Source organism: Chiloscyllium plagiosum, unplaced genomic scaffold (assembly GCF_037043375.1).
Source record: "Chiloscyllium plagiosum isolate Xiang-an unplaced genomic scaffold, Cpla_swu_hap1 HiC_scaffold_47, whole genome shotgun sequence".
Classification (NCBI taxonomy): domain Eukaryota; kingdom Metazoa; phylum Chordata; class Chondrichthyes; order Orectolobiformes; family Hemiscylliidae; genus Chiloscyllium; species Chiloscyllium plagiosum.
In genome coordinates this window covers 43,794,015-43,866,103 of record NW_028270185.1, presented here as the reverse complement: position 1 = coordinate 43,866,103, position 72,089 = coordinate 43,794,015, and the positions used below count along the sequence as shown (strand labels likewise).

Genomic DNA, 72,089 nt, shown 5'->3' with positions numbered 1-72,089 from the left:
TATGTTTCTGATTATCTTTCTGGGCTCAAATCTAAAGTACCGAGGAACATTTTTTAAACATAACAGAATACCGGTTATTGAGAGAATTGCAGATGCGTTTTTCACAGCGCAATATTTATTTTTCAGTTTGTGGCAACAAACGCTGACGAACCGATCAAAGGTAAATGCGACAGTGAACCAGACAGAACAGTCTATGGATGCACGGGTCAGGACATGGATAACACTGCACACATGATGATGTCCAGGAAACATACCGGGAAATAATAAAAATGTATTTGCGTCAGTATGTCCTCACTGATAATGACCAGTAGATCTGCTGCTGCCATGGCCACCAGATAGCATGTTGTGCAGATAGCGAGGCCACACATTCCCTGGGAGAGGATCATAATAGCCACGAAAGTCACTGTCAGAAGGATAATGGAAAAATGATTTCATGTTAATGAACACTCTTTTCTGCATAAATTTAAAGTCAATCTGTATACGTGCTATGACAGGGATATGCGATCACCCAGTATTAAAAGAATTGTGATGTAAACTTTAAATGTGTAACTTGCCAATTTCTAGCTTGAATAGAAACAGGCAGCCGGCGAACAGCAGTTGGAATCTAGGATACCAGTCATAAAGGTACCCACCAAAACATGTAGCATTTAGCAGGATGAATTTACACCACACGTTGCCATGCTTCCCCCAAGAAGTATCAATACAGCTGGATAATATGGTGAGAGAATTGGATGGCTCCACACGATAGGGAAGTACTAAAAGTTTAACCACTCTTTTTTTTCATTTTGTATTCCCTATGTGTTTGTGTGTGTCCCTCTCTCTGAGACTCTATGTGTGTGTGTGAGTGTGTCTGTGTGCGTGTGTATCTGTGTGTGTGTGTGTGTGCCACTCTCTGAGACTCTGTATGTGTGCGTGTGTGTGCCTGAGGCCATTCCCTAACTTCTGAAAAGCGAAGTAAATCTCTAAGTTAATTCTAGTAATAATTTATGAGGGGGAATAAAAGACATCACAGCTGTTAAATATCAAAAAAGGGCATATATAAATCGATTTTTATGAAAGAGAAAAAGGGGATGCAGAAAGGTAGAGAAAGTTTGTTTTAATGATCAGTTTGAGGGCAGATGCAGTTCAACTGCAAAGTAATAATGATCCGCGGCAGTGATAATACATGGTGTAAAAATGTGACAAATGCTTACTCTCGAAGCACAATTAAAGATGAGGGAGGTGGGATCATTGTAACTCTGGTCAAGCGCTCACCCCAATCATCTGCAAATATGATGGAGAATGAGGGGCATATCCTGTCGGTTGAATCAACATTGTGGATGCACGGACGTCGAGGTGACAGTAAAAGAAAATCGCCAACTCCAGCAAAGCTGCATTAATGCTCCTCAATTATCAAAACATAAAATCCAAGAAGTTATTTGCATGATTTGATACTGGATTCTTTACTTTCAATTGGATTCCTGCAAGTTTTTGAAAATTAATAATATGCTGTTCATCATTCCGTTTAAAATGTAAAGATGTAGGTGACATATACAAAGGCAGAAAGTCGAGGTAAACTGGGTGTTGGGGAGATGCTCGGGCAGATCCCCAGTGCACCTTCAGCAAAATAAACTTTCCAGGCATACACTGTAACTTCAGTGTTACAGAAGATTTCTTGTGGACAGGTACCTACATTGAAAGAAGTGAATATTAGTTTCAGTCTCACCTACATATGTTTGTGTAGCCCTATAAGTGTAGATTAAAGGAAATAAGAGGGAATGAAACTCGTGATCAAACAGAAATGTACCAAGTGCTCTGCTACTGCTGTGCCCAGGACTGTAAGAAACTACAGTGAGTTGTGAACACAGGGCAGATCATACACAAGCCCAACCTTCCACCCATTGACTGAATGTACATTTCTAGTTGTCACAGAAAGTCAGCCAACACTATTAAAGACCCTCCCACCCCGGTTAAACTCTCCTCCAACCTCTTCCATCAGTCAGGAGATACAAAATCATAAACAGACAGAACAACATGTTCAAGACTAGCTTCTTCCCCACTGCTATTTGAATTCTGAATGGGCCTCAAATTTTAAACCTAATGTTGATCTTGCTTCTTGTGCACCTTCCTTGTAGCTGTACCTCTGTATCCCTCACTCTGTTCAATCGTCCGGTGGCATTTGTGACTTTGCACTGAAGATTCACTGCACTGCAAGCAAAACAAGTTTCTTTCCCACAATACAGAGGTAAACGTGACAATATAATAATAAATCAAATCAAATCAGGGTTTATTAAAAAATGGTAAATGACAGAGATGATGGAAGAGGAACCCTGTCTGTCAGCAGAGCCAGTCGAATACCTTGAGAGGCAAGACACATTACATGGTGTCTATAGCTGAACAGTGTGAAATGCCTGAGGATGGCTTACTCAATGTTGGAGGGGTTGCTCTAATTTCAAAGGGACTAGCATGGAATGCTGCATCACTGGGAAAGTTGCTGAACTGGCAGAGATGCTGCAACAATGAAAGATAACCCGAACAGTAACAGAATTTGGGATAATGGCAGTCAGTATCATTGTTGGAGTCAATGGCTCTGGGGGAAGTACTGGTTGAAAATACAATGGTCCAGCTGGGAGTTGGAGAAGGTTTGGAGACATAGAGACTTCTAGCACAAAAAAGAAAAATGCGCTTTGCCCGATAGAGTCCATGAAACAGTTGCCTCAGAATTCTCATCCAGTTTTCCAGCATTAAGTCCATAACCCAGGCATTACAAGTGCACATTTAAAGAGTTCTATGCTATCGGGGATCTGCTTCTACTACACTTACAGGAAGTAAGTTACACATTGTCACAATACTATTGGTTGAATACTCAAACCCCTGCCTCTCTGTGTCTATGCCCCTGGTCATTGACTGATCACAAAGGGGAAAACATAATTGCTTCAGTGCTGTCTATGCTCTTTATAACAATATACTTTTAAATGATGCCGCCTATCAATCTCCCCTGCTCCAAGGAAAACAATCCCAGTCCATCCAACCTCCCTTCATACCCAAAACTTTACTACCTTAGAGTCTTCCTGGAAACTCTCCACCTTCTTTAAGACAATCAAAGTACTCCAACATTCTAGCTGTAGCCGAGCCAATATTTTATACATATTGTCGCTGCTCCTAAACTCTATGTCTTGCATTTAAAAGCCAAAAAATCCCAATACCTTCTCAACCATTTCATCGACCTGTCCTACTACCTTAAGGTATTCATGTGCACCAGGATCCCCCTGATTCAGTGTTTCCCAGGTTTCTACCATTCATAACGTAACCCTTGGGTTCTGTGTCCCTCCAAGTGCATCAGCTCTCATTCATGGATTGAATTCCAATTTGCAACAAGTTTTGCATGACCAGTGAACTTATCCCGGAAATCCCCTGATATGCAGAGTTCACAGCATTTCCAAGTATCAAGTTTTATCTTTCATTGAACATTGTGACCCTACAATTTCCCAGTTTCCGCCTTCAATGCATCCCACTGCTCTGACATGGATTTAGTTAAAAGTTTCTGCTCTTTGTCCAATCACACCTGATCTTATTCCCTCGGTTTAGAACTTTGATTTCCCCCTCATCGTTGTCTGTTTCCATGATAATCTTGAGTTATGATTACTGCCTACCTCACTGAGAGGTCAGCCCATCTTCATTACCGAAAAACAAATCCAGGATCACTGTCAAAGTGGGGGAAGGTAAAGGAACAGTCTGGGAATAGCCAGGTGAAGCTATGAACTGTCCTGTAGGAAATACAGATTTAAAAACCCTCCAGTTTATCCAGCAGAAAACAACAGAAGAATAAGTGGTTACAACAGCTGCCAAATTTTCCAGAATCAGAGGAAAAGCAGGAACACCCAGGATCAGAGACGGATTATGGGGTGGGGGAGCTATACCAATCAGAATGGCGGAGAACTGAAATCTAATAAATATTATCCAACCTGAACATTCGGGGGGAAGCTATTGGAAATCGTCGAGGGTTATTTGACAGAAAATGATTTGCTCTCTCAGTGAGAATGGGTCTTGGTCCCTGTGGGTCTAAGGAATGCTCAGGTTTGTTGTATATTTTGCATTCCAGTTGATAACCACGGTCAGAAAGGAAAGTCATCCTCAGTGTGTAGCTCTGTACTCATTCAGAAAAAAACAAAAACTACATGCAGGTGGGACACAGAAAGCGGAATGAAGAATGTAATAACAAATCCAATGTTTACCATGTCCGAAGGAACTGGTATTTATTTTTAATTCTAAATAGATCCTATACTTTGGAATCCGAGAATGTACACCTGACCGTTGCACTTGTCTGTCCTCATAGGGACACCTCCCCCCCCCCCATCCAAAAACAGCAGACCCCACTGCAGATTACAGATTTGAACCGAGACATGGATGGAACGAGTTGAGAGATGGTGGATAAGATTAAAACGTTTAAAAGGGATGGATATATAAACAGGAAGGATTTAGATGGATATGGGCCAAACGCCGGCAAATGGAACGAGGTTAACTTTATATACCGGGTCAGTATTGAGGAGTTGACAAAGGTGCCGTTTCTGTGCTGCGTGATTTCATAAGAAGACAAATATTCCTCAAATCTTCATCACTCCTGTAATTGGAAAAATCAATCCGTGCTCCTCAACAGTTACCCAAGCCAACAGCGGATTCTGGACATTCAACAGTCAGAGCTAACAGAATCTGAAACCCACACGGTGTAAAGGAGATTAACCAGCTCAAAGCCCTTTTACTCCCTAAAGTAGGAAGGAGGAAATGCGCTGCTATCAATATAACTGCACAAACACAGATACACGCAGGAATGTGAGAACACTGGGTTTATGAGATCCTCTGCACTGACTGTCCACGATCCATTGCAGTTCTATACTTGCTGACATTTCACATCATTCCTTTCCTCAAGATAGCCTCCAGTCTAAGATGCAATTCAGGAGTTCGAAACATTTGACTCAGCGTAATCATGTAAAAAAATGAAACATCAGAAGTTTTAAAATGTATAATTTAACTGCACGATATTTTAACTCGGGAGTCGGTATAACACTTAATATTATATCAGGATGCAAATCTCTGTGTTGGAGAAATTCAGGTCCCCTCATTGTCACCCTCCTGCCGTGGCATGGATTTACTTTTCCCAGTTGCTGATGCAATCCAGTTCTGGTATAATCTAGTTCCAAACCAGGCTCAGACGGGTCATTTTAGCTCCTCACAAAGTATTCTATGTTATTTTTGGGATATATGGTCAGCATGGACAGGTTGGACCGAAGGGTCTATTTTCGTGCTGTACATCTCTATGACTCTATGGCAAGGGCAGCAGCTACTTAGGAACACCACCAGCGTCAAGTTGCCCTCCAAGACACTCACCACCCTCACTTGGAAATATACCGGTATTCCTTTACAGTTGTTGGGTCAAAATCCTGGAAATCCCTCCCTATCGACACTGTGGGTGAACTCACAGCAAGTGGGCTGCAGCGATTCAAAAAGGCAGCTCAGCACCACCTTCTCAAGAGCAAATATGGATGGGCTATCAAGGCTGGCCAAGCCAGAGACGGCCAAGTCCCACAAATGAATTTTGAAAACCTAGAGAATCTGACATGTTAGTGTGGGACCAATGTTCAATATTTTCAAACTGTAATGACATTGTCAGTCTCTCTTGCTTTTCCAGGCTTATAAAGTCAACGTCAGTGCTGTGCTAACACAAACTGGCTGCCGGGAACACACCAAACATGTCTGCCTGACACATTTGGCTATGGAATTCTGTCCGCAAGGGAGAGAGGGGGTGTCAAAAGCCATTTCCATGTCTGAATCCTGTGTGGGTCTACCCCATCCCTAAATCAAGTGTTTATCAAATCCCACTCTGACGTGCTGGGAGTTCAAATTGTGTGTTGTCTACAAATAAAACAAAATAATGCACCTGCAAATAAACAAAGCTGTAGGATGTAACGTTGTGTGTTTTTTTGGTGTCATTGTAGTTATACAGGATTGAAGATAAATAAGACAGTGCGAGATAGACAGCACTGTAACCAGCATGGAGATAGTGCCATTATAAAAGGAGTCGAGATGTGGTGCTGGAGAAACACAGCAGCTCAGGCAGTATCCGAGGAGCAGGAAAATCGACGTTTCGGGCAAAAGCCCTTCATCATGAATCCCTCGACTTCAATCTCCAGCATCTGCAGTTCTCACCTCCGCCCCATTATAAAAGGATATTAATATCTTCAGTGAATGGGGAAAACAGAGGGGAACGGTGTTCAAAGCAGGCAAATGGCGAGTCACCTGAAGTAGTGAAGTTTATGACTTCAAGACGTAATGGTCGGCATGGACGGGTTGGACTGAATGGTCTGTTTCCATGCTGTACATCTCTATGACTCTATGACTGTAAAATGAAACGATCACAGATCAATTAAAATGTCTCAGTGCAGACTAACAATAATCTGATACCTTTTCCTCACTGTCCCACACGGATTCCTGGTATAATAGGGAACACATCATTTGTTGGTGGAACGAGCAGGTTAACTTCATGTGATTTAACCCCTCTCCAATTCCCTTTCCAAGTTATCTCTGCCGAGTCAATGTTTAAATCTAACACTGTCCTGATCTGATGCCATTTAGAAATTCGAATCTCCTTCTGTCCCTTCCTGCCTGGTGCTCACTGTGTGAGGGTCTGCCTGCTTCTCTCCCATCTTTCAGAACACATGGAAACCTCCACATACAGGAGTTGAATCCTGTCTGGCTCAGCTCATTGTTGAGTTGGTCTATGGTGGGTATTTTCTCCCTTGATTTCTCTCCTCTCATATCCGGTTGTTCTGTATATAAATAATCCACTCCCTTCAATTCTATTCCAGTCTATAACACACTCTCGTGTTTCTAGTATTCTGTGTATAAACCAGCCCGACCACTTTGACTACTTCCAGTCTGTAACTCACTCTCAGGTGTCTGTTTTTTTTAATGCACAAATCAGCACAAAACCCTCAGTTAGATTCCAAACTGTGACTCAATCATGGCCTTCCATTGTTCGATATACAAACCATCCTGAATTCCTCAATAGGATTCCAGTATATAACTCACTCCCATGTATTGTGGCAATTTATGTAGACCATCTCAAACCCCTTGAATAGATTCCAGCCTGTAAATCACTCCTGGGTATCAGTTATTCTACATATAACCCTCCTCAAAGCCCACAAGTAGATTCCAGTTTGCAACTCACAGTTGAGTATCTGTTCTTTTTATAAATAAACCTCCTGATCCATCAATTCGATTCCATTCTGTAACTCACACTTGTTTATCGGTTATTCTAAATATAAACCACCCAAAAAACCTTGGATTAGATTCCAGTCTGTAACACACTCCTGGGGATCTGTTATTCTACATATAAACCACCCCGCATCCCTTGATAAAATTCCAATCTGTAACTGATTTCAATTTATCCATGGCTCTCTACATAAACCACCTCAAAACCTCAGTCAGACTTTGATCTGCAATTCATGGCTCGGTACGTTTTATTCTGTAGAAAAACTACCATGAACCCAATCGATTCGATTCCAATGTGTAACTCACTTCCATAAGTCTGTGCTTCCTTTTCAGAAACACACCAAATGGTGCAAATGGGGGTAAGCACAGTGCAGGAAAACGGGTCAGCATGGACCAGTTGAATCGAAGGACCTGTTTCCGTGCTGTATGACTCTATAATTTCTATCATCTCGATAACTCACTCCTGAATAACTGTTACTCTGTATAAAAACCACATTGAACTATTCAGTTCATTTCCAGCCTGTAACACAGTCCTGGGTACCTGACACACTGTGTATAAAGCATCCCGATACACTTACAACTCATTCCCAGGCATCAGTTACTGGATGGATGAATCAACCCCCAAAGCTCGATTAGATTCAAATCTGTAACTCACTCCCCGGTATCTGTCATTATGTATACAATGTCTACTCCCGAACCCCACATCACCCTATCCCCACTCCCCACCCCAACACCGATTAGATTCTTGTCTGTAACTCTCTTCTGAACTCTATGTTATTCCATATATAAATCGTCCCGAACTCAATTAGATTCCTGTCTGCACTCAATCCCCGGTACCTGTTACTCTCTGTGTAAGTCCACACGGAACCCTCAATTAGGTTCCATGCTGTAATTCACTCCTGGGTATATGTTATTTGATACATAGACCTCCTGAACCGACACTGAGTGGAAGAGTGAGTGAGATCGAGTGAGAGAACGTAAGTGTGCATGTGTGTGGGTGTGTGAAAACGTTTGAGTATGGTAGCGTGTGAGTGTATGATCATGTATGTGTGAGTGTTTATGTGTTACTGTATGTTTACGTATGTGTTAGTGCATGTATAGGTGTCAGCTCATGTGTGAGATTGTGTCTGTATGTGTGAGAAGTTAGGAGTTCCAGTATAAAATCATTGACACTCAAACCTTTCACTCAGATGGACACACACACACACACACACACACACACAGAAATAGGCACATTTGATGGAAATATAGAAATAGAAGATGGACATGGAGAGTTATATCTGGGAGTCACACTAGCAGCAAGAATATTCTGAGACAGAGCCTCAGCTAATAAACCCACGATCTGCCCAGTCCTCTGTGTCGGGCTGGGGGGCGGGTGTCAGAGAATCTTACATGTTAGTGGGGGACCAATGTTCAATAATCACAAACTGTACTGATGTTGCTCGTCTCACTTGCTTTTCCCTCTTTGTAACCTCCATGCTAGTGCTGTGCTTACATGAATTGTCTGCCGGGAACATACTGGTTTAGATTGTGTATGGGAGAGCGTGATAGTGAGACTGAGTATGGGAGAGAGTGGGATTGTCTATGAGAGAGTTGGCAAGATTGAGGATGAGGAAGAGTGACATTGTGACAGAGAGAGACAGTGAGACTGTGCATGTGAGACAGAAATAGTTTCTGTATGAGAGGGAAACATGGTGAGACTGTGTATGAGAGAGGGTGAGAAACTGGTATAATGTATGAGACAGATGATGAGATTCTGCATGAGAAAAAAAAATAGTGAGATTGTGCATGAGAGAGCGAGTATTGGGTTCTCAGTTAGTCCACATGTAAAGCACCCCAATCCCCTTGATTACATTCCAGTCTGTACACCATTCATGAGTATCTGTTCCTCTATAAATGAACACCCCAAAACCCACGATAAAATACCAATGTGCAACTAATTTTCAATCATCTGTTATTCTAAATATGAATCACCGCGATCATCTCTATAATTTCCAGTCAGTAACTCACTCCTGGGTATTTGTTATTCTATGTATAAAACTCCTCGAATCCTTCCACATATTCCAGCCTGAGTCTCACTCTCAAGTATCTGTGATTCGATATATAAAAAGCTCAAACTCCTCAATTAGATTCGTTCCCAGTATTGGTTAGTCAATATGTGAGCCACACATTCGACTATACCCCGATCTGTAACTCACTCACTGGCACCTGCTCCTCTGTCGAGAAAGTAGCCCAAATCCCTTAGATCGATTTCAGACTGAAATTCACTCCCTGTTGTGTTCTGAAATACATAGATTCACTGAGACCATCGATGAAATTCCAGTCTCTAACTCAGTATAAACTGAACGGGTGAATATTAATTGGGAGCAGGAACAGAGGAAGCTGGAGTTTAATTTCCACTACATTCTGTTTCTCAAGAAACATTAATTTGATGGAGTGCAGCGGTTCAATAAGTCAGCTCCCTCCCAACTTCTCAAGGGCAGATGGGAATGGGGGGATAAATTCTGGGCCCAGCCAGTGATGCTCACATCCCATGAACGAATGAAAACAACAATCCCTTTCCCTTCCTGAACACTCACTACCCCTGCAGACTGAGTCTGCAGACACAGCAAGGTTTCCTCACTTCCCGAGTCCCATGTCCTGGTAATAATTGGCAAATCATCCTAATATTTGATGACACCATTACGTTAGCTTTCTGTGATTTCTGTTCACGGATCCAGAAAATAATGTGTAATACTGGAGTACCAGAGGACATGACCCACGAATGCAGGGCCCCGGTCATTCCCTCTCCCTCTCTCTCTCTCTGTCTCCCTCTCCCACACACATAAACACACACACACACACACATACAGAGTTACTGAGGGGCAAGGAATAACAGAGGAAAATGAGCATTTTCAAATATTAAAGCTCTGTTAAACAATCCCGGGAGTGGTTGATCGGGACAGTGTGGAGAGAGAGAGAGCTTGACTCAGTATCTAATCCTGTGCTGGCCCTACCCTTGGAGGGGTTGATGGGGATACAGTAAAGGCAGCTTCATTGTGTATCTAACCCCATCCTTTCCCTGCCCTGAGAGTGTTTGATGGGGACAGTTTATGGCATAGGAACAGGAGGAGGCCATTCAGCCCCTCGACCCTGTTGCATCAGTCAATGGCATCATGGTTGATGTGTTGCCTAACTCCACATTCCTTCCTTTGGCCCATATCCCTCACTGAACAAAAATGTATCTCTCACTGATTTAACCTGAACAAGTGATGCAGCTTTGCCCATTTACCCAGTCTATCAATATCCCTTTGTAATGTTAAGGTACTATCTGCACTGTCTACAATGCTGCCTAACTTTGTTCCTCACCCCGTGCTGTCCCTATTCTGTGTGTGTTTGGGAGGTACAGTGCAGATGGATCTTTACTCTGTATATAGCCCCATGTTGTCCCTGTCCTGGGAGTGTCCGATGTGGACAATATGGAAGATCTTGACTCTGTATCGAACCCCATTCTCCCCAGACTCTGGGAGATTCAGGTGGAGAAATTGCCGCTGAACACATAGTCTATATCTAACCCAGTGATGGAACTGCCTTGAGTGTGTTTGATGTGAACAGGATGGAGGAAGTGAGAGATTTGATCAGTATCTACCGCCACACTGAACATGGCCTGGGAATGTGAAAAGCTGCAGTGTACAGGGAGGTTTACTCTCATCTAACTGTATTCTCTACCTGACCTGGAGATTTAAATGGGTACAGTTTAAATAATGTTTTACTTTGTCTGAACCCTGTACTCCCGCTGCCCGGGACAGTTTGCTGGGAACACTGTTTAACCTCTGCGATATGGATCCTATGAAGACTGATGGGAGACAGCGTAAGTGGAATTGTCAGGGTTCAATTCCTTCACGTGGATGAGAGAAGGTCTCCAATTGTATTTGTGAGAAAAATTCATGCCCTTGGGACTGAAGGGTCAGTAACAGAATGAAGACACCAATGGCTCAGTGACAGCAGACAAGATAGAGGGGAATGAGAGTTTCAGCTGGAGGCAGGTACAGGTACACACAAAGGAATCTGAGACACAATTTTTATACACAGAAGGTTTTGAGTGTGCGGAATGATGTGCCAAAGTCTGGTATAGTCACAACATTGTTGCCAGGGTTGGAGAGTTTAAGCTAAGGGGAGAGGCTGAACAGGCTGGGGCTGTTTTCCCTGGAGCGTCGGAGGCTGAGGGGTGACATTATAGAGGTTGACAAAATTATGAGGCGGATAAATAGATAAAGTCTTTTCCTTGGGGTCAGAGTGTCCAGAACCAGCGGGCATGGGTTTAGGGTGAGAGAGGAAAGATATAAAAGAGACCTAAGGGGCAACAATTTCACCCGGGGGTGGTACGGAATGAGCTGCCAGAGGAAATGGTGGAGGCTGATAGAATTGCAACATTTAAGAGGCATTTGGATGGTATATGAATAGGAAGGGTTTGGTGGGATATGGGCCGGATACTGGCAGGTGGGGGAAGATTGGGTTGGGACATCTGTTCGGCATGGAGGTTTGTATCGCTCACTGATCTAACCTGAACAACTTTGCCCATTTACCCAGTCTGTCAATATCCTTTGTAATGTCAGGGTCTGTTTCCATGCTGTAAATCTCTATGACTCTATTTAAAAGGCATCTGGATGGGATGCAGACAGGGAGGGTTTGAAGGGGTAAGGGTCAAATGTTGGCAAATATAACTAGATTAATTTCAGTTATCTGGTCAGCAGAGACGAGCTGGAATGGAGGGTCTGTTTCTGTGCTCAGCCCCTCCGAAATCCTGATGAAGTACTTTTGCCCGAAACGTCGATTTTCCTGCTCCTCGGATGCTACCTGACCTGCTGTGCTTTTCCAGCAACACTCTGATCTAAGCTCTGAAATGCACTCTTTCAGAGTTCCATCAACCTCATACCATGCACTTGAAGGCACTTCTACTGCCTTCCGAAGATACACAAAGCCAACACACCAGGATGTCCCATCATATTAGGCAATAGGATCCGATGTGGGAACCTCACTGCCGATGTCAAATGCATCTTGAAAGCCATGAGGCAGGGTACCCCCAGCTTCTGCCACGACAGAACATTGGGGCACAGGCAGATTTCAACCTCAGACCTTCAAGGCTGAATCTGAGCTGTGGTGGCATCTATTGTTAAAGATTTACCTGAGAATTTAGCTATTTGTACATACTGTTTACACATGAAAGAATAAAATCTAACATGGTATTTCTAAAAGTATACAGACTGAACAGACAATGCACTTTTATTTTTAAATATGTCATTTCAGTCGCATCACCCTGTAATCTTTTGCTATAACTTCTCTGTCTTATGATGTTAGGCTCCACAACCACCTGATGAAGGTACAGCGCTCCAAAAGCTAGTACTATCAAATAAGCCTGTTGGACTATAACCTGATGTTGTGTGATTATTTAACTTTGTCCACCCCAGTCTAACACTGGCAACTCCAAATCTTTATTACATATTGTTTACACTAACTCACACGCAGTTCAGGTCAGTTTAGCACAATGACCCTGTTCCTCTTTTTGTGAGGTTCCCTGTGTATATTAACAGAGTTAATGGGCCCCGAGATGATGAGTACATTCTCCTTATCCTCTCAGTTTAAACAGTTGAACATATCAGTTTGAAGCCAGTGGAAGAGGAGATTGTATTTTTCTGTACAATTTCAGTGCAGAAAGTTCAGCCATAAACTGTCTTCGCAAAAGTGGGGGTTGAATGCAATTCTCACTGAGCAACATTAATACAGCAAACACAATTCCGAGTTACTGTTATCAATTGGTTAATGAACTGGGATGAAAAAAAACACTTGTGGTGTGGTGTCGTGACTCAGTTTGTTCACTTGCCGACATCATAAACAGCCCACAAAGATTTCACATCGTAGTGGTGCCTGTGTATTTTACCAAATGCATGGTTGTTTCAAAATCTCCCAAGTCAGTGTTGCCCGTCAGTCAACCATGCGTCCTGTTTGAGCCTCAGCCTGTTTTGGTGACCCTCGTCTGATAGGAGAAAGTGAGTACTGAAGATGCAGGAGATCAGAGCTGAAAATGTGTTGCTGGAAAAGCGCAACAGGTCAGGCAGCATGCAAGGAGCAGGAGAATCGACGTTTCGGGCATGAGCCCTTCTTCAGGAATAAGAAGGGCCTGAAGAAAGGCTCATGCCCGAAACGTTGTTTCACCTGCTCCTTGGACGCTACCTGACCTGCTGCGCTTTTCCAGCAACACATTTTCAGTTTCGACCCTCGTCTATTCCCTGGTTTAATTCCTCCAGTGGATATTGTTTCTTCCGAGCTATTAATTCAATCTGGAGTTTCCTTCCTGCGTTTGACAAGAACTTCTGCTTGTACTCCTCCTTTATTACGCCTCGTTCATTTCCAGTTTGTTGGGAATAACGAGGTGGGCCAGGAGACATGGCAGGCTTGCCGGGGAATGTTGCAGTGATGGCGCAGACACCAATAGCTGTTCACCCTAATTCTCTGCTGTCAACATTCATTCATTCCACAGCAACAGGAAATACTTCATTGCACTCCTGTCGTTGTGGTTCGCACTGTGAGTGCGGTTTCTTTTCTTGTGGATTATGAATTCTATTTAGAACTCGAAAGGATCATAATATTTGGAGGAAGGAATGACTCCTCACCTCAGGCATAAGTTTAGGGAACTTTATTCGGAGAATGTGAGCCTAATCCCACACATGCTACCGAGAGGGCAGAAAGCCTGTTAGCTGGTCCACTCTCAATTTGTCTCCGAATGTCAGACTTTTCAAAGAGCAGAAATGGGAAATGAGGAATATGGGCAGACCGAGAGTCCGAGAATGTGAAAGAGGGTCAGGTGCATGCACAGAGAAAGAAAGAAATATGGAGACGCAGATTGACGGAGATACTGAAAGAACCAATTCTCCAATCGACATGGCTGCTGACTTACAGAAACAAATAATAAAAAAAGGTAACTATTAAGCACAGCCTTTCACCATCTCCGAGCAACGGAAGGATTCTTACAGCCAACAAAGTCATTTTGAATTTTCAACATTGATGGTTGTAAGCTAATGAAAGATTTTGGTAAATATCCTGACAGGGAAAACTGATCATTTTACCAAAAGTATAATACAGAAATGTCTAAATAACCTCGCTCCGCCGATATGAAGCATTAACTCTGTTTCTCTCACTGTCGTACTAAGTTTTTCTATCAAACCTTGGTTTTGGTTCCGATTTCAAACATCTGCAATCCTTTGTTTCATATTATTCTTAACAACGTTTGAGACAAAACCAATGACCTGACGGCTTCAGCAAATCGGTCAGAAATACTGTTAGCAAGATATCTTTGCAGAACGCATCGCCCATTCCCTGACCAGGAATCACCTTTTCCCCCTCAGAAAATGCACCAACTCCTAACCGTGAGATTAAAAGGGAAGGCAACAGAAGCTGTCGCATTTATTCTCAATGAAACCACTTATGCATTTCATTTTGGTTCATTTTCGCTGCACATTAGTTTCTCGTTGTCTTCGAGGTGTTGTTAACACGAAAGGAAAATACCATTCGGCCTATCGTGCAGTATGGCTCATCAGATAGCCGTCTGTTTTCGATCCAGTGTCCAGCTTTGACAGGATACTTTGTGTGTTCTGTTGTTTTCACCGCAAAATTCAGAAAAAGATTATCCCTGCGATCTTAAACGAGACAACACTGGGAGTGAGTTATATACCGTCATACTGAAGTGAAATCCCCTCGAGCAACCCATTCACATTTTCATCCATAAAGTGAGTCACAGACACACGTGCCCGGAGGTGGGGGGAGGAGGGCAGAGTTTTCGGGATTATACCAGCTCCTTGTGCTTCAGTACCGCTCTCCACCGACTTAAGACCAAGCCCCACCCCGCCCCCTACACCCCACCTATACACACACACACACACACACACACAGAAGTTTCTCCGACAAAAGGCAGCTTTAGGCGCAACTAAATTCAGTTTTACAGACCATGAGAGACGTTGCGTTGAGCTGGAATTTAAAATGGACAATTGCCTCACATGCAACTTTCAAATTTGAAAACACACTGATCCAAAGTCTGCAGCTCCTGAAAATCTGTCGCACATTGAGGTGCATTACTACCAAATTCGAGACCCACTGATCCAATCCCTGCAGTAAATTGCACACAAATCAGGAAGGATCGAACCACCAAAAGTCAGAGGCATTATCCATTACGTCACTGGCCCAACGGCAGCTGGAGGTACGACAGGTAGTCGATATGAAATTGAAACATGGACATCGGGGTAAACAGTATTCACAAGGTGAACAATCAGTAAAAATAATTATCGTCACTGTTTCACATCGGATGTCCCACTTCGTGAAGCAATGTCTTTCAATAGCCAAGGCAACATATTTGCCCTCAGGTACCTGCTTCCGGGTCGCCTGAGCCTCTGCTGGAAGTTGCCATCATTTTATTCACAGTCAGTCTGCGATTTTTTGATTCACTCCAGTGAAATATCTTTTCATACCTTGCGTCATGACCTTTTCCAGTCAAGACCCTGAGCCAGTCCAGAGAGAAACCTCTGTTGGTTTGAATCTCGCGATGGAGAACAGAGGAGATGAACAGCGCCTTTTAGTGGTGGAATCCCTTCAGTTCAATCTCACGCATCAAAACCTGTTCTGTCACATTCCTGCATTGCACCTACTGACCAACATCAGATCACCACAGCTCCACTTTCTTTACTTTGAAACCCAAGGCGATCATATGAAGCGTTTGCAAAATTGAAGAGAGAAACGTTGTTGCCGAAGGTGGTTATGAAGGGATGGACAGGCACAAGGGTGAGTACAATTCAGGTTGCTTTGGATACTATCAGCATTACCGGGGGCCCGTGCTGAGGAGTCAAAGTTTGTATCGTCCAGAAATGGATATAGTTCCAATTCAGGGAATGAAGGTTTAATTCTCTTCATGTGAATTGTCTGACTGAAAACGCTTTCCTCGTTTCACATAGAAGACATACCGGGATCCCTCCAGAATCAGCCCAGTGATTGCTTGAACCATGTAGAAGGACAATGACAGCGGACAGATACGATAGTGACCCCTTCAAATCTCCCTCCAATCATCTCACCTTCCTGAGTTGGAAATATGTTGTGTTCCTTCAGTGTCTCTGGGTGTAAATCCAGGAACTCCCGCACTTGCACCATAATGGCTGTACCTCCGTGTGAAGGAGTTCAATGGTTCACAAGAGCAACTCATCTCCTCCATCTCTGGGGGATTTAGGGATGGACAGCGAGTCCTATTGCATTGAGTGATATCTTTATTCCAGGAATGCGTTCCTAAATGTGGTAGGTTCCAATCGGTAGTAAGTTTGGAAGTGGAGCAGGGAAGTGAAATTGACGTGAATGACAATGATGACTGGGAGGCATGAGGCAGGAAGTGAGTCTGCATCTGGTGGTGCAAGGCTCAGTGTCACTGCTAATGGTTTAGCCTTTACAGCAAACTGTTTACATTGGCTCACACACCATTCCTGGTCAATTCATGGCAATGACACTGTTCCTTTTCGTGTGAAATTCCCTCTGTGTGTATGAAAGCCGTCAATACGCCCCAAGAGGATGAAAAATGTTCCCTTTGTCCTGTCAGCTTAAACAGATACACATATCTGTTTGAAACCAATGCAAGAGAAGATTAGCCTTTTATGTGCCTTTGCATTGAAGAACGATCAATCGTGAAATGTCTGGTTTTGCAAAAGAGGGGTTTGATTGCAAATCACACTGAGTAATATTGATACAGAAATGTATTTCCGAGTTCATGTGGTCATGTGGTTAATGAACTGCACATATGGACGTTGCTTAGTTATTTAAAACCCCTCCTTGGTAAGCAGCTGACCATACGGTCCAATCGCAGTTGCGCCCGCTTGTTGTATTGAAAGCTCGGAGGTTCACCTTTTATAAAGTATCCTGTTGCTGATGAAGCGACGCAGCATCCTGCCTGAGTTCGAGCCTGTTATGGTTTGGCAAATCCGCTCCTTTTTCCTGGTTTAGTTCCAGCAGTGCAGGTTGTCCTTCCTAACCAATACACCAACCTAGAGTTTCTTACTGCTGTTCTAATAGGACTCCTTCTTCTCCCCCACTTTTATTCTCCCTCCTTCATTCCAAGTTTGGTGGGAATAACGAGGTGAGGCAGGAAACACTGCAGAAAGGCCGTGGAATGTTGTGGTCATGGCACAGAAACCACGAGTGGATCACCCTCATTCTCTGCTGTCGCCATTCATTCATTTTACAGCATCATTAATGTTTCCACGTTCTCCTATAGTTAGTTTATTTTTCTTTGGATAAGAAATGCAACTTTAATTTCGAAAGGGTTATAATGATTTGAGGAAGAAATGGCCCCTTGCATCACATCCAAGTGCCAGACGTATTATCCGTAAAATGTGAGCCATGTTGTGCAGTCTCCTGCCAGGTTCCAGAAAACCTCTCAGCAGCTCCATTCTCAAACTATCCCCGAACGTCAGGCTTTTCATAGAGTAGGGATGGGAAATGAGGGATATTGGCAAAAAAAGGGTCAAAGAATATGAAAAAGGGTGAGGTAGATACACAGAGATAGAGACAGGAAATTAGAGGCCTATCTGGAGGTAGACACTGAACAAATCAGATCTCGGGTCGACATGGCTGCTAACTGGCAAAAAATAAAAGATTTTGATAACAATCCTCAGATAAAACTGACCATTATCCCGGCATTGTGGTCTAGAAATGAAGAACTAATCTGGTTCTGTCGTTGTGTATCATTGTCTCTGTTTCTCTCCACAGATGTTGCCAGGACTATTCAGTTTGCACGTCAATTCTTGTTTTTGGTTCAGATTTCCAACATCTGCATCTCTTGGTTTTCTATTCAACTTTAAAACCGATGTTCTGCCAACTTTGGAAAAGTGGTCAGAAATATTCTTACCACGATGTGTGTGCAGAACAAAGCACGCATTCCTTGACCGGGAATAGAACCCGTGTCACGGCGGCGAGAGCGCCAAAGGCTGGCTACTAGACTACAAGGGAAGGCAGAAGACGCCCTTACATTTATCCAGAAAAGTGAATTAGTGACTGTATGAGAGCATGAGTCAAGAAGTTCATCTGAGGATGTAAATCTTCTCATTCCTGTTGTTGACTGAATAAGCGGTAACCATGCCTTCTGCTTGGACACTCGAATATGTGAACTGCTCCAAATCATGACTGAGGTTTTCTGGTTTTGGTTCACGCAGGTTTAGAAATGCTCGGGTCCAAATGAGGCGTTTCAGAGCCTACTTTGGGATACATTTGACAGAGATGACATCAGGTAACCAATGTTCGCTGTGACCCGAGCAAATGAGAGCTTACCTTGTCACTGAACCAGGATGCCTTCACATGTAAAGCAAATGCGATAGTTTTGGTGCAGAAACGATCAGTGCTGGTAACTGTACCCTTAAAATGGACGGCGGGAGAAGATCCACAATTCGACTCATATCGTCGACCCAGGAGGAGAGAAACTTAGTTGAGAGTGTGGTGCTGGAAAAGCACATCCGGTCAGGCAGCATCCGAGCAGCAGGAGAACTGCCGTTTGTTTTAGGAGCGTTTCATCATCTCCAGCCCTCACTTTATTCGAGGAGAGAAATTGAACGAAGTTTGACACAGCAATTAATCGGAATGGTATTCCTTTTCAACATGGCAGCAGATGTGGGCTAGCAAGTTCAAAGCCAGGTTTGCTGAAGAGAACAACAAGCAGGAACGCTCCATTCCCACCAATCCACTTTTCCCAAGGGAACAAAGTCGCTCCTGCCTGGTTTGAACTAGAGGTGTTTCGGGTGCGACCCAAATGGAACAACGAGGTCACAACCGAGCCACCGAGCCAGCTGCTCTTTATCTATCACTGACATTTCCGTTCCGAATAGACCAATGTTGGCCAGGGTTATTAGCACGATTGAAAAAAAAGGATATCACGTGAAAATGCTCAGGAAATACTGACAAACAGGTTGCCAGGTTTGCCGAGTTTGGAATGTAGGGCGATGCTGAATAGGCGCGGGCAATTTTCCTTGTAGCGCCGAGACAGAGGAATGTTCCTAACTGCACACTTAAACAGGATGGCCAGCAGGGCTGTAGACATCGCCACATATTCACAGCCACAGCGCAGTGACATTTGAAAAGAAATTCACGCAGCAGTTATTTGGAATGATACTTCTTTTTACCACTAGAGTAGTGATGGGCGAGTAAATGCAAAACAAGGTTTGATGATGAGGCTGCAATAAAGCCCCATCGATCACCATCTGGAAAACTGTCGCCCTTAAAGCGGGAACAACAATATTTCTGCTCAGCTCTGAACGAGGCCACTTTCTGCAGAAACTGATGCTTCTACTCTCCAGAAAGGTATCATTGCCCGCCGACTGCATTCTTGAAAATAGTAATTATCTGTGCTGGAAACATCCACCTATATTCTGAACAAGGAAGAATGTGTATCGAATAAAACCATACACGGCAATTAATTGGACGTGCATTCCCTTTCACGACAACGGCAGGAATGGGCAGGGACATACAGAGTAAGGTTTACTGACCAGATCAGAAAGCAATTACCTTCATCTATGTTAACACACAAGCCAATTGTTTTTACTGCCCGGATATTTGAAGGACCGATCCTTCCCATGGGAGGTGAAGGTGATAACTGCTCCCCCGCACAAACACAGTGGGGCCAGAGACCTGATCGAGCTGTCCCCCAGCGGTGATTGCGTTGTTCAGAACAGATTGGGTTTGCCGTGCACGACTGAAACTCAGCGCGATCACCCAGAGACACGGTGTAACAGCCGCCAGCAGATGTGGAGGGGTTTGGGGCGGATGAAGACCCAGTCTGGGAAAAAAGACTGGGTCTTAAATTCAAGGGGAATGAGTGTTACAGGGAGAAGACTGGAGAATGGGATTGAGAGCAATATTAGCCATGATAGAATGGCAGAGCAGATTATGGGCTGAAAGCTCTAACCATCATCCTATACATTCCGGTCTCTGGTCATCTGGTATCTAAGGAAATAGAAACAGAGTTAATTGTTCATTTCCAAGTTCTTCGGTCATAAATGAGCAAAGTGAGAGATGGGACAGATCTGATACAAATTTAAAAGCTGGGAACATGGTTGGAGAGGAAAATAAAATACAAGAGAATAAAGTTGGAAGTCAGAAGATAGTCAATAAAAAGGAAGACTGTACAAATCCAGAGGGAGATGGGCATGCAAAAAGAAATTTCACGAGTCCCGAAGTCTTAACACTCTTCCTTTCCAAAATGCAAGCAGACCTGCTGAGATTTTCAGCAATTTCATTTGTTGGTTCCGAAACAGAAGATGGTAGTGATCCTGGACCAATCAGCTCTTACATGCTTTGGGGATGTGAGACGTACCCGTTCACCCAGATCACTTCTGTCCCACTGTGAAACCTCACAATCCTGCCCCACCCCCACCCCTGTTACTGACAATAAACTGTCCATTACGTGAACCCCCATGAGCACACAAGATCATTTTCCATGTGAATTGTGAAACGTTCAGGCGAGTTCGCCTAGGTTTCCGTCAGAACGGTCTGAATCACTTCATTTTGGTTCAGGACCATTTGACATTGAGCAGTCACTGTCAGACCCCGTCCCCCCAACAAGTAGACATTCGCGTTCTGTGTCTCTGAGCACTCTGTTTGGTGGACGTTTGGAGTGGAACCTGACGTTTTGAAAGAGACACAATTCATCGTATATTCGGCCGCACTGATAAACCTGTCTCTGGCACTTCCAGGAAAGTGGAGACAGCTTTCACTCAGAAACCGACGTGTGATGAAACACAGTCGGATCCACGTGTCAAAAACGACCCCTGCACTGGGTTGCAATCCTGCAAGTGGAGTAGAGGGCTGGATTTCTTTAAAGGAGTGAAAGGGCCCATCGTGAGGCTTGAACCTTACGGCCCTGAGATTAAGCAACTCATGCTGTACCGACTAAATTAGCTGGGCCTGGCTCACGATTAATTAGTGTGTCATTTCATACTGAGCATATTTCACCTGGCATTGCAATTTGCACGGATCCAGTTCATTCCTGCCAATCACAAATGTCATCATCCACACTTTCCATTTCTCAGCTAGTATTCGTTCAGAACATTATTATCTATTTAGCACTTATCTCTGGATTTAAGATTCAATATACATATTTTCATATTTTTATCCTCATCTTTAGGTGGCCGGAATGATTCCCAATCACTCTGGCAGACGTTAAATCAATTGGGACATTCCCTAAGGAAACGCAATCATTCCTGTTTCGGGTGTAAGCAATCCCACCTGCTGCCGAGACAGAGTCCTCACAGTCAGCACTTTCTCTATCCTTCCTGCCAACAACTTTCCCCACTTCTTATTTGCGACACAGGAGTTTTGTTTATGAAACACTCCAAGGACTGCAACAATCTTCTGAAGCCATTCTCAACTTAAAGTGGAATTGTTGTCCCTCTCACACGGGAAGAGCCGTTCCTGGGGAAGGATTTTCCATGTGCTGTGTCCCAGGGCTGAGCAGGAAGCCGGTGATTGAAGCTGCAGTAGCCGCTTTCTGTAGGCAGCGGGGCCTTGGAGAGATTGGGGCCACATCCAGCTGCGGACTCTGCTGAGTTCTCGTTGTTGCAGTGTCAGTACATGGTTGGTCTCAATGCTTGAACTGAAATCGTTGAGGCTCGGTGCGAAGGGCAGGCTCGAACCACCAAACTTGCAGCCAAACGTGCTGACTATTTGAGACACAGAAACTGGTACGATATTCATCGTAAAGCAGTGCAGATGAGGGGGCTCCGACAGCAAAGTGTCCCACTGACTGTCCCAGAGTCAGTCTGGATTAGAGGCCTGACCGGCTGCAAACGCAACAACGAAAATGTGCAGGGCCTGCTAAGTTCCTCTGCCTGAAGAAGAACAGCCGCGATCTTGGTAGCGGTGGGATTCGAACCCACGACTCGATAGAGACTGGAGCTTAAATCCAGCGCCTTAGACCACTCGGCCACGCTACCCTACAGGCGAAAAGCGCACAAAATTGTCATTACTAATGTTTCAGCGTCGCTTCACTTCAGCAATAACAGATCGTGCATTCAGTAACGAACGTGGTGCAATTTAGAAAGTATTTGAAAGGGTTTGCAAGGTTTGCACTGTTTGGACAATAGCACGAAGCTGAATAGGCTTCGACAGTTTTCCCTGGGGCTTCAGGGCTGAGGAATGGCCTTACAGAATTTTAAAAAGTCATGAGGCAGACGGTCAGAGAAAAGAGTCAGGGAGTAAGTTTTACATAAATTCATAGTTTTTGAGCTCAAGATTTCTACATGAATGAATGCAGTTTTTGAGCAAAGTACAAAAACTGCATGCAAGTACAAACTCACCCACGAAATATCTGTGTGCATGTGGGTCTTTGTCTGTCTGTGTGGGTGTGTCTGTCTGGGGTGGGGGTTATGAGTGTGAGAAAGTGTGTGTGTGTGTGTGTGTGTGTCTGTGTGTGTAGTGAGTGCAGAGTGTCTTAAGTCTGTGAGGGGGTGCATGTGTGAGTGTGGGAGTGTGCGTGTCTATAAAGCTGTGCGTGGGTGTCTGTGTGCGCGTCTGTATGTATCTGTGTCCGTGTGTGTGTGTGTAGAAATATGTGTGTGTGTGTGTGTGTAAATGTGTGTGTGTGTGTGTGTATAGTGCAATGGTGATCACCTGTAATGTGACATGAACCCAAGGTCCCGGTTGAGGCCCTCCCTATGGGTACCGAACTTAGCTATCAGCCTCTGCTCGGCCACTTTTCTCTTCTGCCTGTCCCGAAGTTCACCTTGCAGGATGGTCACCCGAAGGTCCGAGGCTGAATGCCCTGGACCGCTAAAGTGTTCCCCAACTGGGAGGGAACCCTCCTGTTGTGCGGTGCCCATTCATCTGTTGTCGTAGCCTTTGCTCGGTTCCCCAATGTACCATGCCTCCAGGCATTCTTGCCTGCAACGTATAAGATAGACAAAGTTGGCTGAGTCACATGAGTACCTGCCAGGCAAAAGGTGGGAGGTGATCCAATGCGTAATAGTGGTATCCATGTCCACACTCAGACACGTCTTGCCGCATGAATTTATGTAAAACTCCATTATCTCACTTTTTAGACTAGAATCAATCTAAACATCATGGTATAGACAGAGAACACAGGGGTGGATTCTGGATCAGCGGTGCTGGAAGAGCACAGCAGTTCAGGCAGCATCCAAGGAGCAGCAAAATCGACGTTTCGGGCAAAAACCCTTCATCGGGATTAAAGGCAGTGAGACTGAAGAGTGGAGAGATAAACTAGAGGAGGGTGGGGGTGGGGAGAAAGTAGCATAGAGTACAATGAGTGAGTGCGGGAGGGGATGAAGGTGATAGGTCAGGGAGGAGAGGGTGGAGTGGATAGGTGGAAAAAGAGATAGGCAGGTAGGACAAGTCCGGACAACTCATGGGGACAGTGCTGAGCTGGAAGTGTGGAACTAGGGAGAGGTGGGGGAAGGGGAAATGAGGAAACTGTTTGAAGTCCACTTTGATGCCCTGGGGTTGAAGTGTTCCGAGGTGGAAGATGAGGCGTTCTTCCTCCAGGCGTCTGATGGTGAGGGAGGTGCGGTGAAGGAGGCCCAGGACCTCCATGTCCGCGGCAGAGAGGGAGGGGGAGTTGAAATGTTGGGCCACAGGGCGGTTGGTTGATTGGTACGGGTGTCCTGGAGATGTTCCATAAAGCGCTCTGCTAGGAGGCGCCCAGTCTCCCCAATGTAGAGGAGACCACATCGGGAGCAACGGATACAATAAATGATATTAGTGTATGTGCAAGTAAAACTTTGGTGGATGTGGAAGGCTCCTTTAGTGGCTTGGATAGAGGTGAGGGAGGAGGTGTGGGCGCAGGTTTTACAGTTCTTGCGGGGGCAGGGGAGGTGCCAGGTTGGGAGAGGGCGTGGACCTGACCAGGTAGTCACAGAGGGAACGGTCTTTGCCGAAGGCGGAAAGGGGTGGTGAGGGAAATATATCTTTGGTGGTGGGGTCTGTTTGGAGTTGGCCGAAATGTCGGCGGATGATTTGGTTTATGTGAATGTTGGTAGGGTGAAAGGTGAGCACCAGGGGTGTTCTGTCCTTGTTACGGTTGGAGGGGTGGGGTCTGAGGGAGGAGGTGTGGGATGTGGACGAGATGCGTTGGAGGGTATCTTTAACCACGAGGGAAGGGAAATTGCGGTCTCTAAAGAAGGAGACCATCTCGTGTGTTCTATGGTGTAACTGGTCCTTCTGGGAGTAGATACAGCGGAGGTGGAGGAATTGGGAATACGGGATGACATTTTTGCAAGAGGTAGGGTGGGAAGAGATGTAATCCAGGTAGCTATGGGAGTCGGTGGGTTTGTAAAAAATGTCAGTGTCAAGTCGGTCGTCATTAACGGAGATGGAGAGGTCCAGGAAGGGGAGGGAGGTGTCAGAGATGGTCCAGGTAAATTTAAGGCCAGGGTGGAATGTTTTGGTGAAGTTGATGAATTGCTCAACCTCCTCACAGGAGTTCATTTTCAGGTCCTGACTTTGTGCGAGATGGTTAATTAAATATAACCTGGAGATGGAGAGACTCCTCATTTTAAGGCACTGACTGTGTGGTGGCTGGTTAAAACTTTTATAACCAGGATATTTACAGTTTCTACAGTTTGGGGCACTGACTCTGGGCTGGCTGGTTAAATGAATACATATAACCAGGAGATTTAGAACCTGTTCAGTTTAGGGCACTGACTGTGGGTTGGTGGCTTAAATAAATACATATAACTAGGAGATTTACAGTCTCCCCTGTTTAGGGTTCAGATTATGTGCTGGATGGATTAATATATATATATAGATATATATACACACACACACACACACAGAGAGAGAGAGAGAGAGAGAGAGAGAGCCGGGAGATTTCGAGTCTCCTCCGTTTCGGGCACTGCCTCTTTGCTGCCTGTTTAAATACATGTATCCAGGATATTTAGTGGTTCCTCATATTCGAGCACTGACTCTGGGCTGGCTGGGTCAATATACATAACTAGGGGATATAGAGAATCCTCACTTTAGGTCACTGACTCTGTGCTGGCTGGTTAAATATATGCATGTAACCAGGAGATTTAAATTCTGTTCAATTTAGGGCACTGACTCTGTGCTGGCTGGTTAAATGTATATAGCCAGGAGGGTTAGAGTCTCCTCAGTTTGCGATACTGACTCTGGGCTGGCTGGTTAAACAAATAGCTATAACCAGGAGATTTAGTGTCTGTTCAGTTTAGGGCAATGGCTCTGTGCCTGCTGTTTAAATATATATATATATATATATATATATATATATATATATATATATATATATAATCAGGATATTTAGGGTTTCCCCAGTTTTGGGCACTGGCTCTCAACTCTATGATTAAATAAACACATATAACGAGGAGATTCAGAATCTCCTCAGTTAATGCATTGATTGTGGTCTGGCGGATTAAATAACTAGATATAACCAGATTTAGAGTCGCCTCAGTTTCCGGTTAAACAATGTGCTGAATTTATAAATACACATAAATTACCAGAAGATTTAAAGTCTCCTCAGTTAAGGGCACTGACTATGTGCCATCGGTTTAAATATATATATAACCTGGAAATTTAGAGTCTCCTCAGTTTGAGCACTGTCTCTGTGTTAGCTGGTTAAACATACATATATACAACCTGGAGATGTAGAGTCTCCTCTGGTGAGGGCACTGACTCTGTGCTGTCTGTTTAAATATATATAACCACGAGATTCAGATTCTCCTCAGACAAGGCAGAAAGTCTGTGCAGGGTGGTTAATTAAATATGCATATCCAGGAGATTTAAATTCTCCACACGTTAGGGCACTGACATTGCGCTGGCTGGTTACATAAATATATATAATCAGGAGATTTAGAATCTCCCCAGTTTAGGCACTGACTCTGTGCTGACTGGTTTAATATATATAACCAGGGCATTTAGTGTCTGCTTATTTTCGGGCACTGATTCTGTGCTGTGTCCTAACACATACATACTCAGGAGATTTAGAGTCTACTCAGTTATGGGCACAGCCAGCACATTTTCTGAACCCTAAAATGAGCAGACTCTATATTTCCTGGTTACATATATTTATTTAACCAGCCAACACAGAGTCAGCACTGACTTTATGCTGGCTGACTAATTTCAAAACAACAGGAGATTTAGAGTGACCTCAGTAAATGGCACTGTCTAATTAAATATATATAACCAGAAATTTAGAGTCTCCTCAGTTTAGGGTACTGACTCTGTGCTCGATGGATAAAGACTCATAAATTACCAGGAGTTTTAGAGTCTCTTCATTTCAAGGTACTGACTCTGTGCTGGCTGGTTGATTATCAGGAGATTTTGAGTTTCCTCATTTCAAGGAACTGACTGTGATGTCCGTTTAAATATATACAACCAGGCGATTTAGCGTCTCCGCAGTTAAGGCACTGACTCTGTGCTGGCTGGTTAATTATATATAACCAGGAGATTTAGAGTCTCCTCAGTTTCGGGCACAGACTCTGTGCTGGCTGGTTAAATAAATAGATACAACCAGGAGATTTAGAGTCTCTAGTTTCGGCCACTGACTGTGTGTTTAATAAGCATATCTAACTAGGAGATTCAGAATGATCTCAGTCTAGGGCACTGACTCTGTGCTGGCTGGATCAATAAATATCACCAAAAATTTCGAGTCTGCTCATTACAAGGCATTGAGACTGTGCTGGCAAGTTAAATAAATACATATAAACAGGAGATTTAGAGAATGTTTAGGGCATTGACTGTGCTGGCTGGTTAAATACAGAAACATAAACAGGAGATTAAGAGTGTGCTCATTCTATGGCACTGACTCTGCTGCGTATTCAAATATACATAACCAGGAGATTTAGAGTCTCTTCAGTTTGGGGCACTGACTGTGCTGGCTGGTTAATTGTATATAACCAGGACGTTTTGGGTCTCCTCAGTTTAGGGCACTGACTGTGTGGTGTCTGGTTCAAATTTGTATAACCAGGATATTTCGACTCTCCTCAGTTTGTGGCACTGACTCTGGGATGGCTGGTTAAAACAATAGATATAACTAGGTGATTTAGAGTCTCCTTAGTTCAGGGCACTGATTTTCTACTGTCTAGTTAAATAAATATGTAAAACCACGGGATTCTGATTCTCCTCAGTCAAGAGCACTGACTCTGTGCTGGATGGTTAAATAAACATGTATGTCCAGGAGATTTTAATTCTCCACAATTTAGGGCACTGACATTGTGCTGGTGATTTAAATAAATATATATAACCAGGAGATTTAGAGTCTCCTCAGGTGAGGGCACTGACTGCAGGCTGGCGGATTTAAAAAAAATATATGACCAGGATATTTATAGTCTCCTCTGTTTGGAGCACTGACTCTGGGTTGGCTTGTTAAAAAAATACGTATAACCATGAGATTTAGAGTCTCCAAAGTTTTGCGCACTGACTCTGCGTCGGCTGGTTAAATATATATAACCAGGAGATTTAGAGTCTTCTCACTTTTGGGCACTGACTTTTTACTGGTTAGTTAAATAAATATATATAACCAGGACATTTAGCATCTCCTCAGTCAACGGCACTGACTTGGTGCTGTTTGTTTAAATAAAAATAACCACGAAATTCAGATTCTCCTCCGTCTATGGCACAAAATCTGTGCTGGATGGTTATATAAACATGCATATCCAAGAGATTTAAATTCTCCATAGTTTAGGGCACTGACTCTGTGCTGCCTTGTTTAATACACATAACCAGGAGATTTAGAGTCTGCTCATTTTCGGGCACTGACTCTGTGCTGTGCCTCGTTAATACATATATATATATTATCACATTTAGTATCTCCTCAGGTTAGGGCACTGACTGTGTTGGCTGATTAAATATATACAACCAGGAGATTTAGAGTCTCCTCATTTTGGGGCACCAACTCTGTTCTGGCTCAGTTATGGGCACAGCAGGCACATTGACTGAACCCTAAAATGAGCAGACTCTATATCTCCTGGTTATATATCGATTTACCCAGCCAGTCCAGAGTCAGTGCCCCAAACTGAGGAGACTCTAAATGTCCTGGTTACATACATTTATTTAACCAGCCAACACAGAGTCAGCATTGACTTTATGCTGGCTGACTAATTTCAAAACAACAGGAGATTTAGAGTGTCCTCAGTCAGGGGCACTGTCTGTGTGCTGTCTGTTTAAATATATATAACCAGGAGATTTAGAGTCTCCTCAGTTTCTGGTACTGATATATATATATATATATATATATATATATATCTTATATATATTCATCCATCACATAGCCTGAACCCTAAACTGAGGCGACTCTAAATCTCCTGATTATATATATTTATTTAACCCGCCAGCCTCAGTCAGTGCCCGAAACTAAGGAGACTCTAAATATCCTGGTTATATGTTTTTACTTAACCAGCCAGTCCAGAGTCAGTGCCCGACAATAAGCAGCCTCTAAATCTCCTGGTTATGTATATTTATTTAGTCAGCCAGAACAGAGTCGGTGCCCCAAAATGAGGAGACTCTAAATCTCCTGGTTGTATATATTTAATCAGCCAACACAGTCAGTGCCCTAAACTGAGGAGATACTAAATGTGATAATATATATATGTATTAACGAGGCAGCATAGAGTCTGTGCCCTAAACTGAGGAGGCTCAGAATCTCCTGGTTGGATATATTTAAACAGCAGAACAGAGTCAATGCCCTTAACTGAGGTGATTCTAAATCGCCATGCATTTATCTATACAGCACATAGTCTGAGCACTAAAGTGAGGAAACTGTAAATCACCTAGTTATATAAATGTATTTAACCCGCCAGCCCATAGTCAGTGCCCTAAGTTTAGGAGACTTTAAACCTCCTGGTTATATTTAATTAACCAGCTCATGATATATATTAAACAGACAGAACAAAGTCAGTGCCCATAACTGAGTAGAGTCTAAATCTCCTGATTACGTATACTTAAATACACAGTACAGAGTCAGTGCCCTAGAATAAGCAGACTCGAAATCTTCTGGTTATATATATTAGACCAACCAGCACAGAGTCATTGCCCTAAACTGTGGAGAATTTAAATCTCCTGGATATACATGTATATTTAGCCATACAGCACAGAGTTTGTGCCATAGACTGAGGAGAATCTGAATCTAATGGTTTATTTATTAGACTAGCCAGCACAGAGTCAGTGCCCTAAACAGTGGAGACTTTAAATTTCTTCGATATACATGTTTATTTAGCCATGCAGCACAGAGTCCGTGCCCTAGACTGAGGAGATTCTGAATCTCCTGGTTATATATATTTATTTAACTAGACAGCAAAAATTCAGTGCCTCAAACAGAGGAGAATCTAAATCTCCTGGTTATGTATATTTATTTTACCAGCCAGCAGGGAGTCAGTGCCCAAGAATGAGCAGGCTTTACATCTCCTGGTAATGTATATTTATTTAATCAGCCAGCATAGAACCAGTGCCCTAACATGAGCAGACTCCATATCCCCTGGTTATATATCTTTAACCAGCCAGCACAGAGTCAATGGCCTAAGTTGAAGTGACCCCAAATCTCCTGGATGTATCCATTTATTTAACCAGCCACCACACAGTCAGTGTGCTAAACTGAGGAGACTCTTCTTTCGACTGTGACGTCTAGGAATGGACAACGGAGAACTACAAACTTGCATATACAGAAAACTGACAAACACAGACGAAATACTTGACGACACCAGCAACTATCCCAACACACACAAACAAAGCTATATCAGAACACTATTCCAATGAGCCACCACACACTGCAGCACAGACGAACTTCGGAAAACAGAGGAGAACCACCGATACAACGTATTCAAGAAGAATGGATACCCAAAGAAATAGTGCGCAGATTCCTCAAGAAGAAGCCACGACAAGCAGACCAAACACAGCCAGAAACCCTAACCCCCTGACCATACATCAAAGAAGTTTCAGAAATGACAGCCAGACTACAAAGACCCCTCGGAATCCTAGTAGCATACAAACCCAACAATACTCTCAAACTAAAACTAACAAAATGAAAAGACTCAGTACATCACATGGACAAAACAAATGTCTTCTATAAAATTCCATGCAAGGACTGCCACAAACACTTTGTAGGACAAACTGGAAGAAAGTTAGCCACCAGGATACTCGAACACCAGCTAGCCACAAAAAGACACGATCCTCTCTGCCTCATAACCCTACACATGGATGTTAAAAATCACAATTTCGACTGGAACAACACAGCTATCCCGGGACAGGGTAAGCAAAGACATGACAGATAAATCCTAGAAGCCTGGCACTCCAACCTCAACGCCATAAACAAACACATAGATCTCGATGACATCTATCAACCCCTCAGAAAACTAACAGGAAATGATATCACCACAAACCCCAGAAACCCCATCCAGGAGAAAGATATAAATAGAAAGCAGGAGACAACAGCTTCGCTTCACTTGGAGATCGCCACTGATGATGTTACCTAGCCAGGTAATGAAACATCTGAATATCAAACCTACACTTCAGCGAGCAAATCTACACCCTTGTTAAATTGATAGATGTAACCAGGACTTTTAGTGTCTCCTCAGTCAAGGGCACTGACACTGTGCTGGAGAGTTAAACAAACATGTATATCCAGGAGATTTAAATTCTCCACAGTTTAGCGCACTGACTCTGTGCTGGCTAGTTAAAAAAATATATAATCAGGAGATATAGAGTCTGCTCATTCTGGGGCACTGACTCTAAGCTGTGTATTTCAAAATATATAACCAGGAGATTTAGACTCTACTCAGTTATGGGCACTGACTCTGTTATGTCTGTTTAATATATATAATGAGTTGGTTAATTAAATATAACCAGGAGATTTAGAGTCTCCTCATTTTTGGGAACTGACTGTGTGGTGGCTGGTTAAAACTTTTATAACCAGGATATTTAGAGTCTCCTCAGTTTGGGGCACTGACTCTGTGCTGGCTGGTTAAATAAATAGATACCACCAGGTGATTTAGAGTCTCTAGTGTAGGGCACTGACTGTGTATTGGCTGGTTTAATATATATAACCAGGAGATTTAGAGTCTCTTCAGTTTAGGGCACAGACTATGTGCTGAATTTATAAATACATATAAACTACCAGGAGATTTATAGTCTCCTCAGTTTAGGGCACTGAATTTCTACGGGCTAGTTAAATAAATATGTAAAACAATGAGATTCCGATTCTCCTCAGTTTAGGGCACTGACTCTGTGCTGCCTGGTTAAATAAATGACAGCCAGACTACTAAGACCCCTCGGAATCCTAGTAGCACACAAACCCAACAACACTCTCAAACAAAAACTAACAAACCTAAAAGACCCAGTACATCCCATGGACAAAACCAACGTTGTCTACAAAAATCCCATGCCAGGACTGCCACAAACACTACGTAGGAAAAACAGGAATGAAGTTAGCCACTAGGATACACGAACACCAGCTAGCCACAAAAAGACACGACCCTCTCTCCCTCGTAGCCCTACACACAGATGAACAAAAATACCATTTCGACTGGGACAACACATCTATTCTGGGACAGACTAAGCACAGACATGTCAGATAATTCCTAGAGGCCTGGCACTCCAACCACAATGCCATAAACAAACACATAGACCTATTTCCGCCAACTCCAAACATACCCCACCACCAAGGATATATTTCCCTCCCCACCCCTTTCAGCGTTCCAGAAAGACCACTTCCTCCGCGACTCCCTCGTCAGATTCACACCCGACACCAACCCAATCTCCACTCCCGGCACCTTCCCCTGCAACCGCAAGAAGTGCAAAACCTGCGCCCACACCACCCCCCTCACTTCCTTTCAAGGCCCCAAGGGATCCTTCCATATCCATCAGAAATTCCCATGCACCTCCACACACATCACTTAATGCACACAATGTGGCCTCCTGTACGTTGGGGAGACAGGCCGTCTACTTACGGAACGTTTCAGGGAACAGCTCTGGAACACCTGCACCAACCAACCCAACCGCCCCTTGGCTGAACCCTTTAACTCCCACTCCCACTCCGTCAAGGACATGCAGGTCCTTGGCCAACTCCCTCGACAGACCATGGCAACATGACACCTGCAGAAGACCGCCTCATCTTCTGCCTAGGAACCCTCCAACCACAAGGAATGAATGCAGATTTCTGCAGCTTTCTCATTTCCCCTCCCCATGCTTTTCTCAGTCCCAACACTCAGACTCATCACCACTTTCTTGACCTGCAATTTTCTTCCCAACTCCCCCCCCCCCCCCCCCTCTCCGGCCTATTACCCTCACTTTAACCTCCTTCCACCTATCGTATTCCCAGCCCCCCTCCCCCAACTCACTCCCGCCTACCTTTCATCTTAGCCTGCTTGGCACACCCTGCTCATTCCTAAAGAGGGGCTTATAACCAAAACGTCGATTCTCCTGTTCCTTTGATGCTGCCTGACCTGCTGCGCTTATTCAGCAACACATTTTTAAGCTCTGATCTCCAGCATCTGCAGTCCTCACTTTTTCCACATAGATCTAGATACCTTCTATCAATCCCTCAGAAAATGAACAGGAATGACACCACCACAAACCCCAGAAACCCCATCCAGGAGAAATATATAAATTGAAAGCTGGAGACAACAGCTTCGCTTCACTTGGAGGTCGCCACTGATGATGTTAACGAGCCAGTAATGAAACATCCGGATATCAAACTCAGCGAGCAAATCTACACCCTGCTTAAATAAATATATGTAACCAGGACTTTTAGTGTTTCCTCAGTCTATGGCACGGACTCTGTGATGGATGGTTAAATAAACATGCACATCCAGGATATTTACATTTTCCTCAGTTTGGGACACAGACTGTGTTGGCTAGTTAAATAAATGGATACAACCAGGAGATGTAGAGTCTCTAGTTTAGGACACTGAATGCGTGTTGGCTGGTTTAATATATACATAACCAGGAGATTGAGTCTTCTCAGTTTAGGGTGCTGACTTTCTTTTGGTGAGTTAAATTAATATATACAACCAGGACATTTAGAGTCTACTCAGTTAAGCGCACGGATTCTGTGATGTCTGGTTAAATATATATAACAAGGATATGTATAGACTCCTCAGATTAGGGCACTGACTCTGTGCTGCCTGGTTATTTAGGATTGCGAGGATGAATCAAGAGAAGAGTGAAAGTAATAGGGTGGTTGTTATGGGGGACATTAACTTTCCTGATATTGATTGGGAAAGCTATAGCTCAAGTTCGTTAGATGGGTCAGTGCTGGTCCAATGTGTGCAGGAGGGTTTCCTGACACAATATGTAGATAGGCCAACAAGAGGTGAGGCCATACTGGATTTGGTTCTGGGTAATGGACCAGGCCACGTGCTAGAATTAGAGGTAGGTGAGCACTTTGGGGACAGTGACCACAATTCGGTGACTTTTACTCTAGTGATGGAGAGGGATAAGAGTGCAGTACAGGGCAAGAGTTATAGTTGGGGGCAGGGAAATTATGATGCGGTGAGGCATGACTTAGGATGTGTGGCCTGGAAAAGTAAGCTTCAAGGCAAGGGTGTAATTGATATGTGGAGCTTGTTCAAGGAGCAACTATTGAGTGTCCTTGATTAGTATGTACCCGTCAGGCAGGGAGGAAAGGGTCGTGTGAGGGAGCCGTGGTTTAATAAGGAATTGGAATCCCTTGTTAAATGGAAGAGGGCGGCCTATGTAAAGATGAGACGTGAAGGTTCAATTGGGGCGATTGAGGGTTATAAGGTAGCCAGGAAGGACCTGAAGAGAGAGCTAAGAGCAGCAAGGAGTGGATATGAAAGGTCCTTAGTTGGTAGGATTAGGGAAAACCCTAAGGCTTTCTATAGGTATAACAGGAATAAAAGAATGATTAGGGTAGGAATAGGTCCAGTCAAGGATAGTAGTGGGAAGTTGCGTGTGGAGGCTGAAGAGATTGCGGAGACACTGAATGAATACTTTTCGTCAGTATTCATTCAGAAACAGGACATTGTTGTCAATGTGAATACTGAGTCACAGTTAAGTAGAATGGATGGCTTTGAGGTATGTAGAGAAGAGGTGTTGGAAATTCTGGAAAGGGTGAAAATAGATAAGTCCCCTGGGCCTGATGGCATTTATCCTCGGATTCTCTGGGAAGCAAGGGAGGAGATTGCAGAGCCATTGACCTTGATTTTTATGTCCTCGTTGTCTACAGGAGTAGTGCCTAAAGATTGGAGGCTAGCAAATGTGGTTCCCTTGTTTAAGAAGGGGAGTAGGTATAACCCTCGTAACTATAGGCCTGTGAGTCTCACTTCTGTTGTGGGTAAAATCTTAGAGAGAGTTTTAATGGATAGGATTTATGAACATCTGGATAGGAGTAATGTGATCCGGGATAGTCAGCATGGTTTTGTGAAGGGCAGGTCGTGCCTCACAAACCTTATTGAATTCTTTGAGAAGGTGACTAAGGAGGTGGACGAGGAGAAAGCAGTAGATGTGGTGTATATGGATTTTAGTAAGGCGTTTGATAAGGTTCCCCATGGTAGGCTACTGGAAAAAATACGGAGGTATGGCATTGAGGGTGAGTTGGAGGTTTGGATTAGGAGTTGGCTGGCTGGAAGAAGACAGAGAGTAGTAGTTGATGGCAAAGGTTCATCTTGGAGTGCTGTCACTAGCGGTGTTCCGCAAGGACCTGTTTTGGGACCATTGCTGTTTGTCATTTTTATAAATGACCTGGAGGAGGGGTTAGAAGGTTGGGTGAGCAAGTTTGCGGATGATACGAAAGTCGGAGGAGTGGTAGACAGTGATGAAGGATGTGGCAGGTTACAGCGGGATATTAGATTAGATTTTTTTTTTAGATTACATTACAGTGTGGAAACAGGCCCTTCGGGCCAACAAGTCCACACCGACCCGCCGAAGCGAAACCCACCCATACCCCTACATTTACCCCTTACCTAACACTACAGGCAATTTAGCATGGCCAATTCACCTGACCCTGCACATCTTTGGACTGTGGGAGGAAACCGGAGCACCCGGAGGAAACCCACGCAGACACGGGGAGAACGTGCAAACCCCACACAGTCAGTCGCCTGAGTCGGGAATTGAACCCGGGTCTCTGGCGCTGTGAGGCAGCAGTGCTAACCACTGTGCCACCGTGCCGCCCACGACAGCCTATGCTCCCAACTTATGCTCCTCAGATCCTGTCTTACAGCATCGCAATTACCCTTCCCCCAATTGTAAAACCTACCCTGTTGCACGCACCAATCTCTCTCCATAACCAAGGGGAAAGTCACAGAATTGTGGTCACCTTCACCAAAGGTGAAGCTGCAGAACTGGGCAGAAAGGTGGCAAATGGAGTTCAATGTAGCTAAGTGTGTGGTGATTCACTTTGTCAAGAGTAATAAAAATATAGGGTACTGGGCTAATGGTCGGATACTTGGTAGTGTGGATGAGCAGAAAGATCTTGGTGTCCATGTACACAAATCTTTGAAAGTTGCCACCCAGGTAAATAGTGCGGTGAAGAAGGCATATGGCGTACTGGCTTTTATTGGTAGAGGAATTGAGTTCCGGAGTCCTGAGGTAATGTTGCAGTTGTATAAGACTCTGGTGCGGCCGCATCTGGAGTATTGTGTGCAGGTTTGGTCCCCATACTATAGGAAGGATGTGGAGGCACTGGAACGGGTGCAGAGGAGGTTTACCAGGATGTTGCCTGGTATGGTAGGAAGATCGTATGAGGAAAGGCTGAGGCACTTGTCCGACCAGAGGGGAGGCCATTTTGGATTTGGTACTCGGTAATGAACCGGGACAACTGATGGGCTTGTTAGTGGGTGAACATTTTGGTGAAGGTGACCACAATTCGGTGAGTTTCACCTTGGTTATGGAGAGAGATTGGTGCATGCAACAGGGTAGGTTTTACAATTGGGGGAAGGGTAATTACGATGCTGTAAGACAGGATCTGAGGAGCATAAGTTGGGAGCATAGGCTGTCGGGGAAGGATGTCGTGGTAATGTGGAACTTTTTCAAGGAACAGATACGACGTGTCCTTGATATGTATGTACCGGTCAGGCAGGAACGAAATGGTCCTGTGAGTGAACCTTGGTTGACAAGGGATGTTGAATGCCTTGTAAAGAGGAAGAAGGAGGCTTACATAAGTTTGAGGAAACAGGGTTCAGACAGAGCAGTGGAGGTTTACAGGACAGCCAGAAGTGACCTGAAGAAAGGGATTAGGAGAGCCAAGAGAGGGCATGAAAAATCTTTGGCGGATAAGATCAAGGATAACCCCAAGGCATTTTATGCGTATGTGAGAAACATGAGAATGACGAGAACGAGGGTAGGTCCAATCAAGGACAATAGTGGGAGACTGTGTATTGAGTCGGAAGAGATAGGAGAGGTCTTGAATGAGTACTTTTCTTCAGTATTTAGGAATGAGAGGAACCGTATTGTTGAAGAGGAGAGTGTGAAACGGACTGGTAAGCTAGAGGAGATACATGTTAGGAAGGAAGATGTGTTGGACATTTTGAACAACTTGAGGATAGACAAGTCCCCCGGGTCTGATGGGATATATCCTAGGATTATGTGTGAAGCAAGAGAGGAAATTGCAGTACCGTTGGCAATGATCTTTTCGTCTTCACTGTCAACGGGAGTGGAACCAGGGGACTGGAGAGTGGCGAATGTTGTGCCCTGTTCAAAAAAGGGAATAGGGATAACCCCGGGAATTACAGGCCAGTTAGTTTTACTTCTGTGGTAGGTAAAGTAATGGAAAGGGTACTGAGGGATAGGATTTATGAATATCTGGAAAGGCACTATTTGATTAGGGACAGCCAGCACGGATTTGTGAAGGGTAGGTCTTGCCTTACAAGTCTGATTGAATTCTTTGAGGAGGTGACCAAGCATGTGGATGAGGGTAGAGCAGTGGATGTAGTGTACATGGATTTTAGTAAGGCATTTGATAAGGTTCCCCATGGTAGGCTTACGCAGAAAGTCAGGAGGCATGGGATAGAGGGAAATTTGGCCAATTGGATAGAAAACTGGCTAACCGGTCGAAGGCAGAGAGTGGTGGTAGATGGTAAATATTCAGCCTAGAACCCAGTTACAAGTGGAGTTCCGCAGGGATCAGTTCTGGGTCCTCTGCTGTTTGCAATTTTCATTAATGACTTAGATGAGGGAGTCGAAGGGTGGGTCAGTAAATTTGCAGATGATACGAAGATAGGTGGAGTTGTGGACAGTGAGGAGGGCTGTTGTCGGCTGCAGAGGGACTTAGATATGATGCAGAGCTGGGCTGAGGAGTGGCAGATGGAGTTCAACCCTGCCAAGTGTGAGGTTGTCCATTTTGGAAGAACAAATAAGAATGCGGAATACAGGGGTAATGGTAGTGTTCTTAGTCAGGTGGAGGAACAGAGGGATCTTGGGGTCTATGTACATAGATCTTTGAAGGTTGCCACTCAGGTGGATAGAGTTTGTAAGAAGGCCTATGGAGTATTATCGTTCATTAGCAGAGGGATTGAATTCAAGAGTCGTGAAGTGATGTTGCAGCTGTACAGGACTTTGGTTAGGCCACAGTTGGAGTACTGTGTGCAGTTCTGGTCGCCTCACTTTAGGAAAGATGTGGAAGCTTTGGAGAGGGTGCAGAGAAGATTTACCAGGATGTTGCCTGGAATGGAGAGGAAGTCGTACGAGGATAGGTTGAGAGTTCTCGGCCTTTTCTCGTTGGAACGGCAAAGGATGAGGGGTGACTTGATAGAGGTTTATAAGATGATCAGAGGAATAGATAGAGTAGACAGTCAGAAACTTTTCCCCGGGTACAACAGTGTTACAAGGGGACATAAATTTGAGGTGAAGGGTGGAAGGTATAGGGGAGATGTCAGGGGTGGGTTCTTTACCCAGAGAGTGGTGGGGGCATGGAATTCGCTGCCCCTGGGAGTGGTAGAGTCAGAATCATTGGCGACCTTTAAGCGGCATTTGGATAGGTACATGCATGGGTACTTAATCTAGGTTAGAAGTTCGGCACAACATCGTGGGCCGAAGGGCCTGTTCTGTGCTGTATTGTTCTATGTTCTATGTTCTATATATATTTAAACAGCAGGCACAGGGTCATTGCCCTAAACTGAACAGACACTAAATCTCCTGGTTATAGCTATTTGTTTAACCAGCCAGCCCAGAGTCAGTATCGCAAACTGAGGAGACTCTAACCCTCCTGGCTATATACATTTAACCAGCCAGCACAGAGTCAGTGACCTAAAGTGGGGATTCTCTACATCTCCTGGTCATGTATACTGACTCAGCCAGCCCAGAGTCAGTGCTCCAAATTGAGGAGACTCTATATATCCAGGATACATGTATTTAAACAGACAGCAAAGAGGCAGTGCCCTAAACTGAGGAGACTCGAAATCTCCCGGCTGTATATATGTATTAATCCATTCAGCACACAGTCTGAACCCTAAACTGAGGAGACTGTAAATCTCCTAGTTATGTATATTTATTTAAGCCACCAGCCCACAGTCAGTGCCATAAACTAAAGGAGACTCTTAGTCTCCTGTTTTTTTATGTATATATATACAGCCAGCACTGAGTGTGTGCCCTAAACGGAGGAGACGCTAAATATGCTAGTTTTATATATTTAACCAGAAGGCACAGAGTCAGTGCCCTAAACTGAACAGGTTCTATATCTCCTGGTTATATCTATTCATTTAACCAGCCAGCCCAGAGTCAGTTCCCCAAACGGAGGAGACACTAAAAGTTTTAACCAGCCACCACACAGTCAGTGCCTTAAAATGAGGAGTCTCTAAATCTCCAGGTTATATTTAATTAACCATCTCGCACAGAGTCGGGACCTTAAAATGAGGAGACTCTAAATCTCCAGGTTATATATAATTACCTGCGAGCACAGAGTCAGTGCCCCAAACTTAGGAGACTCTAAATATCTTGGTTATATTTCAGTATTTAACCAGCCAGCACAGGTTCAATGCCCTATAATGAGCAGAGTTTAAATGTGCTGCTTATATTTATTTATTTAACCAGCAAGCACAGAGACAGTGCGCTAAACTGAGGAGACCCTAAATCTTCTGGTTATATATATTTATTTAACCAGCCAGCAGAAAGTCAGTACCACAAACTGAGGTGAGTATAATTCTCCTGGCTCTATATATTTACCCAGACAACACCGAGTCAGTGCCCTAAACGGAGAGAATCTGAATCTAATGGTTATATATATTTATTTAATCAGCCAGCAGAATGTCAATGGCCTAACCTGAGGAGACTCTAAATCTCCTGTTTATATATTTATTTAACTAGCCAGCACAGTCTCAGTGCCCTATAATGAGCAGACTCTAAATCTTTGATATATATTTAACCAGCCAGCACAGTCAGTACCTCGATTGAGGAGACTCTAAATATCCTGGTTATATATATATATTTAAACGATCAGCATAGAGTCAGTGCACTAAACTGAGGAGACACTGAATCCCCTGGTTGTAAACATGTACTTAACCAGCCAACACAGAGGTAGTGCCCTATAATGAGCAGACTCTACATCTCCTGGTTACATATATTCATTTAACCAGCCAGCACAGAGTCAGTCACCTAAACATGAGGAGACCCTAAATCGTCTGGGTATATGTTTATTTAACCACCCAGCACAGAGTCCATGCCCTAAACAGAGGAGAATCTAAATCAGCTGGTTATACATTTATTTATTCCACTCAGTCCCATTCAATGACGAGGCTCTGAATCTCCAGGTCATATATATTTAACCAGCCAACAGAATGAGTGCCCCAAACTGAGGAGACTCTAAAATTCCTCGTTATATATATTTATTAAAATGTAGAGTTGCGAGTCAGTGCCCAAAACTGGGGAAACCCTAAATATCCTGGTTTTATATATATTAAAACAGCAGGCACAGAGTCAGTGCCCTTAACTGAGGAGATACTAAATCTCCTGGATATATCTATTTATTTAACCAGCTAACCCAGGATCAGTGCCCTTAAATGAGGAGACTCTAAATCTCCTGGTTATATATATTTAAACAGACAGCACAGAGTTAATGCCCTTAACTGAGGAGACTCAAAATTTCCAGGTTTTATATATATATATATATATATATATATATATATATATATACTGGCGCACTGACCTCTACACCGCTGAAGCTAAACACCAACTCGAGGACACCTCTTCCTACTGTCCCCTCGACCATGACCCAACCCCGCCCCTTCACCAAACCATCATCTCCCAGACCATACAGAACCTCATCACCTCAGGAGATCTCCCACCCACAGCTTCCAACCTAATTGTCCGTGAACCCCGCACTGCCTGGTCCTACCTTCTTCCCAAGATCCACAAGCCTGAACACCCAGGCCGACCCATTGTCTCAGCATGCTCCTGCCCCACTGAACTCATATCTACCTACCACGACACTGTCCGATCCCCCCTAGTCCAGGAACTCCCCACATACGTTCGAGACAACACCACGCCCTCCACCTCCTCCAAGACTTCCGTTTCCCCGGTCCCCAACGCCTCATCTTCACCATGGATATCCAATCCCTCTACACCTCCATCCGCCATGACTAGGGCCTCCAAGCCCTCCGTGTTTTCCTCTCCAGACGTACCCAACAGTACCCTTCCACCGACACTCTTCATTTGGCCGAACTGGTCCTCACCCTTAATAATTTCTCCTTTGAATCCTCCCACTTCCTCCAGACCAAAGAGGTAGCCATGGGCACACGTATGGGTCCCAGCTATGCCTGTCTCTTTGTTGGCTACGTAGAGCAGATGATCTTCCGTAATTACACCGGCACCACTCCCCATCTCTTCCTCCGTTACATTGATTACTGCATTGGTGCCACCTCGTGCTCCCGCGAGGAGGTTGAGCAATTCATCAACTTCACCAACACATTCCACCCTGACCTTAAATTTACCTGGACCATCTCTGACACCTCCCTCCCCTTCCTGGACTTCTCTATCTCCATTAATGATGATCGACTTGACACTGACATTTTTTACAAACCCACCGACTCCCACAGCTACCTGGATTACACCTCTTCCCACCCTACCTCTTGCAAAAATTCCATCCCATATTCCCAATTCCTCTGCCTCCGCCGTATCTGCTCCCAGGAGGACCAGTTCCACCACAGAACACACCAGATGACCTCCTTCTTTATAGACCACAATTTCCCATCCCATGTCGTTAAAGATGCCCTCCATCGCATCTCGTCCACATCCTGCACCTCCGCCCTCAGACCCCACCCCTCCAACCGTAACAAAGACAGAACGCCCCTGGTGCTCACCTTCCACCCTACCAACCTTCGTATAAAACAAATCATCTGCCGACATTTCTGCCACCTCCTAACGGACCCCACCACCAGGGATATATTTCCCTCCCCACCCATTTCGGCCTTACGCAAAGACCGTTCTCTCCGTGACTACCTGTTGACATCCACGCCCCGCTACAACCCACCCTCCCAAACTGGCACCGTTCCTTGCCACTGCAGGAATTGCAATACTTGCGCCCACACCTCCACTCTCAACTCTATCCAAAGGCCTAAAGGAGCCTTGGACATGCGGTCTCCTCTACATTGGGGAGACTGGACGCCTCCTAGCAGAGCACCTTAGGGAACATCTCCGGGACACCCTCACCGATCTACCACACCGCCCTGTGACCCAACATTTCAACTCCCCCTCCCACTCTGCCGAGGACATGGAGGTCCTGGGCCTCCTTAACCGCCGCTCCCTCACCACCAGACGCCAGGAGGAAGAGCGCCTCATCTTTCGCCTCGGAACACTTCAACCACAGGGCATCAATGTGGACTTGAACAATTCCACATTTCCCCTTCCCCCACCTCAGCTCAGCACTGTCCCCATTACTTGTCCTACCTGCCTATCTTATTTTCCACCTATCCACTCCACCCTCCCCCTGGCCTATCACCTTCATCCCCTCCCCTACTCACCCATTGTACTCTATGCTACGTTCTCCACACTCCCATTCTCCTCTCACTTATCTCTCCACCCTTCAGTCTCTCTGCCTGTATTCCTGATGAAAGACTTTTGCCCGAAATGTAGGGGGTAGTTTAATTTTAAACCGTTAGCTGCATTTTAGTCTTTTCTACCCTATAGTAAACACAAGCAGATACTCGAAACTGGTGCCGGACCTCCCCCATGTTTTTATGAATGAAACAATTGGAACAGCTTTCCTCGATAGCTGAGAAACCGCCCTTAACCACAGTTGTACAACATCATCCATATAAGGAAAGAACGGGGAACTCGAATACTGATTGGCCAAGTGAGTAACAAAATAATCGCAGGCACCAGAACCCAAATAAGGAAAACAGTGGGGAACCCTAGCACTCATTGGTCAAGACAGCAGTAGGAGACCCAGCCCACATATACGTGTATGTAATGTGTGGAGATTATTATTCATGTGTGTACCACGAGGCACTGCACCCGACTTTGCAAAGTTGAATGAAAAGTTTTGGACAGACTCCTCCGTGTCTTTGTTCCTGGGAAGGGAAATAAAAGTGCCGGAGATGGGGCCAGAGAGCCGCTTATCTCGCACAATTGGTGGCTCTTCTGGGATGAAATAATTATTGCCGGGGGGAAGTCTCTTCGGCTCACGGATCAAGCCTGATCACAACAAAGACGCGTCTAGTATATATTTATACTTCTCACTGATCAGCTTGGTCCGTCGGCCAAGAGAGGATGTGACCCGGCTCATTTAAAAATAATTTTGAATCCTGGAAAAAGGAACACACGGACGAGTGCTGGGACGACCGGTTAGTGACTATACACGGGGGTACACACATTTAAAAAGGCCAGACAACTCCGTGCACGGATCAAGGTAAGAGAGTTTCTTTTGTTCGTCCTTGTTGGCCGCGTGGTTTTGACGGTCTTCTGTGAAAACACTTTGGGCGTTTAAGACCAGGACCGAAGATAAACCACGGGAAATTGTGGTTTTGACGGTCATCTGTGAAAACATTTTAGGCGTTTAAGACCAGGACCGAAGATACACCATGGGAAATTAGACTTCTAGATTTACTCAGGAGAAGACAGGGAAGACTGCAAATGGGAAAGAAATACCCCCCGATAGTCCACTAGGTCGGAAGTTAAGTCTATGGACGGACAGTAGTAGAACGAAGGACTTAAAGAAGATTAGATTAGATTACATTACATTACATTACAGTGTGGAAACAGGCCCGAAGCGCAACCCACCCATACGTATTACCCCTTACCTAACACTACGGGCAATTTATCATGGCCAATTCACCTGACCTGCACATCTTTGGACTGTGGGAGGAAACCGGAGCACCCAGAGGAAACCCACACAGACACGGGGAGAATGTGCGAACTCCACACAGTCAGTCGCCTGAGGCAGGAATTAAACCCAGGTCTCTGGCGCTGTGAGGCAGCAGTGCTAACCACTGTGCCACCATGCCGCCCAGAAAGAGACCATGATAAAATATTGTTGTTTTATATGGACCAAAGAACCTATCCGCACCCCCTCGGTAGTTTGGCCTGAGTATGGGTCTGATGAAGACTGGGTGTGTCAAATCCTAAATGTATATGTTAACAGAAAATAACCGTTTGACCCAGAAGAGAGCAAATACGCCGCCTGGTTGGCGGGCGACGGCGAGAGTCCCATGCGTCTCTATCCTCTGATTCCCCGAACAGACCCGAGGAAGTCCCAGAAATCTTGGGACATCCTCACCGATGGTTTGCCACCGTCCGCCCCGCCCCCGTATATACCACCCGCGCACGACCAGGCGTCCAGCGCGGACCTCCCTCCTGCGACGGATAAATCCGATTCCCAGCAGGCTACGACCAGTGAGGCAGGGAGGGGGCACAGGAGGGGGCACAGAACCCACCCCAGGCACTAGGAAATCAGTCCGACTCGAGATGCGGAGAGACCGAGAAGAGGGATTGAGAGCTGGGAGAAGTGACAATATTGAACAGCTGAACCCCTTACGAGAGGTGCCATTTGGGAACGAACGGACCGGGTTCGTAGTACAACCTTTAAATTCTGGGGATATCTGGCAACTCCGTAACGAACTATCCCGTCTACTGGACGACCCCATCAGTGTGGGAATACAACTGGACCAATTTCTGGGGCCCAATATATACACATGGGCTGAACTGCAGGCCATGATGAGAATACTATGTAATTACGATGAAATTGTTATGATCCGGAATAGTGCAATGGCCATTTGGGATAGGGAGCATCAGGACGGCCCTCAGCGTGGAGAGCAAAAGTACCCCTTAGAGGACCCCCGGTGGGATCATATCGACGCGGGGGGCGGGCCAATATGACAGATCTCAGAAGCCTTATAATCAGGGGGATCCAAACCTGCGTGCCCAAACAGTGGAATTTAGCGAAAGCATTCGAAGTTGGACAGAAAAAGGATGAATCCCCGCGTGAGTTTTTAGACCATTTGCGGGAGTCCATGCGAAACTATTTAGGTGTGGACCCCGATGGGGAAATAGGCAAGGGCATGCTTAAGGTGCACTTTGTGACTAAGTCATGGCCTGACATTCAGAAGAAATTACATAAAGTGGAGGATTGGGCTGAAAAAGATGTTGCAGAATTATTCCGGGAAGCACAGAAGGTGTACGTTCAGAGGAATGTAATAAGGGAGAAACATAAGACTAAAATGATGGTGGCAGCCGTATGGGAAGTTTGTAAGTCCACCGGAATGGGGGAGGGAGGTTATGGGGTCGAAAGAGGAATGTCGAAGGAAAGTTGGAGAGGGAGAGAAGCGAGACGGGGCAGAAGTGAGAGAGGAGGATCTTATGGAATTGAGCGGCCTCAGGTGGCCGGATGTTACCATTGCGGGAAACTGGGACACTTCAAAAGGGATTGTCCCGAGTTTAAAAGGGAAAGAGAAGGGATGTATGAAATGGAGCGTGAACAAATGGATTAGGGAAGTCAGGGGAGGATCGGACAAACGTGCGAATTGTACGCCTTGCACCGGGCTCTGAGGAATTTAAAGGGAATAGCCGGGACAACCTACACTGACTCTAAGTATGCCTTTGGGGTAGTACATACCTTTGGGAAGATCTGGAAGGAAAGGGGAATGATAAATAGTAGAGGAAAGGAGTTGGTCCACGAGAAACTAGTAGCCATGATCTTGGAGGATTTGTTGTTGCCACAAGAGATTGCTGTAGTACATGTGAAAGGGCACCAGAAAGACGATAAAATAGAGACCTTGGGGAATCAATTGGCAGATGAAGATGAATAAAAAAAGGGAATGTAAGTCCTTTTATAGATCTAGGTCGTTCAATCAATCCTTTATCAAACAGTAGGCTGCTTTTCTATGTTTACTTCCAATGTATACAATGTCACATCTATCCACATTGCTCTTGACCTCCCGCATATTTACCCATCCACTCCACTTGTCTCAATCACCTTGGAGTTATTTTACATCTGCCTCACCCACTCACAATCCTACATTGTTTCGAGCCATCATCAGGCTTGGAAATATTACATGTGAGTCCCTCAAACCCGTGTTTGATCAGTATTGTGAACAGCTGGGGCCAAGCACCCAACCCTGTGACAGCCTATGAGTCTAATCCTCCAAAAATATTATTTTATTCCGATTCACTATTTCCTATCAGTTCTCTAATTCTAAAATCATGTCCATATACTAGCCCCAATCCCATAGAATGATTTTACAAACTAGAATTGGAACTTTATCAAAAGCCATTCTGAAAATCCGAATGCATCACATCCATTACTTCTCCATAATTTAAGTACCAATCATTTTCTCGAATATAATTCCCATTTCATAAATCTATGTTAACTTTGTCTCTGTCCATTACTTCACTCCCAATCATTTCTCCAAAACCATTTATTTCCTAATTCCATTCTGTTCATTGTTTTTCTCACCAGACTGAGGTTTCCTTCTCTTGTTAGGAAGTTATTTTTGTTTTGTTTTCTCCTGTGAAGACAGAACTGAAGTAGTTGCTTCCTCATTCTGCCATTTCCCTGTTCTGCATTCTCGGGTTTCAGACTGGAAAGGAAGCTGCACTTGTTTTCGTTAACCTTTCCCATTGACATTCTTTTAGAAGATGTTCCAGTTCATTCTTATAACCCTTGTTCATATACTCTTCAGAAATACATCAATTCCTGTCATAGGGTTAATTGATCTTCCACAGCCACAGAAGCACAGACTCTGTACCATCTGAAATCCAGCTTAATCTGCATTAGTCCCACTTTCCTTCACGAGGCCCATAGCTGTGAATGTTATGGCACTTCCAGTCCTCCTCCAAGTCCTGTTTAACGATTGTGAGTTTACCCGTGACAACAGGAAGTGCATTGCAGTTCCCAACATCCTCTGGGTGAAAAACAATCCTCAAAACCTCTTTAACCCTCAAATTCTTTACTTTAAAAATGTATTCCTTTGTTCTTGACCCTTGGGCTAAAAGGAACAAGTGCTGTCTATCCTCCCTGTCCATGCCTCTCGTAATCTTATCCTTCTGAATCACATCCCCATGAGCCTTCTCTGCTTCAGAGCAAACAACCCAAGCTTACCCAGTTGCTCTTGATAGCTGATACGTTCCATCCCAGGGAACATCCTAGTAAATCTCCTCTTCCTGTGCAATCCTGAAATGCACACAGTATTCCTCTGTGGTCTAACCAAAGTCCCAAATAGCTCGTATAATCTATGGCTCAATGAAGAATGGTTATGTCTATGGTCCCATATGCCTTCTTGAGTAACCTCATAACCTTTCAAATCAGGGATCTCTGGAGAAGCAACCTTTGAGCTTCCTCACATGCTGCCATTCATTGTGTATGCCCCTGTCTGCTTCCTTCTTCCAAAGTACATCCCCTCATATTTATCAGGATTATAGCCCATCTGTCAATGATCTGCCATCTGACCATTCCATCTATATCTTTCTGTAACATAAGACCTTCCTCTTAACTGTCAACCACCAGCCAATTTTGGTGTCAAATGCAAACTTATTCATCACAGTCCGCACAAACTAACACCTCCCCCCCCCCCCACACCCCCTCCACATTCACATCTACATCATGAGTACCACAAATAATATGGGACACAGCACTGATTGCTGTGGTACACCCACTGGACACTGGTCTCCAGTCACACAGACGGCCTTCTACCACCATCCTCTGTCTCCTGCCACGATGACAATTTTGGATGTAACTTGCCAAGACACCATGAGACTTTACTTTGTTTATCAATTTCCCATGTGGAGTTTTCTCATGATCTTGCTAAGAATCAAGATGAACAGCTTTCTCAAAAATAAGTCACTCAAATCCGTTAGGCAAGACTACCCTCTGATAAAATTCATGCTGTCTCTCTCTGATCAAACCTTGCCTCTCCAAATGAAGATCGATTTTCTCCTTCCCAGCTTTTTCCAATGGTTTCTCTGACACTGATCTGATATTCGCTGGTTGAAAGTTGCCTGGTCTATCTCCAGCACCCTTCCTGTGATGTGGAACCACACCAGCTGTTCTCTATCCCTCTGGCACCACATCTGTGACAAAAGTTGACTTAAAACTTTTGGTCAGGCCTTTTCCTCTGTTGGCTCTCCCATAGTGTCCTGAGACACAAGTCATTCAGACTAGGGGATTTGACCAATTGCATACCAACTAAAACCATCAACCCCTGCCTGCATTTTATACCAATCTGCTGAAGAGCTTCATAGTCCACATTCTTGAAATCTGTACTTGCATCCTCTTTCTCCCAAGTAAAACAGATATGAAGCGCTCATGTAAGTATCTGCCAATGTTCATCAGCTTCACACACAGATTGCCTTGTTTGGTTTTAATGGGCCCTAATTGCTCCCTGGTTCTCTGTTCTGTTTGATGAGCATGCGGAATATTTTGGGATTCTTCCTCATCTTGCCTGCCAGCACTTCTCCATGTCTCTGTGTTAGTTGGGCTTCTCTGCCTGGATCATGCCTCATTCTTTTGAATCTCTCAATAGCACAGGCCATGTTTCCTCATCAGACAACTTTCCCTCCTGAGGAATTAATCTGGAGAATCTCCATTGTAGTTCATCTGTACTCAGCACGTTCTTCCTCAGATCAGGAGACCAGAACATAACACTCCAGATACAGTCTCGCCAACACTCTCTGCAACTGGTGCAGGATGTCTTCCTTCAATATTCCAAATCCCTTTCAATGAAGGCAAACCTAATTTTTACTTTTCCATTTGCACATGTTCTTGCCAATGCTCTCACCTTTAACTTTATTTGCCAACTCACTGTGTGAGGTCTTCAAAAATCATCCGGAATACACTTCAAATACTTTGAAAAACATTTCTCAGTAATGATTTCCCTTTCATTAATGCATAATATTTCTCCCCAATTTTCCTGTTACATTCTAAATATCTAAGATCATATTCTTTATCATAGAATCTAACAGATTCCTGACTGTGGATAACAAGTTACCAGATCTGTAGGTCGCCAATCTCCCTCTTCTTCCCTTCACAAGTAGTCAGATTAAGTTCATAACATTCCGGTTATCCAAGGGTTTTGGTCTGAAGCATTGATTTTCCTGTTCCTTGGAGGCTGTCTGACCTGTTCTGCTGTTCCAGCTTCACATTTGTTGACTCTGACTTCCAACATCTGCAGTGCATACTGTCTCCCACATTAATCACCTTCCACTTACCCAGAATGGACTCCTGCCTTTGCAAATGACCAGAGCAAAACCCAATGCTGTCCAATGCAATCAATGCTTCTATTGCTGCTTCCTCCGGAATTCTGATATGAAGTACATTTCATCTATCAGACTTATCAATGCTCAATCCAGCTTTATTTCCAAATCCTACCTCCTCCCTGATACGAAGGGTTTTATTTTCTTTATTTGCACAAGACCCACGGTCACTTGGTGTTTCTGGGGGATTTTCTGGATCTTCCTCCATGAAAACAGACACAAAGTAGTTGTTTATTTTCCCAGTAATTTCCCTGTTCTCTACAATAATTTATCCTGTCCACACATTCACTGCTCCACATTGGACTTTGCTTTCACTTCCCTTTCTAATATCGATTGAAGCTTTTTGTCCATTTGTTTGTTCCTTGTTTGCATTCACGTTCTCCTTTTGATTTCCCGAGCAGTTTCTTGGTCCTCCTTTGCTGGGTTCTAAATTGCTCTGAATTCACTGTCATAAAATGACACCTGATATTTTAATTAGCCTCTTCCTTTAATGTAATAATAAATATTAATGTTTTAAAAACAGTTCACATCACAGAAGATGATGTTCTGGAGGTTTTAGGGAATATAAAGATGGATTAATCTCTGGCACCTGGTCTAATGCATCCCACTCAGATATACACAGTAAGGGAGGGAATTACAGGGCCCCTTGCAAAATGTTTTCATCATCTATAACTACAAGTGAGGTGCCTGGTGACTGGACAGTGTCTAATATTGTGCCTTTATTTCAGAAGGGTTGTAAGAAGAACTAGTGACCTGTGAGACTGACATCTGATGTTGTTAAATTGTTGAAGGTGAGCTCAAAAGCTAAGATTTTTGGATATTTATGGAGGCAGAATTTGATTCAGGATAGTTAGCATCCATTTGTATGAGGAAAATCGTGTCTTGCAAATGTAATTGAGCTTTTTGAAGAAGTTACCTAAAAGATGGATGAGGGCAGAGCAGTAGATGTTGTATACTTGGACTTTAGTAAAGTCTTTGAACAGGTTCCACAAAGTAGACTAATTAATCGAGTTAGATCGCAAGGGATTCAGAGTGATCTTGCCACTTGGATACAAAACTGGCTTAATGTCAGGGGACAGAGTGACGGCAGAGGATTGTTCTCCCATAGAGGGCAGTGTGTAGGGAGTCTGCACTCTGCTGCTGCTGTCCTTGGAAAATAGATGCTGAGTTGTTGCAACTGAGAGCAGCTGAGTAGGTTGAGGCCTAGAACATGAAGTCTCTAGCACTGCAGCCTGCCTGCCTGGAAGCACTTGAACCTGGGATTCTTTGATCCTTTTACTGCCTTTGTAAGCCTGGTGGCCTGTATTTTTCCTCAGTGAGTTGAACACTGCTGTAATTGCACCTCCTATGCAGGGGAGAAAATGCTGAGGATTGGGGCCTACAGCCTGGGCCTTAGGTACTGCAGCTTGGAGGGGACCAAACTTGGGACTTGCTGTCACTGCTGCTGCTGCCCTGAGAAGCCTGAGGGTCTGCAATTCTATTCACCGGTGCCTGGAAGATTTGTTTCTGGAGCCTGGATGACTTCTTCAGTTTGGGGATTCTGGCATGGACACTAATTTCTTGGAGGGGGGAGAGGGAGCTGAACACTTACAGTGAGTGGCTGTATGTTGGAGTCCTGGAACTATTTGGAGCCTGGACCATCTCCTTTTGGCTGCTGCTTTGTGACTGTAACCTATTTGCTGCCAGGGACTAGTGCTCTGGGCACTGGGGAGCAATTGCTTTGCACCTGTGGTTTGGGTAGCAGGTCAGGGCATGGTTGCCAGGGTGACTGGACTGACAGGTCAAGCCTGACAGGACTCTCTCAGTTTCCTTTACTGTCTATTTGTGTGTGGGGAGGTGTTGGTCTACGTTGGGAGGGGCGATGGTAATCACAGGACTCTGTAAAACAACACCGAGGGTGGGGCCCAGTCATTCCTACATGGGGGTGGATGCATCTTTCACCTCCCCCACCAGCCCCTCCCGGGGCATCGTCACCCTTTCCTTATTTAACAAACCAGCTTGGGATGAAATGTTACATTCACCCCAACCTGACCATTAAGACCTGTCAGCGGCCTTGATGGGGCTAGTCTGGTTCCCCACCATTGTCGCTGCATCAAAGATTTATGGGAAGGCAGTGTTCTTCCTGAAGACTGAGCAGGTGGTGCAACCCACCCTGGAGAAGGGCCTTACTGTCACTACGATGGTATTGCCTGTTGACCCTCTGGAGGTAATTTCCCAGAGGGTCATTTTGTTGAACATCCTGCCCTTTTTTCCATTTGATTTACTTTCATCACACCTTTGCCAGCTCGGGGAGATGTTTTCGGGGATGGGGTCAGTACTGCTTGGTCTAAAGGAGGTCTTTGCTTACCTGGCATTCTGGTCAGTGAAGGCTATGCGGTGTCATGCCTGCAAGGAGGTGGGACTGCTCTGGAGGAATTGGCCTGCCTTGAGGACCGCTGCCAAGTTGGAGAATGGAATACAGTCTTTGCAGGATGCAGGATGTGTGGATGTATAGGCAAGGTGTTTATGATAGACATTGGCGTCCAGTCTATCCCATGAAATATAAACAGAAATGTCAATAAAGGGAAATGAGAAGTCAGAGAATCGGGGTATTTGTGTGTCTGTGTGCCTGTTTGTCTGTGTGAGACTGTGTATGTGTGTTTGTGAGAGTCTGTGTGTGTGTGTGTGTGACCGTGTATCTCCGTCTATGTGTGTGAGTCTTTGTGGTGTATCTGTCTCTGTCTGTCTCTGTCTGTCAGTGTGTATCTGTGTTTGTCAGTGTGTCTGAGTGTGTGCCTGTGTGTGTGTGTCTCTGTCTGTGTGTGTGTGTCTGTGTTTATGTATGTCTGTGTGTGTCTCTGTGTTTATGTATGTCTGTGTGTGTCTCTGTGTTTATGTATGTCTATCTGTGTCTGTGTTTGCATATGTCTATTTGTGTCTGTATGTGTGTATGTCTGTCTGTGTCTGTGTGTGTGCGTGTCTGTGTGTGTGCGTGTCTGCGTGTCTATCTGTGTAAGTGTGTGTGTCTGTGTGTGTGTTTGTGTGTCTCTGTGTGTGTGTCCACACACACACACTTACACAGACACACACACTCTCAGACACACACACTCTCAGACACACACACACACACACACATTCACACACTGGGACTCGATTCCCCTCACTGACCTCTGCACTGGGACTCGAGTCCCAGTGCGGAGGCCAGTGAGTTAAATGGGCAGTTAAGAAGGCAGATAGGAAACATGTATTTACCCTTTGAGGCAGAGATTATCAGAGCAGGGAGGGTCCTGTTGGCGCTCTACAGCCATTTGGATAGGCCACAGTTGGAGTGTTGTGTGCAGTTCTGGTCACTGCACCATGGGATGGATGTGATTGCACTGGAGGGAGGGTAAAGGACATTCACCAGAACAGGCTTGGGCTGCAGCAGTTTCACTGTGAAGGGGGAGGCTGGATAAGCTCAGGCTGCTTTCTTTAGAGCAGGGATCGAGGTATATAAGACCAAAGGAGATGTGGACAGGGTGAATGGAAAGCAGTTTTCCCCCTTAGTCAGAAGGCAATTAACAAGATGGTGTAATTTTAAGCTGAATGGCAAATGGTTTAGAGAGGACATGTCACCCAGAGGATAGTAGGGGCCTGTGCTGCATCGTCCAGGAGGGGAGTTGAGGTAGAAATCCTCAAAACCATCACAATGTACTTGGATATGCACTGAAATGTCAAAACATTCAAGACCATGGACGAAGTGCTGGGGACTGAGACTTGTGCTGCTTTTTGTGTAATTTTGGAGGTACAAACTCGATGGAATGAAGGGGACATTTATCCCGAATGATGCCATCATGGTATTAATTTGAATGTAAGGTTCTGATTTTTGTTTTGAGAAAATGCGACGGAGTGGAAGTTCCAGCTGTCGGTGTGGTCGGTATCAGCTTCAGGTTCTGTATGAGAGTGCTCATTCACAGAGAGAATTTCCCAAAGCAGTCGTGTAACTGAATTAACAAGGAAAGCTGTGGGATAACAGGGAGCAGTGGAACAGCTCTCAAGGAGCTCGACAACATGAGGTATTGAATGTCTGAATAACCTCAGCAGAATGAAGGTCATCACTGAAAAGGATATCAAAAGATATTCAGATATTGATGGGATTGATAGTGAGTGAAATATTGCAAGTATTGTTGTTGAAGACAAATTGGAATGAACATTTGAGACCTAACAGGATCAGATTAATCTAGTCTTTGGAGTATTCAAATACAGACTTAAATCTCAATGATATCATATCATTAAAATAAATGTGTTGTAATTAATTGTTTGTTCAAAATGATATAAAAATTTGAAGATGTAATCACGGTTTCCCAGTGGAGATACCACACAGTATAAAATAAAGTCTCTGGAAGTGTGTCAGCTCCATCTCCGAGAGAATTCTCTGATTCCAACAGATTGCCAGCAGCAGGAAGGGAAAGAAACAACAAAATGCATCTTCTCAGAGAAAGGGTGGATCAGGTGTTTGACACCATCCTCGCTGTGGTTGGTGTTCCTGGTAAGTCTTGTAACAACTTAGCTCATACAAAACTCTGCATTGAATCATCCTTATTCCTGTGGCCATTCCCCTCAACAATAAGTAGACCATTTTGGATACTGTTGGGAGGGGTGACTTACCAGGGGAAAGCTGAGGCGCACCTGCTGCTCAGAAAGGAAGGGGGAAGAGGAGCAGAGCAGTAGTCATTGGGGACTCGATATATAGGGGGACAGATAGGAGGTTCTGTGGTTCTCTGAGCGACTCATGGTTGGTGTGTTGCCTCCCGATTGCCAGGGTCCGCAATGTCTCTGATCGTGTTTTTGGGATCTTTCGGGTGGAGGGAGAGCAGCCCCAAGTCATGGCCCACATTGGCACCAATGACAAAGGTCGGAAGAGAGATGGGGACTTGAGGCAGAAATTCAGGGAGCTAGAATGGAAGCTTAGAGCTAGGACAAACAGAGTTGTTTTCTCTGGTTTGCTGCCCGTGCCACGTGCTAGTGAGGTGAGGAACAGGGAGAGAAAGGAGTTGAACACGTGGCTACAGGAATAGTGCAGGAGGGAGAGTTTCGGGTTTTTCGATAATTGGAGCTCTTTCTGGGGTTGGTGGGACCTCTACAAGCAGGATGGTCTTCATCTAAACCAGAGGGGTACCAATGTCCTGGGTGGGAAATTCGCTAAAGTGATTAAGGTGGATGTAAGCTAATACAGCAGGGGGATGGGAACCAAAATTGTAGGAGAGGTACAGAAGAGGATGAGAGTAGGGAGTTCCCAAATCAAGTACCTGACACTGGCGAGCGAGAACCTGGATTGAAGTGTGCGTACTTCAACGAGAGGAGCATCCGAAATAAAGTGGCAGCGTGGGTTGGTACCTGGGACTTCGATGTTGTGGCCATTACGGAGACATGGATAGAGCAGGGACAGGAAAGGCTGTTGCAGGTTCCGGGATTCAGATGTTTCAGTAAGAACAGAGAAGACGGTAAAAGAGGGAGAGGTGTGGCTTGTTGATCAGGGACAATATTACAGTTGTAGAAAGGATATTTGGGGACTCATTAACTGATGTAGTATGGGCTGAGGTTAGAAACAGGAAAGGAGAAGTCACCAAGCTGAGAGTTTTCTATAGGCCTCCGAATACTCCTAGAGATGTAGAGGAAATGATAGCAAAGATGATTCTCGACTGGAGTGAGAGAGGCAGGGTAGTTGTCATGGGGGACTTCGACTATCCAAATATTGACTGGGATCACTACAGTACGAGTATTATAGATGGGTCAGTTTTTGTCCAGTGTGTGCAGGAGGGATTCCTGACACGGTATGTAGACAGGCCTACAAGGGGCAAAGCCACTTTAGATTTAGTACAGGGTAACGAGCCTGGCCAGGAGCTAGATTTGGAAGTAAGTGAGCACTTTGGAGACAGCAATCACAATTCTGTCAGGTTTACTTTAGTGATGGAAAGGGATAGGTGTGCTCCACCGAGCAAGAGTTACATCTGGGGGAAGGGAAATTACGATGCAATTAGGGAAGATTTAGGAAGCGTGGAATGGGGAAAGAAACTGCAGGGGATGAGCACATTAAAAATGTGGAGCTTATTCAAGGAAAAGCTCCTGTGTGTCCTAGATAAGTATGTACCTGTCAGGCAGGGAAGAAGATATAGAGCACTTGAGCTGTGGTTTACTGTGGTGAAAGAGTTAAAATTATGTCCCAATACATGTGTGAATCTAAGGTGTTGCTTAGTCCCGTGTGAACCTTCTTATCTGTATGTAACCAGTATGGAATGTGTTTTTTAGCCTTGCTCTGCTGTTCACATGAATGTTTATCTCGAAAAGAGTATATCAGCTGGAAAAGTCTCCAGTTCGGTGAGTCTGCTCCGGGGTTACGTTTAACCGCCGAGCGTGGGTTGTTGGCAACCGCTCTACGAGAACTGACGGCTCCCAGTTCCGGTAACATGTAGAGTGAGTATAAGCCAGACCCGGGAGTCTGCTCCGGGGTTACGTTTAACCGCCGAGCGTGGGTTGCTGGCAACCGCTCTACGAGAACTGACGGCTCCCAGTTCCGGTAACATGTAGAGTGAGTATAAGCCAGACCCGGGAGTCTGCTCCGGGGTTACGTTTAACCGCCGAGCGTGGGTTGTTGGCAACCGCTCTACGAGAACTGACGGCTCCCAGTTCCGGTTACATGTAGAGTGAGTATAAGCCAGACCCGTTGTAAGTATGAGACCTGGTTGTGGCGACGCTGCGGGGAATAAAATGCTCATATTCTAGCAGACTCGCCTCTTGGCTGTTTGTTCTGTGTCAGACTACTCTCCTACGAACCTGACCTTGAGAATTTTTTAAAACATTTACTAAGGAAGTGGAATCCCTGGTCAAGAAGAAGAAGGCGGCTTATGTTAGGACAAAATGTGAAAACTCAATTAGGGCACTTGAGGGTTACAAGGAAGTCAGGAAAGACCTAAAAAGAGAGCTCAGAAGATCCAGGAGGGGACATGAGAAATTGTTGGTGGATAGGATCAGGATTATCCTTAAGGCTTTCCATAGGTATGTCAGGAATAAAAGAATGACGAGTGTTAAATTAGGGCCAATCAAACATAATAGTGTGAAGTTGTGTGTGGAGTCAGAGGAGATAGGGGCAGCATGAAATAAATATTTTTCGACAGTGTTCACTATAGAAAATGAAAATGTTGGTGAGGAAGATACAGAGATACTTGCATCTAGACTAGAGGAGATTGAGGTTCACAAGGAAGAGGTATTAGAAATACTGCAGAGTGTGAAAATAGACAAGTCTCCTGTGCCGGATGGGATCTATCCTAGGATCCTCCGGGAAGCAAGGGAAGAGATTGCCGAGCCTTTGATATTGATCTTCAAATCACCATTGGGTCTACAGGAATAGTGCCTGAGGACTGGAGGATAGCAAATGTGGTTCCCTTGTTCAAAAAGGGTAGTAGAGACAACTCTGGTAATTACTGACCAGTGAGTCTAACTTCAGCTGTTGGTAAAGTGGTGGAAAAGGTTATAAGAGACAGGATTTATAACCATCTAGAAAAGAATAATCTGATCAGGACAGTCAGCACGGTTTTGTGAAGGGTAAGTCGTGCCTAATGAATCTTATTGACTTTTTTGACAAAGTGACCAAAAGATAGATGAGATTAAACTGGTTGATGTGGTGTATATGGATTTCAGCAAGGCATTCGATAAGGTTCTCCACAGTAGGCTATTATACAAAATGCGGAGGAATGGGATTGTGGGAGACATAGCAGTTTGAATCAGTAATTGGCTTGCTGAAAGAAAACAGAGGGTTGTAGTTGATGGAACATGTTCATCTTGGTGTCCAGTTACTAGCAGTGTACTGCAAGGGTCGGTATTGGGTTCACTGCTGTTTGTCATTTTTATAAATGACCTGGATGAGGGCTTAGAAGGGTGGGTTAGTAAATTTGCGGGCGACACTAAGGGCAGTGGAGTTGTGGATAGTGAAGAAGGATGAAGTAGGTTGCAGAGAGACATAGATAGGATGCAGAGCTGGGCTGAGAGGTGGCAATGGAGTTTAATGTGGACAAGTGTGGATGGCGTAATCGGAATGGTACTGGGCTAATGGTAAGATTCTTGGGAGTGCAGATGAGCAGAGAGATCTCGGTGTCCATGTACACAGATCCATGAAAGTTGCCACCCAGATTGATAGGGATGTTAAGAAGGCCTTTATTAATAGAGGGGATGCTTTGGCCTTTATTAATAGAGGGATTGAGCTCCGGAACCAGGACGTTGTGCTGCAGCTGTACAACGCTCTGGTACAGCCACACTTGGAGTATTGTGTACAGTTCTGGTCACCGCATTATAAGAAGGATGTGGAAGCTTTGGAAAGGGTGCAGAGGAGATTTACTGGGATGTTGCCTGGTATGGAAGGAATGTCTTACGAGGAAAGGCTGAGGGCCTTGAGGCTGTTCTCATTAGACAAAAAGGCTGGAAGGTGACTTAATAAGACATACAAGGTAATCAGAGGGTGAAATAGGGTGGACAGAGAGAGCCTTTTTCCAAGTATGGGAACGGCAAACACATGGGGACACAAGTTTAAAGTGAGGGGAGATAGGTATAAGACAGATGTCAGAGGTAGTTTCTTTACTCAGAGGGTAGTAAGGGTCTCGAATGCTTTGCCTGCAATGGTAGTAGATTCGCCAAGTTTAAGTGCATTTAAGTCGTCATTGGACAGGCATATGGACGTACATGGAATAGTGTCGGTGGGTTGGGCTTCAGATGAGCATGACAGGGCGGCGCAACATCGAGGGCCGAAGGGCCTGTACTGCGCTGCAATGTTCTATGCTCTATCAACAACTGATAATAATATATTTTCGTTTAGGAAGGCAAATCCCACTGTCAGATAATAGTGTCCTTACTGACTGAGTTTAAAGTTTGTCAGTTAGGAGGGTCCTCAGCATTGTGTTTTTCTAAAATGTGCAGAATGGGTTTAGACAGAGACCACATTAATGGAGTTTGGCTGATCACCGGCCCCTGGCTAGTTTTGGAAGACCACCCTCTCTCTGTGGTAGTTCAGTCTGCTATCGGTCAGATGGGTTTTGTAACAACCCACCTCTCAGTGACACCTGATGTTTCCCATTCCTTGATGGAAAGGGATTGTGTTGGTGGATCTTGCTCAGGCAGCTCGCTCCAAATGGGAGCCCAGATAAAGCAGGGCAATGGGTGGGTTCAGCAGGTCATGAGGAATGAGGAGACTATGGGGGCTGCAGATAGAGCATGGTGCTGGAAAAGGCACAGCAGGTCAGGCAGTATCTCAGGAGGAAGAAAGTAGAGGTCTCAAGCAGGGCTCTTCTTCAGGACAGTTAGAGTGACCAAAGTTGCATGAATTCAGGTTTTATTTGCTGAGGGCTATGTTGTACAAACTTGGACAGGTGGAGGAGTTGGGTCAAATGTTGAAGTCTTCCTGATTGTAGTGTGTATCCAACTTGGTACAATGTGATTGGATTTGCTGCTGAACACCTTCATGGTTCAGATGGTCAGGATGTTCAATCCTGTGCACGAGGGAGAGATTCAATGCCTTATCATTTGTTCGTCCATAATATAGAACCCAGCCTTCCTGGACATTGTGGAGTGATTAAATGCCCTCTCCTGCAGTTCATACAGTGTGGATATAGAATTCTGGAGGCAAACTGAACTATGGAGACTCCAAAACCGAATACAGAAATTTTGCGATCAATATCCATGTTAGGTGTCTGATGTTCTTTGTTTTCCTAATACCAGGTGTCTTTGTGTGAATGCTGGGGACTTAGGGGAAATGTCAGCCAGTTAGACTAACCTGTAAAGCAGCTGCTGACCCAAAACCACCTTGAGTATATGACCGTGTTTCTGTGAGTAATCTGCTGCTCATGTTCTCCTATATCCTTTAAAAGTGCAAATGATTAATTTAGAGAGATGTGGTTCAGATTCTTTAAGCTTCATATGACATGGAACAACAATTATCTTTGTGTCATTACTTACAGTCTGGGCTCAGGCACAAAAAAACTTTAATTAATAACTTAAAACCTTTTTTTTCTCTTACAGTAAGTCTAGTGGTGATTGTAAACTTAGCTTGGGGCAAATGTGGCCTTTCTACATGCAGCACTCACTATCTGGTGGCTATGACAGTGTCAGATCTACTGTTCATTGTTTTTTGTATCATCCTTCACCGATTTCAACGTTATTATTATCCACCGTGTTTCCTGCAAATCACTCCTGTTTGTACCATTCTCTATGTCCTCAACCGCTTGACCATTGATTGTTCTGTGTGGTTCACCATTGCTTTTTCCTTTGATCGATTTGTTGCCATTTGTTTACATGAGATGAAAACTAAGTATTGCACAGGGAAAACTGCAACCAGGGTTCTAGCAACAATCTGCATCTTCTTTTGTTTAAAGAACATTCCAAATGCCTTTGTATATAGACCTGGAAAGATGATCAACAATGTTCCATGGTACTGTTATACCTGGTCTGGTTATTATAATGATCCTCGGTGGATAGGTTTTAGATATTTTGAGACTTTTTTAACACCATTGTTCCCATTCACTTTTATTCTCTTTATCAACATTCTGACTGTCAGACATATCTTCGAGGCCATTAAGGTGCGGAAGGAACTGAGAGGTCAGAGAAAAACACAGAATGATCCAGAGGTGGAGGGCAGGAAGAATTCTGTGATTGTACTCTTTGCCATATCTGCCAGCTTCATACTTCTCTGGTTGTTGCATATTTTATATTTCTTTAATGCTGGTTATTCCTTGGATAAAGTTTCTTTTCGTCTCTTTGGTCAGATTGGATACATGCTGAGGAACTTCAGTTGCTGCACAAATGCCCTTATTTATGTGGTGACACAGAAACATTTCAGAGACCAGTTAAAGTACGCCATGACATATCCAGTTATAAAAATAATTCAATTGGTGAATCAATCAAAGTAACTCAGAGCCAACATTAGGTGCAGCAGAGAACGGAACGAGGAGTCCACGTGAGGAATGGACCGAAAGGAGAAGGAGGAGCAGCAACATGATAACACTCCTTTCCTCATGGGCAAGGAATGACTCCATCTGAGGGGCAAAATGACAGAGACTGGAGGTGTAAAGCCAGTGTAAAGTGCTGTTAGTAATCAGCAACAATTAGTAGGAAGTGGAACAACACAAGCAAAACCAAGAGATGAATTACATACACACAAAAGTAACATTCATATCAAGTAATCTGTTCTCAGTGAATGAAGTGGGTAGAAAAATAAATGATATGGAGGTAGGTGAGTATTAGATGAGATGAGATTAGATTGCTCAGAGTATGGAAGCAGGCCATTTGGCCCAACAAGTCCACACTGACCCTCTGAAGAGTAACCCACCCAGACCCATTCCCCTATATTTGCTGCTGACGAATGCACCTAACACTGTGGGCAATTTAGCATTACCAATTCACCTGACCTGCACATCTTTGGATTGTGGGAGGAAACTGATGAAACCCACGCAGGCACAGGGAGAATGTGCAAACCCCACACAGAGAGTTACCTGAGGCAGGAATGTAATCTTTCACTGCAGGCCAGAGAGGGAAATGCAACGACAGGCTCCTGTTCACTCTTCCTCACTGAATACTCTGACACACACGTCTGGGCAAATTAACACAAAAACATGAGAAGTTTAAAAGAGGAAATAACATAGTGTCAGGTCTCTGTGTCTTTGAATTGCACATTTATATTCAACAATAGCAAACTTAGTTTCCATTCAATTCCTCACGGTGAAAATAGAACACAGAACAATACAGCGCAGGAGAGGTCATTCAGCCCTCGATGGTGGTGAGTATACTATTGTTGCAGGCAGGGTTTTCCATGCCCCTCCTACTCTCTGAGTAAAGAAACTACCTCGGACATCTGTCCCATATCTATCACCCCTCAATTTAAAGTTATGTCCCCTCGTATGAGCCATTGCCATCTCAGGAAAAAGGCTCTCACTGTCTACCTTATCTAACTCTCTGATTATCTTATACGTCTCAATTAGGTCGCCTCTCAACCTTCTTGTCTCGAATGAAAACAAGTCCCCTAGCCTTTCCTCATAAGACCTTCCCTCCATACCAGACAATCCTAGTAAATCTTGTCTGAAACCTTTCCAAAGGTTTCACGTCCTTCCTATAATGCAGTGACCAAAACTGTACACAGTACTCCAAGTGCAGTTGCACCAGAGTTTTGTACAGCTGCAACATGACCTCGTGGCTCCAAAACCCAATCCCTCTACCAATAAAACCTCACACACTGTATGCCTTCTTTAAACCTAAACGTGGGTGGCAACTTTCAGGGGTCTTTGTATGGACACTGAGATCTTTGCCCATCTACGCTCCCAATAATCTTATCATTAGGCCAGTACTCTTTATTCCTGTTACTCCTTCCAAAGTAAATCACCTCACACATTCCCACAGTAAACTCCATTTGCCACCTCTCAGCCCAGTTCTGCAGTTTATCTATGTCCCTCTGTAACCTGTAACATTGTTCGGCATTGTCCACTACTCCATCGCCGTTAGTGGTATCCGCAAATTTATTAATGCATCCTTCTGTGCCCTGTTCCAGGTCATTTATAAAATGACAAACAGCAATGGACCCAACACAGATCCTTGCAGTACACCAGGATGAACATTTACCATCAACCACCACCCTCTGTCTTCTTTCAGCTCACCAATTTCTGATCCAACCCACTAAATTACCTTCAATCCCATGCTTCCATAGTTTTTTGAACTAGCCTACCCTGGGGAACCTTATCAAACGCCTGACTGAAATCCATATACACCACATCAACAGTTTTACCCTCCTCCATCAGTTTGGTCACCTTCTCAGTTTGGGCGGCACGATGGCTCAGTGGTTAGTGCTGCTGCCTCACAGCACCAGGGTCCTAGGTTTGATTCCAGCCTTGGGTGACTGTGTGGAGTTTGCACATTCTCCCCGTGTCTGCGTGGGTTTCCTCCATGTGCTCCGGTTTCCTCCCACAGGTCCAAAGATGTGCAGGTCAGGTGAATTGGCCATGCTAAAATACCCATAATGTTAGGTGCATTAGCCAGACGGAAATGGGACTGAGTGGGTTACTCTTTGGAGGGTCGGTGTGGACTTGTTGGGCCAAAGGGTCTATTTGCACACTGTAGGGAATCTAATCAATAACTCTCCAAAGTTCCATAACAATACAACAGCAAATAAAACAGTAATTGCTACTCCTGGAATTCGAGGAAATCACCTCAAACACCTAAAACAACCTCAAAAATGGAGCAACTGTCACAGCCAGAAATCTTAGCAGCACTTATACACTGAATAGTAAGGTCCGAGGGAGTGTTGCTGAACAAAAAGACCTTGGAGTGCAGGTTCATAGCTCTTTGAATGTGGACTCACAGGTAGATAGGATAGTGAAGGCGACGTTTGTTATGCCTCCCTTTATTGGTCAAGAGTATTGAGTACAGGGGTTGGGAGGCCATGTTGCAGCTGTACAGGACATTGGTTAGGCCACTTTAGGAATATTGGGTGCAATTCTGGTCTCCTTCCTTTTGGAAAGATATTGTACTGGAAAAGGTTCAGAGAAGATTTACAAGGATATTGCCAGGTTTGGAGGATTTTTTAGATTAGATTACATTACAGTGTGGAAACAGGCCCTTCGGCCCAACAAGTCCACACCGACCCGCCGAAGCGCAACCCACCCATACCCCTACATTTACCCCTTAAATAACACTACGGGCAATTTAGCATAGCCAATTCACCTGACCGGCACATCTTTGGACTGTGGGAGGAAACCGGAGCACCCGGAGGAAACCCACGCAGACACGGGGAGAAAGTGCAAACTCCACACAGTCGCCTGAGGAGGGAATTGAACCCGGGTCTCAGGCGCTGTGAGGCAGCAGTGCTAATCAATGGATACAGCAGGTTATTATGGAGTAAAAAGTGAGGGTCAGCCGAGATGGCTTTGACCATCTTGTGGGTTTTTATCAGTCAGTGGATGTGTGGGGTCATGACATTGGTGAGGACAGATCACTGGGTTAATGCGAGTTTCCATTGTGTGAGATTAATGTCTGCAGTTAACATTTTCAAACTTACTCTATGGTGTAATTCCTCAACTGAGGAAAGAAACTCTGTCTGTAGCTCACAGACACTCTGCATTATCCAGAGATTGATTGTAATGTTGTGTACTGTTGATCCAGATCTCCAGGAATCACTCTGATCATGGAATTGTACTGAATGGGGATCATAAACCTCAGGCTGGAACCTCATGTTGCTAAGAGGATGTGTCATTGTGGAATTGTACAGAGTGTGGGTAACTGCTCAGATATGAACTTCTGAGCCAGTATTCTTGTTTTTCTGTGGGTATCTGTAAATATAGTATTGGAGTAAATGTGGAGCACTAATAGCAGAATACCCGTGAGGTATATCTCAGACTATAAATTGTAATTGTTTGTGAGGAACTGAATGCAATGGAATGTCTGACTGCAGTGGGAAATAGAATGATAACTTATTTGAAACCATGTGATGCTTTATTTTTATTATATTTATCATTTCTGATCTGTTCACAAATGGAGCCATGAATGTAGCTTGGAAATGTGATGGATTGCATGTGGGAAAATATTCTCAGTTGGGTGGATATGTTTGGTCCAAAGTTTCCAAAGTTAAATGATCCGCTGGAGATAAACAAATATAAGTCAACAATGTGGAGCTGGAGAAGCACAGCTGGTCAATCCGCATTGGAGGAGCAGGGAAGTCGATGATGTTTTGGGCTGGGATCCTTCATTGGGACTAGGGAGGGAAGGGGACGGGAGCTCAGAAATAAATGGGGAGTAGGGCTGGGGGAAGGGCAGGTGAGATGGTGATAGGTGGATGCAGGTGGGGGTAATTGTGATTGGTTCATGGAAGGGGGTGGAGTGGACACGTGAATAGGAGGATGGACATACAGGAATAAAAAAATATTAATAGGAATAAAAATATCTGTTTCAACAAATAACTGAGTTTAGTATCTGCAATATTGTGACTATGATTAATAATTGAGTTTGAGAGCATGTCAGAGAATTAACAGTACAGAATGCAGAATGTGGGCCATTAAATAGAGAAAATCTTGAATGAGACATTTGACTTAAGACATTACGACTCGATTTTGCCCAGCATATTTAATGTCACTAACAGAACTCACAAATCCAATTTCTCGAGTTGCGGGCATTTCTCTTCTTTTCGTATGATAATGATAAATATTCTGACTTTGTCGGTTGTCCCGACTATGTCACACATTGCCCATTTTTTATTCCCAGCCGCTTCCAAAGAAGCAAGTGTTAACTCTAAAGTGTGACAAACTCAGGACTGTTTGAATTGCATTTACAGAATATCTGTTCCTTAATCAGATCTTAATCAGATCATACGACACCAACTTATAGTTCAACAGCCAAAAGAGAAAATGCTGGAAAATCTCAGCAGGTCTGGCAGCATCTGTAAGGAGAGAAATGAGCTGACATTTCAAGTCTAACTGGCCCTTTGTCAAAGCTTTGATGCTGCCAGACCTGCTGAGATTTTCTAGCATTTTCTCTTTTGGTTTCAGATTCCAGCATCCGCAGTAATTTGCTTTTATAGTTCAACAGGTTTATTTAGAAGCACAGGCAGTCAATCCTTTATTCAAAATCCTGAAATCTGAAAAGCTCCCAAATCCAAAGTTCCTTTTGTGAAGATTTTTCTCATTCACAAAGTTGTTTGGCGTGCAAACAGTTAACCCAACTCCATAACCACTCAACCCACATCACTCAGATGTAATGTGGGGGCATGACCCAGCACTGGCTGGCATCAATTCTGTCTCAGGGCCTGTAATACTCACCAACGAGACTGCTGTTCAGTACAATTTTTAAAAATTTCACAATTAAACAGTCACTTATTTTGAAATGCAAAAACTTCTGAATTCCGAAAACCAACTGGTCCCGAGGGTTCAGATAAAGGATTGTGTACCTGTAATAGCTTTCGGAACACCTCTCCTTCGTTAGGTAGCTCATGGGGCAGGTTCATAAGACACAGAATTTAGAGCACAAGATCATAGTGTCATGCAACTGATACAATATATTGAAGAAATCTAGATTGCTGTTAAGTCTTTCTTTTAGAAAGGATTGCGGGTTTTAGTTCATTAATATGTAAATTCCAGAATTTCTTTCAAGTCATATTCCCGAGATAACTTAAGGTTTTACAAAAAAATTGACAATACTGCTCAGACAATGCATTAAATGTGTGAGGTTAGAGACGATCTGTATTCCATCCTTGAGTCAGACTGGTTCTAGTTCCAACGTAGGAACTTATAAAATGTTACATGGATTAACTGCCTGCATTCACTGCCTGCAAGTTATGTGCTTTTTGAGCAAAATAAATTGTATCTGCAAATACAATTCAGCCCATTGACTTAAATGTCTGTGTGTGTACATGTGAGGGAGAGAGGAGCGTGTGTGTATGTGCATGCATGTGTCTGCATGTGTGTGTGTAAGGGAGAGTGTGTGTGTGTGTGTGTGTGCGCGCGAGTGTGTGTGTATGCTTGATAGACTGTGAGTGTGACGGAGTATAACCTATGAGAGGGTGTGCAAGTGGGGATTATATGTGTGTGTGGCTGAGAGATAGAATATGTATGTGAGTGGGTCAATGTGAGTGTATGTGCATATAAGAATGTGTGTGTATGTGTGCGTATATTGTAGTGGAGTCAACTGTAGTGGAACATGAACCCCAGATCCCGTTGAGGCCATCCTCATGGGTATCAAATGTGGCTATCGACCACTCCACCTCTAAACACTCCACTCAATATTTTTTGGGGGAAGCAGAAGTTGTTTCTTCTCTTTCACAGGTTACTGTGACTGGCAGGAGTTTCCTATAAGACCACAACATCCACAAGAAGACATCTGGGATCAATAAAGTAGAGAATGGGAGACACCTGACATGGACATTAACTGCAAAATGTTTGCATTCAGTTTTGGAGTCTCCACAGCTCAGATTGCCTCCAGAATTTTATATCCACACTTTATGAAGGACAGTACAAGATATGGAATCACTCCACAGTAACCAGAAATGGATGCCCTCAACATTATGGACAGGTGAATGATTGGACATTGAGTCACTCCCTCATGCACAGGACTGAACATACTGACAATCAGAACTTTGAAGGTATTCAGCAGTGAATCCAACCACCATGTCCCAGGTTAGATTGCACCAAAATTAAAAGAAGTGCTTTTTTAAAAAAATCTGCACAGTGTAGAAACAAGTCCTTCAGCCCAACAAGTCCACACCAACTCTCTGAAGAGCGTCCCACTCAAACACCTGCCTCTCAATCCCAGTAATGCTGTGTTTCCCATGGCCAATCCACCGACCCTGCACATTTTTGGACTGTGTAAGGAGACCAGAGCACCCAGATGAAACTGATACAGACCCAGGAAGAATGTGTAATCAGCACACAGTCACCAGAAGCTGGGATTGAACCTGTCTTCTTGGTGCTGCAAGACAGCAGTGCTAACCACTGAGCCACCATGCCACCCAACTTCCAATATTTGTGATGGAATTCCTCCACATGTTCAAGCCTTTAAACCACAGTCTTCACACCCAATAAAATCTGACTCCATGTAACATAGTTCATTGCATCTTTCCAGTTTAGAAATCAGATACTTTATCTGGGATTCAGTAAAGCTTCTTACCTGATGTCCAGGTTCATGCACCCAACCTTCTCTCCTAGTCCCTCTCCCTGTGAATGGAAATCCCCCTCCCAGATTTGGAGCACACACTAGGGCTAGGAGTCTTCATGGTTTAACTAGCACTCTCCATGGAGATCACCAGAATTACACCACAATTTTGTTCTAGGAGAGCAAACATAGAATAGCCTTTATTGTCACATATACACGGTGAGTACAGTGAGGAGTTTATACCTCACCAATTACAGTACCGACTGAGATACAAAAGTAAAAGTTCAGGACAGCAGACCATGCTGGCAGCTAGTTTTCAGTTCGCACCAGTGACACACAATGCCGGGAAGCCGCTATGCAAGGAGGCTGCTACGCCAGACTAGACCGGGAGGCTGTTGCACCAGGCAGGGAGGTCACTGTGCTGTAAGGCTACTGTACCAGGTCAGGAGGATGCCACACTGAGAGGCCACTGCGCTAGGATGGGAGGATGGCACGCCATGCTGAAAGGCTGCTGCGCTAGGCTGGGAGGCCCTTGCAACAGGCCAGGAGGATGTCACGCCTCACCGGAATGCTGCTATGGGAACCATAAGGCTGCCCACAACATGCCAGGAAGCTGTTGGGCCAGGCCAAGAGATCGTGAGAGGAGGCTTCTGTGCCAGGCCAAGAGTCATCACCAAAGGGTGCACATCATCTCTGCTGGCAAGGACTTTTGCTCCCCAGAGGACGGGAGTGGTTTCCAGAGGCTGGGAATCATCTCTACAGGCAAGGAATCATTGCTCACCAGCGGCCAGGAAGAAAAGGACAGGAAAAGAGAAAGAAGAACACGTGGCGCAGATGAGTTCTGGCTGGAACATCCTACTCCACTGCCTTCTTGGAGCATGGTATCAGGGACTGCTGCTGTGGATCCAGTCCAATGTCAAAGATTAGGGGAGATGATGATGTTTTGGTCTTGTGAGACAATGAGTTCAGAGAACAAGGGGAGCTGGGTTCGATATCCCCAATGGCAGATGGTGAATTCAATACAAATCTAGACTTAACAGTCTAATGGTGACCACTAAACTGTTATCAGTTGTCAGGAAAAAAGAATCCCATCTCCTTCACAAATGTCTTTCAGAGAAGGAAAGCTTTCATTCTAACACAGTCTGGTCTACATGGGACTACAGTGTGTCGGAAATATGCCTTTAAGAGAGATTTATTTTGTCCTGTTTCTCTTGAAGAGAGCTATTGTCAACTAATGGTGAGGTGTCTGCTCCTTGGAAAGCAGAGTAAATAGCTTTGATATTTTTAAAATTTACACAACATCCTGAGTGGATGGAGTCAGGCTCACAAACTCCCAAAGTTTTAGATTCTGCTATCTGTTGTTGAACTTGGTGTTTTGGAATTAAAACTGTCAATAGAGCTCTCTCTCTGCTGCTACAAAAAATCTTGAGGGTTCTTTCAGTATTTCATTTTGCTGCGTTAGAATGAGAAGACCGCAATGAGAATCACACTGTTTTGCTGAATTTGCTTTTGCCAAGGGTGTGTTTATGGATGAGTTAAAACACAAATTACTTTGTCTCTGGTCAATAATATAAAATAGAATGCATCTGCAAATACAATTCTGCAAATGCAAATTCACTCATTGACTTATGTGTGTGTGTGTGTGTGTGAGAGAGAGAAAGAGAGTGTGTGTGTGTTGGGGGAGAGGAACAGAGAGTTAGTGTGTGGGGGAGAGGAACAGATGTTGTGGTCTTATAGGAAACTCCTGCCAGTCACAGTAACCTGTGAAAGAGAAGAAACAACTTCTACTTTCCCCCAAAAATATTGAGTATATTAATATTGTTAATATTGAGTATATTAACATGTTTCTGGGAGTGATTTGCTCCTGATGCATTTCCCTATGTGTCTCTAGAAGGGCAATTGTTTGATTTGAGAGGTGTTACTATAATGGTTCAGATGATAAGACACAGAGCAACAATTATCTTTGTGCTAAAATACATCATGCATAGAGAATATTTGACCAGTAACTTTGTCTCTTTTTTTCCTTTCTCTCTCTCACAGTTAGTCCAGCAGCAATTCTAATCTTGTCTGTGGGAAAGTGTGGTCTTTCGACATGCACCACTCGCTATCTGGTAACCATGGCAGTGTCTGATCTACTGTACGTTACTTTTGATATCATGCTTCATAAGTTTACTTACTATTATTATCCATGGTGCCTTCTGGACATGACTCTTGTTTGTAGCGCCATCTATGCCCTGAGCCGCTTGACAGTTGATTGTTCTGTTTGGTTCACTGTCACTTTTTCTTTTGATCGATTTGTTGCTATTTGTATTCATCAGATGACATCTCAGTATTGCACAGAGAAAACTGTAATGAGGGTTCTAGCAATAATCTGAATTTTCCTTTCTTTAAAGAATATTCCCAACTATTTTTTATTTGAAGCCGAAATGATCATTAACAATGTTCCGTGGTACTGTTACACCACCTACAGATATTATAATGATGCTCATTCGCTGAGTTATCGATGTATTGAAACATTTTTAACACCACTTCTCCCATTCACTTTTATTCTCTTTCTGAACATCCTGAATACATGAGTGAGAATTTAAAATATCGACTGAGACTAGATTATAAACTCCATACCTTTACTTTGTCCAAATGTCTTCCTCCCTCCTGCTTTGCGTATCCCAGCATATCCCAATTTTCCCTGATCATCCTGTGATTGCAAGAACCAACACAGGCATATTGTCCTCCAAATTCTCATTTTAAATTCTCACTCGTGTATCCAAAATGTTCCATGTTCTTCCACTGATTTCATTTGTTTTTTCGGATTCTGTGAGTCTTGTTGCATAAACTCAATATGAAAGTGTTCGATGTTCTGCTATGAATGCAGCCTTCCCTTGAAGCCAAGATGCCACTTACATTCCCAAGCCATTTCTAATCTTGATTATCACCTCCCCAACAGCACTCACAAACCTATTTGGGGGAATTGTATGGATGTTCATTCCAGTCCTACCAAGACGTAAACTGTCCATCTTGTTGAGTTCTAACCTGCTCCAGAGCTGGTCCTAATGCCTTGAAACATGCTGCCTGACCTTCTGAACCCGTTTTCCAGACACATGTTCGACCATCCAATTATTCTGCTCGTTTCTGATCAACACATGGGACTGGCAGTGATTCTGAGAATACTGTGTTCCACATCCTGCTTTTCAATCTCATTCCTTGCTGCCTCAAATCTGTTTCATGGACCACATCCCTGCATTCCCACCTCGGTCTTTGTCACCAACATGGAGCAATACCTCTGTCGTTTGATCTTCCTGCAGCAGAATTTCCTGCAGCTTTTCTGTGATTTCCTTGACCCTGGTAGCAAGGAGGTTATCATCGCATGCTGAAGGTATGTTTATAACTGTAGAAACTCCACTCTGTTTCCCTAACTAACGAACCCATTATCAGTATTGTGTACCCACTCTTCCTACCACCCTGTCCAGCTGACGTGACTCTGTCTGCATTCCTCTGATGAATTCTTTCCATTACAAGCTTCCAAAGCAGGAAACTGATGTCTGATCTCGATCATCTCAGGGGACTGCTGAGATACCTGGCTGTCACGTTTTCCTTATTTGCCCATACACACTAACTGTGATGTAGCCACCTCCATAAATGTGTTATTCCCCTCATCCTCAGTCCCGTGGATGGCCTACAGTTACTCCCATTCTCGAAAACAGAACTCCAGTTTATGCACACTGTCACATTTCCAGGAGATAGGAAACCTCCCAGAATCCCACATTCCACAGGCTGACCATTTCCTTGCTCAGAGACAAAACAAAACTGCAGATGTTGAATTCCAAGGGAGACAAGCAGGAGGTTGGAAGAACACAGCAAGCCAGGCAGCATCAGGAGGTGGAGAAGGCAATATTTTGGGGGTAACTCTTCTTCAGGACTGGGGGTGGGTTTGTGGGGAGCTGCAGATAAAGGGGTTGGCAGGGGCAAGGTGATGGGGATCGGTGAAGACAGGTAGAGGGGATGACCTGGTTGGTGAATGGGAGGAGTGAATCCGGTTGGTGGCTTGGAGGAAGGGTCGATGAGAGGAATGGAAGGGAGAGAGAGGGAGGGGCTAGGAAGGGAATCAGGGGATGGGAAAGGGGGTTATCTGAAATTGTCTCACCTGTAAGGACTGTTTGGGGCACTGGATGGAGGTGATGGGGGTGGTGTGCTGGTAGGTTTTGCATCATTGGTGAGACAGAGGTTCACCTGCCTCTCCTCCAATCTAGTTTACTGTGTCCAGTGCTTCTGGTGTGGATTTCTCTACATCTGGGAGACCAAAGGTAAACTTAGTGAATGGTTTTCCAAGCATCTCAGCCAGGCTCACAGAGGCCGACGAGACCTCCCAGTCACAGGCCATTTTAATTCCCCTTCCCACTTCCTTTCTGACATGACAATCCTTGGCTTCCTCTACTGCCACAACAAATTAAACTACAAATTGGAGGAACAACACCTCATCTTCCATCTGGGCAGCCTGCAACACGGAGTACTCAACACTGAGTTTTCCAATTTCAAGTAACCCCCTTTCCTATCCCCGACTCCCTTCCCAGCCCTCATCTCTCCTTCTAGCCACAAACTGGATTCATTCCTCCCATCGATCAAGCAGCTTGTCTTGTCTTCCCCTATCTCCACCAAAACCTCAAGACAAAGATTTTTTTCAGGGACCTTTCAAACCTCACCACCTTCTGCCTGATCACCTCGCTAATGGGATTTACACAATATAATGTGGTGTCTGTGAAATGAAACTGTTTTGATCTTCTTGCTGATCACATTCACTCTCAGACAGATCAGACAGAGGCACAGTCAGTGTTTCCTTCCCTGTGTTTCCTGGAGCAGCCTCGTGTCTCCGATGAAGCCAGTTTATAAACCAATTGTGATGTCTGAGCTCTCTCTGTGATGTACACGGTGAGGTCACACTTTGACCTGTCCAGTTCAAGAGGCCTCACTGCGATCAAACAGGGAGTTACTGAAACCCTCACTATAACGTCCCTCAGCCCCAGCACCCATCCCTATCTCTGTAACCTCCTAAAGCACCTAGAATCCTTCCAAACCTACAAACCTCACTATCTCTTTCAATTCCACCATCCAACCAAACTCATCCCTATCTTTGTAACATTCCCCAGACACTGCATCTGTCCCTATCCCCGACATCCCTTCCTCTTTCTGTGTCACCATCCAGCAGTTACATCCCTCCCTGTGTGAGAAGCCATCTTGACCATCAACATTATTCCATATCTCTCCAACAGCCTCCAACCCATACCTCTGTAAATTCCTCCAGCTCCAACACCCCTCGTTATCTCTATAATTTCCTTCCAGCACCTACACCCTCCTTATCCTGTTCCAGCCCCTTCATTATCTCTCCAGGATATAGACGCTTCAGATAGGACAGGCAGGGAATCAAAGGTGGGAGAGGAGTTTCATTGCTGGTCAGGGATGATAGCACGGCTGTGCGAAAGGACACTATGGAGGGCTTGAGTAGCGAGGCATTATGGGTGGAGCTGAGAAATAAGGGTGCAGTTACATTGTTAGGGCTGTATTACAGGCCTCCTAACAGT

General features: G+C 44.5%; 1 long non-coding RNA gene and 1 other non-coding gene across 2 annotated transcripts; both read right to left on the bottom strand.

Moving 5' to 3' along the window:
- Positions 1-14,733: 14,733 nt before the first annotated feature.
- LOC148136134 (uncharacterized) lies at positions 14,734-66,649 on the bottom strand. The gene is made up of 3 exons (XR_015754701.1): positions 66,532-66,649; positions 60,384-60,481; positions 14,734-14,921 (listed from the first exon to the last, which is right to left on the bottom strand). It is a non-coding gene; the product is annotated as an uncharacterized LOC148136134 (long non-coding RNA).
- trnal-uaa (transfer RNA leucine (anticodon UAA)) lies at positions 22,151-22,232 on the bottom strand. Its single transcript has one exon. It is a non-coding gene; the product is annotated as a tRNA-Leu (tRNA).
- Positions 66,650-72,089: the final 5,440 nt, after the last annotated feature.